Source organism: Helianthus annuus, chromosome 10 (assembly GCF_002127325.2).
Source record: "Helianthus annuus cultivar XRQ/B chromosome 10, HanXRQr2.0-SUNRISE, whole genome shotgun sequence".
Classification (NCBI taxonomy): domain Eukaryota; kingdom Viridiplantae; phylum Streptophyta; class Magnoliopsida; order Asterales; family Asteraceae; genus Helianthus; species Helianthus annuus.
The window spans coordinates 21,908,317-21,980,405 of record NC_035442.2 but is presented as its reverse complement, the minus strand read 5'-3'; the positions used below and the strand labels follow the sequence as shown (position 1 = coordinate 21,980,405).

General features: G+C 36.8%; 1 protein-coding gene and 2 long non-coding RNA genes across 4 annotated transcripts in view; 1 reads left to right on the top strand and 2 right to left on the bottom strand.

Moving 5' to 3' along the window:
* The window catches only part of LOC110884178 (probable indole-3-pyruvate monooxygenase YUCCA10), an 11,279-nt gene extending 5,628 nt beyond the window's left edge, over nt 1–5,651 (top strand). Inside the window, exons 2-4 of one of the 2 annotated variants that reach the window (XM_035978609.1) lie at nt 4,652–4,885; nt 4,974–5,102; nt 5,186–5,651. In XM_035978609.1, the coding sequence (XP_035834502.1) occupies nt 4,652–4,885; nt 4,974–5,102; nt 5,186–5,350 (528 nt within the window). In that variant the 3' untranslated portion in view covers nt 5,351–5,651. The remainder of the gene's footprint in view (nt 1–4,651; nt 4,886–4,973; nt 5,103–5,185) is intronic. The other variant, XM_022131864.2, reaches the window with a different exon arrangement.
* Nucleotides 5,652–16,494: 10,843 nt separating this feature from the next.
* LOC118483043 lies at nt 16,495–25,207 on the bottom strand. The gene is made up of 3 exons (XR_004869500.1): nt 24,882–25,207; nt 17,147–17,234; nt 16,495–16,545 (listed from the first exon to the last, which is right to left on the bottom strand). It is a non-coding gene; the product is annotated as an uncharacterized LOC118483043 (long non-coding RNA).
* Nucleotides 25,208–44,610: 19,403 nt separating this feature from the next.
* Nucleotides 44,611–45,014, bottom strand: LOC118483041. Its single transcript, XR_004869499.1, has 2 exons — nt 44,920–45,014; nt 44,611–44,819 (listed from the first exon to the last, which is right to left on the bottom strand). It is a non-coding gene; the product is annotated as an uncharacterized LOC118483041 (long non-coding RNA).
* Between the last annotated feature and the right edge of the window lie 27,075 nt (nt 45,015–72,089).

Sequence of the window (72,089 nt, the reverse complement as noted above, 5' to 3'; positions counted from 1 at the left end):
TGTAGCTCAAATAAAAGAAGCCGTTTGAGATAAAACACAACCCAAATTGCCCCGTGTACAAGCAGTGCATATTGCGTTAATATGAGAAAGAACGTAATTAAACACGCGCAAATGAATAACAGACATGTGTAAGTGTACCTCGCTTTCCATAAGTGTTGCGAGGTGGAGTTCATGATATGAGGATTGGACTTGGAGATTTCTTCTGTTTTCGAGCCCGGAAAGTTAAGAACCAAAGAAGAAAGAAAAGGATCAGCGGCAACAGCTGCAGCAGATGATGATGATGTGGCGGTATTTGATGACCTGTAACCACCACTAAGAGGCACCTGCAGATGAGCCTTTCTAAGATCCCTTCCTAAAAGGGAAAGCGGTTGACTGTTGGGAACAGCTACCCTGTATTAATCATATAAATTGTCAAAAATGATATAAAAATATAATAAAATTAATAAAAGAAAGATGATGCAAGTCAATAAACCTGTTGCGCCAATCGATGAGACCCGATAGCCATCGTGACGGAAACAACGGTCGGCATAGCGATCGGGATTCCACTGATCAAAAGAACAAGAAGATTATCAATCCCAGGCCGATACTGCCTATCTTGAATCGGAAACATTATGATTATCTCGATCACCATTCCAACAGCGATAGAACAAATACAGACATTCCCGATCGCAGTCAAAACCTAAAAAGATCACAAACAAATTCAAAATCTCGAAAACACAAACGCACGGATGTGAAATTCGACTCCTTTTCGTACTTACTTTCTGAAAACGACCACCTTGGTTTGTGCTATCAACAAGATGAGCAGCTATCCCAAAGAACGTGTGGACCCCGGTAGCTATCACAACCGCCTCGATTTCACCCTGTTTGCAAGTCAAACCGGAATAGACACCGTCACAAGGACCTTTTGTGACCGGGAGAGACTCACCGGTTAGAGCCGAACCAAACCGTGCACACCCCTACACAAGATCATGTATCCAATTTGTCATATGGGTTAACCCAAACTCATTTTGACCCGTTACCCAACCCACTGATTTTGACAACTCAAAAAAAAAAAAAAATAGATACCTCATATAGCGGGTCAAATCAGATTAATCTGCTTATCCTTCTATCCACTTTTCTAAAACAATTATAAACATTTAGTACAGAAAAGTTTAATGCACTTCGGGCTAATTTCAACCAGTTCGACCCGCTGTAGATATAAACAGATCAAAACTTTTACCTCTACTTCATCCCTTGACATAGGTGCGCGGGACAAACCCTCCTTCGATATGTTATGGTCTACAGGCCTCACCGGAGTTTTTGATCCACCGGGTGTTGGGACTTTAATATGTGAATCTGGGCCATGATAACCAACAAATAACTATTTGCAGTTTATATTTGAGAATGCATGTGCATATAACAAGCTTAAACAAGTCTGGTATAATTAGATTTTTGAACATCTGAAACCATCTATAATGATTAGAATCGTAATTAAAGGATATGTTAACAGCAGACTAACCTCTGTATACAGAAATATCTAGCGACTCTTTGATCTGCAAGTTTCAAGTAAACATGATATTTAATAACTTTAATAATTTGTGAAATAATAAAGGACATCTTTTTGGGAGATTTTCAGTAGCTGATAAAAAGGTAAATAAAATTATTCAAGGTCGACAAAGAGAATAAGAAAAATTAGCTGCTTAACTTAAATGGCTTATACACATCTTGTGCAGTATAATTTTGCAGAGATCTTTTGTTTAATGAGTGTTCATTATTCTCAATAATTTTATCCCATCATTCAGCAAAACTCCATTGCCATCATTAACGCCCTACTCTCTTTCCATCCCGTCGTCATCGTCGTTCTCCAAGCAGAGAAAAGAATCGGGATGTAACTGCAGGTGATGGAGACGAAAACAAACATTAACATAATAATATATGGGTTCCACATATACCCTAAAAACTTCAAGAATTTGCTCTCCTAAACACACCTTCATCATACATTTATCAAATAACAACCAAAAACAAACATTAACATAATAATAAAGTTTGACCAAAAAACAGAGAGTGGGGGTGCGTATATATATATATATCTATACTACTTTGTTATATCTATACTACTTTATAGCATACATTAACACATAAGTAAAGTGTGTATCTCTCTCTCTATATATATATATATATATATATATATATATATATATATATATATATACTACTTTATAAAGCATATCCAAAGTACATGATAATTATGATATTACAAGTACATGCATAAGTAGAAAGAACATGATAATTATGATATTACAAGTACATGCATAACTAAAAGTGTAATAACAAAGTAGTATAGATATGCTCTATCAAGTATAATAATAATAATAATAATAATAATAATAATAATAATAATAATAATAATAATAATAATAATAATAATAATAATAATAATAATAATAATAATAATAATAATAATAAAGTTTGACCAAAAACAGAGAGTAGCATAACTAAGAGTGTAATAACAAAAGTACATGAGTGTAATAACATAATTATTTATGTGTAACAGAATTATTATTACGTACGTGTAATATCATAATTATCATGTTCTTTCTACTCTTTTACGATGCAAGAACTTGATAAAAAACAAGGATCCATAGTTTGATGTATAGGGCCGGATCTTTAGTACAACTAACCTATGTTTAGGCTTAGGGCTTCTACAAAAATAAGGCCTCTAATTAAGGATATATATATATATATATATATATATATATATATATATATATATATATATATATATATATATATATATAGGATTAGGTTCAAGAGTGAACACTAGTGTAGTTTGCGAACTGAGCGAACTAATCCTGGCCATACATGTGTGTAGATCAATGGCCAGGATTTGATGATGAAATACACTAATGTATTTTACGATTTGATGATGAAACCCTAGCCATCCACGTGTGTAAATCAATGGTCAAGATTTGTTCACTCAGTTCGCAAATACATTAGTGTTCACTCTAGAACCCCACCCTATATATATATATATATATATATATATATATATATATATATATATATATATATATATATATATATATATATATATATATATAGGGTAAGGTTCATGCGAGAACCACCTTATTGCGAGAACCGCGAGAACCAATGTGAACACAACCTAAAATAGCTAAAAAAACCTAAAAAAACCCTAAAAAAACCTAACCCCCCCCCCCAAGCTAAATGCTAAAAACTAAAACCCTCAAAAAACCTAAAAAAACCTAACCCCCCCCCCCCCTCACAAAAAAAAAAAACCTAAACCCCCCCACCCCCCCCCACCCTCAAGCTAAAATGCTAAAAACTAAACCCCCAAAAAACCTAAAAAATCTAAAAAAATAAAAAAAATAAAAAAAAAAATCTAAAATTTTTTTACTATTTTTTATGTTCAAATCGCTACTTTTAGTAGCCAAAAAAAAAATTTTTTTTTTGATACTAAAAGTAGCGATTTTTATATAAAAAATAGTAAAAAAATAAAAAAAAAATTTTTGGGTGTTTTTTAGATTTTTTTTAGGTATTACTGTTTGTGTTCACACTGGTTCTCGCAATAAAGGGTGGTTTCTAACGGATCTTTGTCCTATATATATATATATATATATATATATATATATATATATATATATATATATATATATATATATATATATATATATATATATATATATAAGGATGGATCAAGAAAAAACTACTTTAAATGAGAAAATAAAAAAACTAAATGAAAAAACCTAAAAAACATACCAATTTTTTTACAATTTTTTTTATAAAATTACGCTACTTTTTATGTATAAAAAAAATTTCAAAACAAAAATTGTACCACATATGTGCAATAATACGGAAAATGCTAAACCACCTAACCCACTCTCAAAAAACCTAAATTCACCCCCCATCAAAAGCCTAACCCCCCCCCCCCAAAAAAAAAAAAAAGAAAAGAAAAGAAACCCTAATCCTATTTCTAAACCTCCAAAAAAACTAACCCTATAAGCTAAACTAAATTCAAAAGCTAACTTTAAGCATATAATGCACATAAGCACACATATAATATATAATGCACATGTGCAGTACAAGTTTTTTTTAAAGTTTTTTATACATAAAAAATAGCGAAATTTAGAAAAATTGTAAAAAAACAAATTTGGCATGTTTTTAGGCTTTTTAGTTAGTTTTTTAGTTTTCTCATTTATATTTAGTTTTCTCATGATCTTCTGCCTATATATATGTATATTGTAATTATCAAATACAAATGAATCTAACATACAAAATGGCCTTAACATAAGAAGTGAAGCATGAATTTTTTTTCTCATCTTTTTAAGCAAGATGTTTAGTTGCAAAATATTAACAAAAACCATGTATTTACTATAGTAGAGTAATTATGTAAAATTACGATACTAGTGTAGTTTAGATAAATTTTTTCTTAGATTCTTTGACTAAAATATGTGCTTAATAAGGTGAGAAAAAAATTAAAAAAAAATAAAAATAAAAAATCAGTCCTTCACTTCTTACGTTAAGCGAATTTATATGTTAAGACTCATTTGTACCGAAACCCAACTCCCTCTATATATATTCCAATATACGCTTTTCACAATGAATAAAAATTATACAATAATGATCATACATGTTGTATACGTTTGTGACGTAGATTCATATACTTTCAAGGTGGTCATTTAATATTGGACTAAAGTTGCAAAAGATTATACCAATACATTTGGTGGATTCATTCTTGGTGTTGGTTAACAACATAATATTTGGAGATCTTACTAGGTACGGGATTCAAAGGCCCCAAGAAGGTCCGATTGCGGGTAAGGTAAGGCATAGCAAGTATCCGGTCGTCGATATGGGTACAACTGAAAAGATAAAGTCTAGCGAGATACGAGTATGATCGAAGTTCTTAACCTGCACAACATAATATACGTGTTTGTTAAATAAAGATACATTTGTTAATAGTTTTAACATGTAATCAGGTTTTGCCGGCATTGAAAAGTGCTAATGGTGGAGGATATGAAGTTGTTTTTGAGAATGGAAGATTTTATCAGTTTGATGTGATTTTGTTTGCGACTGGTTTTAAAAGATCAACTCATTTGTGGCTTCAGGTTACTTTTTATTTTTTTATTATTTTTAATTTCTTTCGTTTACAAGGTGTATTAAATAAGTACCTTTGTATTTAAATATGTAGGGTGGTGATTGCCTTTTAAACAATGATGGGCTACCGAAACCAATGTATCCAAATCATTGGAAAGGAGAAAATGGGCTTTATTGTGCTGGGCTCGCAAGAAGGGGCCTATATGGAGCTAGAATGGATGCCCAAAGCATAGCCCAACACATTTTCAAACTAATCTAAAAATTCTATAAAAGAATATCACCAAAATATGATCAAAGTGTTACAGTATGATGTCGGTATGATATTGGATAATGATTGAATAATGTTTACATTTATGATTGTTTAAATAAAGAACAATGAAAATCATGTTGTTTTGAATTCTTTGTAATTTTATTTTAGACAAAATTGTAGAAAACAACCTTTATGTTTGCCTCAAACTGCACTTTATACCTTTCACTATGAAATCGGCAAAAACCAACCTTTATGTTCATGTTTTATTACACCCTATAACCTTTAGCACTAACCAAATCAAAAAATTCAGTTAAATAGACTCACATGCATTGCACATGAGGGCATTTAAGTCTTTTACTTTTAAATTAAAATAATTTGTTATTTATTAATAAAAACCCACTTCTTCTTCACTTCATCTTCATCTTCTCAATCTTCAATGGAGTCCAGACACAAAAAGATGTCAAAAAGAGGAAAACAAAATTCGACTTCCAGATAGAGATTTAATAACTCCCAAATTTCGAGTTGGGGTTGTTGAGTCATGAACTCATGATTATTAACATACAAATAATCGATCGGTTACGTCTGGTAGATGGTGGCTATTAGTTTTGCCACGACGGCTGTTTAACAAACAGTAAGGACTCGAGATTTCTTCCAGATCAATCTAAACTACCGCCTCGCCGTCTCCGACCACCTCTCCTACCCCACCGTCTCCTCCGGCACCACGCACTTCAAGAAACACTCCGCCATCTCCTCCGGGCAAATCTCCGCCGCCGCCAAGAGGGGTTCCACCCGTACTCCGGCGATACCATCTTCGCCGGAAAATAATTCTCTGGCGATTTCAACTGGGGTTGTTGTTGGGATTGCTATTTGTGGGGTTTTGATTCTTGGTGTTTTGAGTATATTGTTTTTTTTGCTGTAAAAAGAAAAGAAAAAGAAGTCAAAACTCCGGTGGGTTATTATGTTCCACCACCACCTAAAGGTTTGTACTTTTCAGTTTTCACAACCCCATGTTGTTATTTGCATAAATCTTCGATCATAATTGATCTTTTTGTTGTTTAGATTAATCTTTATTCAAGATCTTGAATTCTTGATCATATATTCATATCAGATTAGATTAGATTAGATTAGATTGTAATTTGTAATGTTTTGAAATTGGGGATGGATTTACAGTTGACTCTTATGGTGGTCCACCACAACAATGGCACCAGATTAAACCTTAAATAAGTTAATCTGTGACAGTTGCGAAGAATAATTAAAAAAGTTGCAGTTGTTGATTGATTAAAATCTGGACTCCATTGAAAAGTGAGAAGATGAAGATGAAGTAAAGAAGAACTGATTTTTATTAATAAATAAAAAGATATTTTAATTTAAAAGTAAAAGACTTAAATGCCCTCATGTGCAAGTATGTGAGTCCATTTAACTAAATTTTTTGACGTGGTTAGTGCTAAAGGTTATAGGGTGTGATAAAACATGAACATAAAGGTTGGTTTTTGCCGATTTCATAGTGAAAGGTATAAAGTGCAGTTTGAGGCAAACATAAAGGTTGTTTTCTACAATTTTGTCATTATTTTATTTTAGAGTTAAATGCCATTTTAGTCCCTGTAGTTTGGGCTATTTTGTCAGTTTAGTCCAAAGGTTTCATTTTTCGTCTGTGGGTCCAAATAAGTTTCATCATTGCCATTTAATCCACTAGGTTAACTTAATCTAGTTTTTCTATTAACGAGGACAATTCAGTTATTTTATATGTAATTCTGTTAACTAGAAGTGCAATTTGGCTATATAAAATGACCGAATTGCCCTTCTCGTTAACAGAGAAAATAGATTAAGTTAACCCACAGTGGACTAAAATAGCAATGGTGAAACCTTTTTGGACTCACAGGAGAAAAATGAAACCATTGGACTAAATTGGCAAAATGTCCCAAACCACAGGAACTAAAATGACATTTAACTCTTTATTTTATTTTGGGAAGAATGTGTACCCAGTGGCGGAGTTTGAACGGAAATACAGTGGGGGCTGAAAACTTAAAATTACCCAATATTAAACTTTGAAAATTTTCAGTAAAACTAACATTACGAGCGAAAAGTCAGCAGAGGTCGGGGCACCCACGTGCCACCAAGCATGTTGTATTGTAAAAAAAAAATTGAAATGTGCCCAACCCTATTAAAGGGCTAAAACGAACTCTGAAACTGAAGCATATTCATGAAATAGTAACCATAATTTTAGATAAAGATAAACCAAACCTGTTAGGTTAGTTGGGTCAGTTGTATCGCCATATCGGCCTAACACGGTAAATAATCAATTGGCCTCCCTGCCAATGACAAATATAGTGTTGTCATTACCCTCCATAACCTTCTCCTAACATGAGGAGAAACCAAATAATCAAACTTAGATTTGGTTTCATTACTTGGTGTAACGTAGGTTTTCTCACAAATAATATTCAAAATCTCTGCATTTTGTAAATATATCCCGAACTTTATAATTATATATGTACACTAAAAACACGCATGAGCTTCAAACGATTATTATGAAACATGGTATTGGGATTAATCAAGTAGTTACTTCACATTTATTGATTAATAATGGTAACAAAAACAACATAAACATAGTTTTAGGTTTTGTTAATCATCTTAGAACGTAACTTGAACAAACATAAGATTGATGTCAGAGTTAACAATAAGTAATATCATATTAGTATCTTATTTTATACAAATTTAACATAATTAAGCAGATAAAAAAACATAACATTTTGTCAATACTATGTACCTATTTTAAACCGACAATTATTATAAGTGTAATTTTTCGGTTTAGTCATAAGAAAAAGAGAGAAGAAAGTTAGACCGCACATGGAGTGGAGTCCCAGTGAGCTTTAGTGCCATGCGGTATTCATGGGACATTGCGCATGGAGTGGAGTCCTAGTGAGCTTCAAGACCACACTTCTTGTAAGCTCTCCTTCAATCAAATTATGAAACCTCGCTTTTAATGTAAGTAATATACTTTTTGTTTGTTAAATTAATTTTTCAAAGAAGAAAGTCTAGGGAACTCAAGGAAACTCCACCTCGTCCCTTAGAGAAGTCCAAGAAAGTGTAGGAAGAAATGAGGTGAAATGTCGTGATTGGTGGTTGGTTGTGTATATTAAAACAAGGAGTAGCCGGGAGCCAAGAACGCGGCGTGTCTAGGAGACACGGACCGTGGTTTACTTTGTGGGGCCCACTGGATCTTTGAAAATCTTCCAAGAATCTTTTTGTCATTTTGTGGCTGAAGTACGAGGCATGTCTAGTTTCTTTCTTGGTTGGACTTTGAAAACGATCTTTAGAAGATGCTATTGTATTTTCTAATGGGGCACGGGACATGCCTTGGGTGCACAGAGCATGCTTGGATAACTTTTTAGCAGATCAGATCTTTTGATTTTTGCCCAAAATTGCTTGTTTGTTCAGTTTAGATTCGTTTTCTCCTGAAAATAAAAAATAAACCAAATTAAGTCTATTCAAATACATTTCCAACAAACAATAAAAAATGGATTTAATTTGATATGAAAAAGCATGTATATTTATACACGTGTTAGTTACTAACATGATTTATGATACTATATTGGTGATCATATGCAAAGTGGTTTCTCCATGCGAAGAGTGCATAGTATATTGGATGCGTCACCTGCATTTTGCATTTTTGTATATGGTGTATACATATGTAAATTTACAAATGCTTTTTGATACATTATTGTAATCGTTTATGAAGATGGGAGTAGGCCCAACACCATCTCCCTAACTAGGATAGGATGCATCGTCATCCACTCTGTGAAGGTTTAAAACATGACAACACTAATCACAAATATCCAATGGGAAGGATAATACAACCTCTCCACACAAACTTCGGTACCAAGGAATGACGAGACCGTCGAGGTAGCTCAGGGTCTGCAGCCCAAAAGGTGTTAGGGGCAAGAGGACAAAAGGTGAAGACAAAGGGCGTTACTGTTTGCTAAATAAAGTAGGGTCAAATGTTAAACCTTTGCCCGGTTAGGAAAAGATGAAGGCTCCTAGGCCTGAAGCAGTGTAAAGGTATATGCAGCATGCTTGATATAGACACGACATTCAAATCAACCACACGAAGGAAGAGTGGGAACCCGCTATATAAAAAGGTGCAAGGGTTTGTTGTTAGACACACCAGATCAGACACATCTTCTCTCAACTCACTCCACTCTCCCCTTGTTCTTATTTATTTAGTATCCCACAAAGGGAAGTATTTTAAATACTTTCTTGTTTTTGGGCAACCAACCAAGAAAAAGTCTTAATCATTAATAACAATCATAATCTTTATCACTATTACTTGGATCAACATTTTATAATTATAGACACACTATTGTAACTATGTTAAATGCATTGTTAGAATTAGATAATGTAAACACATCATTAAATTAATCATTACATCAATATTTATATAAAAAATAGGTTTGTTAATATTATAATACTAACCAAATTTAGGAGATTTATGTGACTAATGTGTAAAACTTCTTTAAGTGGATGACTAAACAACTACTTAGATTTGATATATAGGATTACTGATTTACTTCACACAGTTCACTATCAAGGAGGTTGTTCACAAGTGAATCTAACCATATATATATATATATATATATATATATATATATATATATATATAGAGAGAGAGAGAGACCGATTATCATTCAAATACACTAATCGTACATTATGTACGCTACATTCAAGGCCGTCAGATCATCTCATTTAAACCGCGTGTTTAACTATTAAATTAATCAAATTAAAATTAATAAAAAGAAACCGCCAAGGTTAAAATCGTCCAATGCGAGATCAAAATCCCTGATAATCAGCACAATAACTCACAAAAATACCGTAAAACCCAAAATCAACGAAGCAAAGCAAACAACTAAGATTCATCCTGGTACTCTCCCCGTTGAGATTCAACTAACATGAGTTTTGAGAAACGAAGCAAAGCAAACAACGACAGACCACAAGCGAAGAAGATGAATCCAGGTATCGATTGACATTTGCGATTTTGTAATGGAATATACAGGGACTTTAATGTCAAATGCGAATTTGTTTGTTTATTAAGCTTTTAGACTGAAACATATAGTTTTAAAAGATTAGGTATTGTTCATAACTTCAATTTTGTTTGGGTTTATGACTAGTATGGTTATTTATTAGGTTTAGCATGATTATGCAGTTTTCTAAATGATAAACTGATATATGTGCGATATTATATAGGGTTTTGTAAGGGTTTTGTATTACAAATGCGATTTTATAGCTAAAGTTTTGCTTGTAAAAGGTTTTTGTCTTAGCTTATGTTGAACATGCGAATTGATAAAAACCTCCTGCGATTTCATATGATTAGTTGGTTTTAGGGGATTATGATTAAAATATACATGCGATATTATATAGGTTTTTGAGAGGGTTTTTGAATTACAAATTTGATTTTATAGGTAAAGTTTTGTTTGTAGAAGGTTTTTGTCTTTGCTTAGGTTGACATGCGAATTGATAAAAACCGCATGCGATATCATATGATTAGTTAGTTTTAGGGGATTATGTTTAAATTATACATGTGATTTTATATTTTTTTAGTTGCTTAAAGCATGCAATTTATAAAGATTGGCTAGTTTTTCGTAATGCATAACTAAGACATGCGAATTGATACTCATTCATGCGATTTTATCACTTACTGACTTAGTGTACATGATTAACTGATAAATGCGATTTTATAAAGGTTTTTCACTGATAGCATGCGATTTTGTAGAAATAGATTCTGATAATGACTTTGAAGGCCCAATATCAACACTGATAAAAGTTAACAAAAATAGAAAAAGAAGAATAGTTAAAGAAAGTTCTGAAGAGGATGACTTCGTTAAGCCACTCCCAAAAAAGAAAAAAAGATGACAGCAAGTCTAAGATACCGACAAAAAAACATTCAAAAAAGGTGGAACCACCTAAAACAGAACATAGGGAATTCTTCAAATACAGCAACAAAGCAATACTGCTGAGATGCCAACCTAACTCATACATGGATACTGTGAAGAAATTTAAAAAAAAACAAGTTGAAGAGGTGAGGAATATGGGATTTGGTGCTATTCTAGATATCAATATCAACCATATTTCGACACGATTGGCATATTGGCTAGCCAGAAACTTTGACGAGAACTTTGATACGCTAAACGTAGGAAAACTCCAAATAAAGATAACATTGGACACAGTTTATGAGGTATTTGGAATACCAAAGGGGCCAAAGCAGGTTGAAATAGTAGCCGATAAGAGAAAAGTTAAAAAGCAAGAAAAAATTGAAAAGAGTAAAGAACCAGGAAATGCTGTGAGGGATACATTCATCAGCCAGTGGGGGGAAAACACGAGAATTACCCATGGCTTAATTGCAAATACAATGGAAAATCAAAGAGATGGGGGGAGCCTGTTTAGATTAAATTTCCTGGTGTACTGGATGACCTTCTTTGCGGAGATTACAAAGGCAACAACTGCAAATGATAGATGTTTGCTTGGTGTAGAGGCTGTTGAGGAAATACAGAATCTAGATTGGTGCTCATTTGTACTTGACACTTTGCGACGTACACGAGCGAGCTGGAAGAACTATAAAATACAGTTTGTGTGACCTATTGCCTTTCTTACGGTATGCATTAATACATTTCATAACATATTTAAAATACTAGTTTGTTTTGTCATATAATTAAATGATCTTGCGATTTATACAGCTTCTATACACGCATGAGTACAACAAGAAGCTTAAACTGTTTGAGAAAGTCGTGGAAATACCAATTATTCGTTATATCACATCTTCGGAGATTGATAAAGTCGAAGAGCATATTTCGGATAACGGACCTCTGTGGACATCAAGTGAGAGTGAAGAAGAAGAGGAAAATGAAGAAGAAAATGAAGAAGAAGAAGAGGGTCCTTCAACGGAGGATTATACACTACGACCACCGGTTGACACCACAATAAGCTACAAAAGAAGGACTGCACGTGCAGTACAAAACATAGAAACCGGGGAAGAGCCAAACGATAACGAGAACATTGATGATTTCATGGATTTCAGTTTTGAAATACATGAAATGTCTCAGTTGAACCTTGAGATGGGAGTTAGAACACAGACACAGAAATTGATGGATTATTGCAACACTCCTGTTCAACTTTCACCGTCGGTAATCTACGACACAGCCCATGAACGAGAACGAGAGGCCTCGAGAATCAACAAAAAGGTAAGCGGAAAAAAATATTAATTTCACTTAATCTATTTATATTTAACATTTGAATTGATAGTATCTTAACTCGAAAAAAATTACAAAACCTGTTGAAAAAAATGAAAGCAAATGTCAAAAAATACATTAAAATGGTCCAAGATGTTCAAGATATGAACAACTTAGTTTCTGAAGTAAAAACTAAGTGTTTTTGGGATCCGAAGATTATGGAGGCCTGTAAGCAGTGGGATGAGACGCTTCGGAATAATCCCATTTGTATGCCGCCTGATTCGGTTCAAGAGCATGAAACTTCACCCTCTCATGTCCATCAAGATCCTGAAAATCCAGCTTCTGAAGATCACCATGAAGTTACTACAAACGAAGAAGGTAGACAGGATGAAGAAGCTCAAAAAGTAATATCCAATGTTTTGGTACAAATGGCATCAGAAGGTAAAACATGCGAATTCAATATTAACACATGCGAATTATGTAAAAAAATCACTATTTTTTATGCACATGCGAAACCTAAAAAAACACATGCGATTTCTACCAAAACACTTCAAATTTGATTTCGCATGCAATGTCATGTATACCCCTGCGATTTTGATTCTGATGTATTAGAATTCAATAATTTGTATCTATAGGGGTACTGCAGCCAGATGATGAAGCACTGACAAATAAAGATGATGGAGGAGTAACAGACACCCTTATTGCAAACATTTAAACTGTCGAAACGGGTGTATACGCTTACAGACGACCTGCCAAAGGTAAAAAAACACTTTATATTAGGAAACAAATTAAAAAGCACAATTTATTATATTTCTTAACTTACTCTCGCCTGCAGAAAGTGGTGAAAACGAAACTGTTATCGAAGAAACAGTGAACTTAGCAGAATCTACACAAAACATTCAACAAAAAGTTCAAGAAAAAGTGCCAGAAGTGGAAGCAGTTTCTTTAGGAGAAACTACACAAAAAGACCCTCAACAACCTGATTCGGAAATCGAAGTTGAGAAGGAACCGGAAGTTGAATGCCCTCAGGTGACAGCTGAGGAATTGCAGTCAGTTGAATTGCTTTTGGGCCTGGGACCCAGCCTAGGAGAAAATAAAGGAAAAAAGACCCAGCTAGGGGCAGAAAAAACACAAAGCCAAAGCAAGTTCCACGACAAGTTCTACCAAAGGGGTTAAATGAACTCCTTTATAAGACAATAGAAGCAGCAAAAATTCGAGCTGAGAAAAGATGTGCAGAGCTTGGAGACAAATTTTGTTCCCCTTACTGCAACAGAGTGGTAAACATGCACGAAGCACTCTTGAATCAAGAATTGATTGTGATCCGCTATACATTTTCTACATTTGCAGGCATAGAGTAAGTAAAAATAGTTATATCAACTAACAAAAATCTAAAATATATACACACAACAATATTAATTATTTATTTTTTGCCTAACAGAGATGAATTTTACCGATCAAAAACTGGGGTTTACACATTCAAAGCTATATTCGAAAGCTTCTACAGGGGTCAATACATAGCATCAAACGGAATAGATGCATTTCTGGATGTTCTAAACCTTGAAGAGAAAAAGAGGATAGAAAATCATCACCATACAGACTCTTCTTGTTTAGCACAATGAGGGTATGTTTTCATAATCATTTTAGCATTTGAAATTAAAACAGTAAATGCATATTCAATGATTTCGCATAATAGTTATAGCTAAATCGCATGTAGAATAGTAGATAGTTTTCCTGTGAAAACAAAAAACAACATTTCTCATACTGTTGTAATTTCGCATGTGGTGTAGATACAATTCGCATGTGAAAAATTCCATTGTTTAGATACCTTTTAGTACAATACTTAACTTTGATTCTAATTACATACAACCGGATATCTTTTACGACGAGAAGAAATACACAGACAACCAACGTCTAAACATATTTGCCTCAAATTTTGAAGACATCATACTAAAATATGAAGTAAAAAAACTTGATTCGGTTGATCTGGTGTTTATTCCGGTACTTCAAGTTGACCACTTCTATATCTTGTGCTTCCACTTGAAAACCGGCAAAATTGAGCTGATTGACAATTCAGTCGCTGAACAAGACTTTGTGGAAAGATACAAGGGGCTTCCAGACACACTGGTAATACAAAAACTTATACATATACATGTTATATATTATGTAAAAGCTACTAACACAATGATGCTATGTTACAGAGAAGAGTATTGGTTTTATACCTTCAAAAGACTTTAAAACCAACACCGGCTATAGAAGTACTTGCAACCTCAGTTATAGAAAGAAAAGAGATGGATTGGAGGACGAAGAATAACGGTGTAGATTGTGGAGTGTTTACAATGCGTCACATGGAAACATACAAAAGAGAGAAAACACCATGGGTGACTGGATTTGTGAAAGAAGATGAAGTAAACAACAGACAAAATTCACAACTTCATCTCCTACGGCACAGATATCTCAGTAAAATCATTCTATCCGATCACAATATGCATCGTGCACTAATAATTAAAAAAGGCAAATTCTTTTGATAAAAGGCCAGACAAAGAAAGGTATATGAGAGATTTGGAGAAGATAATCCCAGATAGGATGAGTAGATATTTTGGAAAGCCAAAGTAAACTTGTTTGATGTTGGAATTATGTTAAATATTTAGACTTGTTTGATGTTGGATTTATGTTAAATATTTAGACTTGTTATAATTAGTGTTTTTAATTTCGCATATATTAAGTTTAAAATCGCATATATAACACTGAATTGCTTAAAATTTGCAAAATAGGGGAATATACACATGCGAAATAAAAAATCCATTCCATAACACAACATGCGAATTTATTGAAAAATGCAAAACTTAGATATTTTATTATAACAAAGCACTAAAATAAACAAAAGTTCATTCAAAAGATGAAAGAAACTCCATTTTCATCTTCATCGAGCATCTTAAGACAGTTATTGCATCTGCCAACTCTTTCAACTGTTTCTCATCGCTCTCACCCAAATCCACCATAAACATAACAACAATTTCTTTAAGACTACTCACTTGCATCTGAGATAGCAAGTTCAGAATTTCTTGTCTTCTCTTCATATTTTCTGTTACACGAGAAATGTTGGTCTCCAACATCTCTTGACATGATCGATCCTCTTGAATTTGTTCTTGAATCCTTTTCCTCAAAGCCTGCTTGATACTTGATTCAGAAGAAGAGGATGTTGGTAGATCTGCCATTTTTAATAGGCTGTTTGAAATAGTGATAAAAAGATAAAATATATAATAAAGGAAAAAATATTGATATGAATTATTGAAATCAATTATTGAACTGAATTATTTGATATCAATTATTGAACAGAATTATGAAACACATTGTGCGAAAATAAATATAATTATTTTTAAAGAATGCGAAATAAATCGCTATATATGTTAAATACTTTCTAGTTTGCGAAATCTCGAACTAAAACATGAGAAATTAAATATTAAACTTCATTGTGTGCGAAATGTCTAACTTAAACATGCGAAATTATACAAATGATCCAATCTTAACTACCTTGGCTATGTTAAAAACACCACATGTGATATGTCAAAAGAACACACGCGATATCATAAACTCAACAAATAAAACCAGAAACAACTTATCTTGAACCTCAACCCTATTATGACGAATCCAGCATTTTCGAAAATCGCCAATCTATCTTCGGTCAGGAATCAAATAAAAAAACCTACAAAATAGAATTAATACGAACAATAATTAAATGGACGGTTACGAAACGAACTCTGCCACACCCCAACCGATGGCGGAAACATCGGGATGAGACGAACAAATTGCTCAAAACAACATAACACTATTTGTGACAATATTGATTAAATCAAATTTCATAAATGCCTAAAATGTCATACATTGTTCAACATGATCAAAACATAAATCAAATTTCAAACATAGTTTATTTTCTAGGTAAGTTTCTAGTCCACCCTAACTTGCTTCTTCATCATCTTGTCTATCAACCTGCAACATGTATTAAAATAAAATCAATAAAAAGTTGGCGAATATACAAGTTTGATACATAGCATAGTAGAATAAAACAAGTTTTGAAGTTGCTCAATATCCAACATGAAGACGATGACACTAGCTACCACTTTTCAACATTGTTCAAGTTGCTTTCAAATATCGTTCAAGTTGCATATAATGAAGTTGCACTCAAAGAGTGTTGAAGTTGCATTTATATAAAGTTGCATCCAAATGAAGTTGCACTCAAAGAGTGTTGAAGTTGCATTCAAATAAAGTTGCATCCAAATGAAGTTGCACTCAAAGAGTGTTAAAGTTGCATTCAAATAAAGTTGCATCCAAATGAAGTTGCACTCAAAGAGTGTTGAAGTTGCATTCAAATAAAGTTGCATCCAAATGAAGTTGCACTCAAAGAGTGTTGAAGTTGCATTCAAATATCGTTCAAGTTGCATAGAATGTGGGGTTACAAGCATCAAATCGTTTCATGTTTAAATGTGGATAGAGTGTGATAAAAACAAGACTCAAGTGTTGTGTAATTTGAATATGGAATACATGTTGCACCCAAATGTGTTTAAACGAAAATGGGATCGAGTATACTCACATTGATTGCGTTGCGAATTCTTGTAAGATAGCGCACGAGTAAAAGATATCCAAGAGATCGAATGAAGCGATTATCCTAGAGATTTAAACTGGCATGTAACGAACTTGTTATTTATAAATTAAATAAATAATTTATTTAGATAATTTATCTAAGTATCAACTTTTAATTTTATAAAAAGAATTATAATGAATTGGTAATTATTATTATTATAAAAAGAAGGTAATATTTATTTTGTGAAGGAATAAGAATTATTATATCATTTATACTATTTGTAAAACTCAACATCTACTTCAAAATAATAAACGAAAAACTCGACTGTTATTTCTTTTTAAGAGAAAATAAAAAAAAATCCAAAAAGAATATTGACCATTCACAGTTTTCGTTTGCATGAATATGTTTTACGTTTAGTGTCACATACATTACATTTATTAAAAGACCCCATCAGATTGCTGTCAACTATTTCTTTTAAAACCGAACAAGATTAGAACAAGGACCACCCATGTCACACCCCCAAATAACCACCTAGGGCATATCCCTATTGGAAGTGCAACGATCCAACAAAGAGCCACCAACCATATCAAACACAAGTTATAATGTATTGAAATACCCAATTGAAAGAAATGTATCGTTTGAAAATCAAACCAAACCAGTGTACTGAGCGGAAGCATAAAAGTTTAAATGTATAAATGTATCGAAACCAAATCAATGTAAATGTTTATCATGACCATAACCACTCCAGCAGCATCAGATGGCAAGCTCCCAAGCTCCTTCAATAATTACCTACAAGCATGTAGACAAGTGTGTCAGACTACGCTGGTGAGTTCAAGGTTTCGTTAACGTGTTGTGTTACCAGATATATGTTAATGCGATTCAATGTTGTGTTACGATGTTGCTCATGTTAGATACCCTAGGGAGTGTGCCCATGTGTATCCGGGGAGTGGTTACCCCTTAACGACCGATTGCTATGTTGCCTTCGTTAGATACCCTAGGGAGAGTGCCCATATGTATCCGAGGAGTGTGCCTCTAACAACCATAGCCATACCCAGATAATTAGTTCACGCCCGTCCTTACGGCCCGGTGTGAGGTTTCCCACCTAATAGCGCTATCAACTAATCACCCCCATTGCCCTCCAGGCAATAACAAAACCGATTAAGTTATTTACCCAATGTTTTCCCTTCCAAATGTTTACCAGTTGTCCCAAACCACTGGGACGCATGCTTGAGAAAAGTGCAGTGAACTCACCTTAGATTTGCTCGGTTAGACAAATTACTTGTTAAATACGTTCAATACTCACGACCTAGATGAGTATTTGATAGTGGTTAGTTTTACCGTTCGTTTTCACATAGATCACATCAATGGTTGTCACGTATGGCACGTATAACAGTAAAACCACAATTCAGGCAAGATCAATGATTACGCGTACAGTTAGTCCGATAGCACACAGTATTGCATAGCTCAATCAAGTTACAAAGTTCGAATTAAAAAGCAATTCCCAATCCGATTATCAACCCTAACCGGTCTATCCTTACACTATACAACCGATCCGGATGGCCCAAGTCCATCCGGTTAACATCCAATCCATACATCCTATTATTTACCAAAGTGTTTGTTATGTGGTAACCCACTAAATAACCTGTTCGGCCCAGCACAACCCAATTAAATCCGATCAATTATTTGCAGCCCACATTACCAATTCTAGTTCGGCCAAAGCCTCACTTCACAGCGGCCCACAGGCTCGGCCCAACTGATCAATCCGCGGCCTGTGTAGCTCTAGCCGAGCTCACAGCCCAGTTACCTTTTCCCCCGGCCCATATTACACTTTTTAAAAATCCTAATTATCTTTCATATCTATCAGTGATAAATGATAATAACATGCACAGTTCCTTTTCATCAATATTAGGAATAACCAAGCCGCCCCTTATAACCAATCAATCAAGCACATAAAGGAATCACATGATCAAATATGGTAGCCGCCACATACATCACACACATACTAATATTCAATCGCTTTAATTCTATTGGACCGATACAAGTTGGTGGGTTTGACTAACATGGCATCTCACATGATTTCCTAACCTCATATGATTGCATCGAAAACCACAATTCCCACATGGCCGCCCTTTTTCTAGTTGCCCCTTTTTGACTTAATTCTACCATCATTCTCTTTTATTACAATACACCAACCCACCCCCTATTGGACCCTTGCTTGGTCCTCTAACCGATTAACACCTCAAAACCCTATCACATCATAAATCAAATTTAAAGGTAATGTATCACATGTTTTCTGATGTTAATTAATGAGGTCTGCATCAATTAATTATGTTCTGTTTGTTTGTTAGGTGACATGATGGCCGACATACAAGTATAATCATACATGTCTAGAATTAATACAACTTACAACCATCCCTTGGATCATATCGACACACAACATGAAAATATAAATCCCTTGGATCATATCGACATACAACTTTTATTCATAGATCGCGCATGATTAAGATAACCAACTAATATAAATCACATCATGGAAAGAACATACCGATTGCAGAATTGTCGATAAAGGAGATGGTCACGAGAGGGGGAGGGATATCTACTGCCGTACGTATTCTTGGGGAAGGTAGGGTTAGTTATCGTTTTAAACTAAACGTAATTTGATTTGGAATATAATTCGTATGTTCCTAACCTATAAGGATTTCAAAGTTGGGCCGGTCACATTCTCTAAACAAACCAATAAGATGCTAAATAATGAAATCATGAAGGTGTTGATCATCAAACAATAATATACCTATGTTGGGCCGATTATCATGCAATAATATGGCTAATATGTTGTTAATTATTCATCATTGAAACGTATACGGGTTTTGTGTCACACTATGTGGGCCGAGGGGAGGAGAGGCCCAAACGGCCAAGAAATGCATGAACGGTATGAATGGTTCCGCGAGTGATTACATAATACCAACCTGAATGTTCGGGTTGTCACATCATCCCCAACTTGAAAGAAATTTCGTCCCGAAATTTGGCAAGCGCTAAGTGAGAGAAACGAGGTGCGAAATCAGGATTGTTGCGGGTTCTGCTCAGTTGTGACATCATCCCCAACTTGAAAGAATTTTCGTCCCGAAAATTTCGATGGAAATCATGGTATGGTGCTAGCGTTTTGTTATATCAGTTGCCAATCAATGAAACAGGGGATTAATGAGGTTCGTACAAAGATTCGAGCGAAACAGGGGTCCATTAAACATCCGAAGGATTTGGCCAGCAAATTTGTTGTCAAGAAGTAATTTCCAGTAGTGGTGCATGGCGGCATGGCACAACAGGGAGGTTCGTCACATTGCGGTCGCGCGAGTGTATCATTTGTCCAAAACAGAGTTTGGTGGGTAAAGGTTAGTGTTGCAAAACGACAAACGCGTGTAACTGTGACTGCTTCACTTCTAGCGGCGATGACAAGTGAAAGTGATAAGGTTCGTCTACAGGGATGCGTGGGTATAGTTCTCCTAATCCCGTGTTCGTTCGGAAGTTCCATCTAGCGATCATTGGTACCCTCGGATAGAAGCGATGCTCCGCGTGTTGTAGGGTTGGGTTTCAAAAGCTGCAAGGACGATGACAATGCCAACAATGGCACCACCATGATGATCTTAAACTGATAAGGATTCCCCACTGGGGAGAGGGAACGCACGATTTTCTTTTTGCAGAGAATTTGCTGCTTGATACATAGATAACCAAGTCCATGTCAACGACCATGTCAAAACTTACAAGAGTATTGGGAAGTAGGTCAATGTCGAACAGTTGACCCACGAGATCAAGTTTGCATCCCAACGAACATATAAGGTTTCAATTGACTTGCCGTCAGTCGATTCGTTATCAAGAACGTGCAGGCCACCATGCTGTTGTATTCCTGGCGTCGCTCACGCCAATCCTAAATGCCCCTCCACGAGCATCATTTCCAATGTTGTTGCTATTGTTACGAGGATTTCTAGTACTTCTGTCGTTCCCTTGGTTGTTGTCTTCTTGATTTAACAATGGGCGATCCATGCCGTAGGCACCTTCATTTCCCTACTATAGACTACGATTACGAGTGCCTTGATGTTGCCGTGACTGTTGCCTCTACTATTGTTGCTCGAAACAGAGCCCTACGATCTTTCACCAACATGGTCCATCATAACACATTCCGTGCCGCGTCCTAAGGCGCCGCTCGTTGCACTGGCAGTTATCCATTCCTTTCTACAGTCCATTGTCATCGTGTATGTCCCGTTTGGTTTGTAAGAGTTGACTCCCATAAGTCGCTAACTAGGGTGAATGATCCGTTTGAAGCCAATTCGCTGGTGTTCGTTGCCGGTAATCAGGGTTGTCCAAATACTGAGGTCGGTAAAATACTACGCTCACCCTTTTGTCTATCGATCTAGTAAGTCGATTGAGTAATACACGGTATGCTGCGAGAGTGTTGCCGAAGTGATCACACTTCGGAGTCTAAGACGTCAATACATAGAGTCCCAGCAAACGAAGAGAAGCGAGAAAGGTATAGACCAGCTCAAGGACGTTCGTTCAAGCACCTAACATTCTACACGTTTCGCTAGGCGTTCAGATGTGTGTTCAGATAATACTTGATAGCATCGAGATTTGTAAGGATTCAGAAAGGAGTGAAAAGATCATGTTCGAGTAGGAGACAATCACTGCTATGACTCCCATGGACTGTTGTGTTCTAACATAACGTCAATTAACAGAGCGGAACCCCTCTCACACTCGTTAAACCTCACTGGGACTCACATGCACCCCACATTATTATTATGTGTGCACCCATAATAATAAGGCAATTTGCATGCTTATCTCAGTGCCTTTTAACTCGCGCTAAAAGGTTCCCCTCATCCAAACAGCAAACGTAAGGTATCACAGGGTTAAGAATTACAATAATCAATGGATAGTGTCACACTAACAGATCACATAACAAGGGTTGGTAATATAAGGGCTCATGCTGCTGTGCCAAGTGTGAATTCACGTGTAATGTTATACATATGTGTACACTAGATATACTATGCATTAGTAGATGAGAAACGAACCTTGCAGTCTGGAGCTGAGTGTCATGGTCATCGTTTGGATCAATTCGGTTATAGTCTGGTTTTATGAAAACATTTTTAAAACCGAGTTCTCTATAACCAGTGGCTCTGATACCAAACTGTCACACCCCCAAATAACCACCTAGGGCATATCCCTATTGGAAGTGCAACGATCCAACAAAGAGCCACCAACCATATCAAACACAAGTTATAATGTATTGAAATACCCAATTGAAAGAAATGTATCGTTTGAAAATCAAACCAAACCAGTGTACTGAGCGGAAGCATAAAAGTTTAAATGTATAAATGTATCGAAACCAAATCAATGTAAATGTTTATCATGACCATAACCACTCCAGCAGCATCAGACGGCAAGCTCCCAAGCTCCTTCAATAATTACCTACAAGCATGTAGACAAGTGTGTCAGACTACGCTGGTGAGTTCAAGGTTTCGTTAACGTGTTGTGTTACCAGATATATGTTAATGCGATTCAATGTTGTGTTACGATGTTGCTCATGTTAGATACCCTAGGGAGTGTGCCCATGTGTATCCGGGGAGTGGTTACCCCTTAACGACCGATTGCTATGTTGCCTTCGTTAGATACCCTAGGGAGAGTGCCCATATGTATCCGAGGAGTGTGCCTCTAACAACCATAGCCATACCCAGATAATTAGTTCACGCCCGTCCTTACGGCCCGGTGTGAGGTTTCCCACCTAATAGCGCTATCAACTAATCACCCCCATTGCCCTCCAGGCAATAACAAAACCGATTAAGTTATTTACCCAATGTTTTCCCTTCCAAATGTTTACCAGTTGTCCCAAACCACTGGGACGCATGCTTGAGAAAAGTGCAGTGAACTCACCTTAGATTTGCTCGGTTAGACAAATTACTTGTTAAATACGTTCAATACTCACGACCTAGATGAGTATTTGATAGTGGTTAGTTTTACCGTTCGTTTTCACATAGATCACATCAATGGTTGTCACGTATGGCACGTATAACAGTAAAACCACAATTCAGGCAAGATCAATGATTACGCGTACAGTTAGTCCGATAGCACACAGTATTGCATAGCTCAATCAAGTTACAAAGTTCGAATTAAAAAGCAATTCCCAATCCGATTATCAACCCTAACCGGTCTATCCTTACACTATACAACCGATCCGGATGGCCCAAGTCCATCCGGTTAACATCCAATCCATACATCCTATTATTTACCAAAGTGTTTGTTATGTGGTAACCCACTAAATAACCTGTTCGGCCCAGCACAACCCAATTAAATCCGATCAATTATTTGCAGCCCACATTACCAATTCTAGTTCGGCCAAAGCCTCACTTCACAGCGGCCCACAGGCTCGGCCCAACTGATCAATCCGCGGCCTGTGTAGCTCTAGCCGAGCTCACAGCCCAGTTACCTTTTCCCCCGGCCCATATTACACTTTTTAAAAATCCTAATTATCTTTCATATCTATCAGTGATAAATGATAATAACATGCACAGTTCCTTTTCATCAATATTAGGAATAACCAAGCCGCCCCTTATAACCAATCAATCAAGCACATAAAGGAATCACATGATCAAATATGGTAGCCGCCACATACATCACACACATACTAATATTCAATCGCTTTAATTCTATTGGACCGATACAAGTTGGTGGGTTTGACTAACATGGCATCTCACATGATTTCCTAACCTCATATGATTGCATCGAAAACCACAATTCCCACATGGCCGCCCTTTTTCTAGTTGCCCCTTTTTGACTTAATTCTACCATCATTCTCTTTTATTACAATACACCAACCCACCCCCTATTGGACCCTTGCTTGGTCCTCTAACCGATTAACACCTCAAAACCCTATCACATCATAAATCAAATTTAAAGGTAATGTATCACATGTTTTCTGATGTTAATTAATGAGGTCTGCATCAATTAATTATGTTCTGTTTGTTTGTTAGGTGACATGATGGCCGACATACAAGTATAATCATACATGTCTAGAATTAATACAACTTACAACCATCCCTTGGATCATATCGACACACAACATGAAAATATAAATCCCTTGGATCATATCGACATACAACTTTTATTCATAGATCACGCATGATTAAGATAACCAACTAATATAAATCACATCATGGAAAGAACATACCGATTGCAGAATTGTCGATAAAGGAGATGGTCACGAGAGGGGGAGGGATATCTACTGCCGTACGTATTCTTGGGGAAGGTAGGGTTAGTTATCGTTTTAAACTAAACGTAATTTGATTTGGAATATAATTCGTATGTTCCTAACCTATAAGGATTTCAAAGTTGGGCCGGTCACATTCTCTAAACAAACCAATAAGATGCTAAATAATGAAATCATGAAGGTGTTGATCATCAAACAATAATATACCTATGTTGGGCCGATTATCATGCAATAATATGGCTAATATGTTGTTAATTATTCATCATTGAAACGTATACGGGTTTTGTGTCACACTATGTGGGCCGAGGGGAGGAGAGGCCCAAACGGCCAAGAAATGCATGAACGGTATGAATGGTTCCGCGAGTGATTACATAATACCAACCTGAATGTTCGGGTTGTCACAACCCACTTTTACTTGTTCTTATATGTTAATAAATTCTGCAGTTTTTTTTTTGTATAAACAAAGTAAAACGGATGATTGATGGAAAAGTATACCGAAACGAAATGGAGGGAACCCCGCTTGTGAACTTCGGACGTCTCCGGTGACTCCGACAAGGTGCAGGTGTGTTGCGACTGGTCCCTTCCGTTGCTTCTGAGAGTTCGACGTGAAGAGAATATTCCCACGACGTCCACGAAACTCCGATGCGAACCGTGAACTCCGGTGATGTATGGTCGTTCCGGCAAGACGGGTGCGTGTGTGTTATCGAACAGGGGGGATGGATGAGTGTGTCGAGTGGTTACAGGCTCGGGTATAAATAGGAGTTTGTAAACATGGTAACAGGGTTGATTGATGGGTTAGTTTGGAAGGTTTCGAGTGATTACATGTCGGGAATGGAAACCCGACCATGATTGATACGGTTACATGGTAATTCTCGGGCAAAAAGGAAATGATTGGCAAGTCGAAAGAGGAATGATTTAAGGCCGATCAAGAAGGAAAGTCCGCGTGATGTTGCTGTCAATTGTTTTAGGCGGCAAAACCAAAAGAGGTTGAATCGAAAGTGTGTATATCAATTAAACGGTTAGGATTTGTAACAGCGATGACGGTAGCCCGGTCGGTTAGTACGTGTGTTTGTGAAACGAGTGATCTTGGGTTCCATTCTGGGTGTGGTTCGTTTTTGTTTCCATTTTTTATTTGAGGTTTTAATAAAGTTACAATCTACACCTTTAACTATTAAAGGCTTGGTAAACTTAGAAATGTTAACTTGGTTAGTTATATAACCTTAAAAAACTAATTTCTAACTAACTTGGTTATATATAAATCTTTAAATTAATCAAATTAATTAGTTAATTAAAGAAATAACTTCTTTAACTAGTTTAAATAGAAAAAGATTAAGCTTTGAAATTGTAAATTTAATTAATTTTAAATAAATAAATAAATAAATTATACAAAAAAAATCTTCCCAACGATTAAGACTTCGAGTTTCAAGGGTTAGGATCCGAATTTTTAAAACGTGTCGGATTTTGGGAAATCTATTTTGACGGATGTTACAGTCTCCCCTACTTTAGAAGATTTCGTCCTCAAAATCTAAGAGTAAGACTTTTAAAGATTCAGAAGAAAGAATAAGAATGAATGAGACTTTATTATAATGTTTTATTGTTTAAGGAAAATTGTTTTCGTGAATGTACCACATAGCACATAGTTTCACATAGCATACAAAAGGTTCAATTTGTTTCACATAGCATAATTATAAATTTCACATAGATAATGAAAGCATCGTAAATTTACTTTGTGCACAAGAGATTATTATTATTTGTTTTAGATTGCGAAAATAGTGTGCAACGCGTCTCCAAGCTTGGAATTTGGTAACGTCCAAATATAAAGTTTCATTGAGAATGAATAAATGTTGGTAACTACCTCTGAGGTAAGGAAATCACCCCTAGCTCATTGGTGAAGTTGAAAGTGAGTGGAGCTAATTGTCAAGGTAAGGAAATCACTCCTATCTTGATGATAAGCTTCCATTTTTTTTTTGGGATAAGAGTATTAGCATAAAAATTTAGAACAATCCACATGACATACTTAGTTAACAAGATTAACGTATCACTGGCATGTGAATAAACAAGTCAACCCATCGTGTACCGCAATTGAATGATTTAACATGACCACTAGAATACGGGCGGGCGCTACTCCTATAGCACTACGCATAGTGCTATACATGTTAAGGTGTGGGTTAAAAGACAAGTTCATCACATAAGAATAACCTAATAATCACGAATCCAGTATAACATATTAGTATGCATGTATTAAATTGAAATGATATAACGTACAAATGTAAAACACATGAAAATAAGATAACATAAAAGAGATTTAACGTAAAACATGGATTGTCACGGAACGTAACATATGACTATTCCAAAGTGAATCAAAGTCCTTTTCGAATTAAGGAAACGTGCTTTGGCCTAATAGACAAATACTCTCATCGAGAAGCGATTAACGATATTTGTCCTTCCAGTTACTACACGTCCTTAATCGATTGGGAAAATCGAAACTTTGGCGAGAGCGAAAATCGAGGAGTGGGACTAGTTAAACAAGATGCAAGTTTCACCTCTAACTTGATAACATCGTACCCTAATGTGGTTGGTACTTATCCTAAGATAAGGGTCCACTGGAATATGAAATGGAAAACTCCCATCAAGGTTTGGATATCACTCCTAACTTGAGGGTAGATTTCGTGCAAAATCAAAGTATAGCTGAGTGAGAATCATCACCAAGTGTGGGAATCACCCCTATCTTGACGAGTCTTTTCGATTGTGTTGTAAGAGTGTCTTCAAAGCCTCCAAGTGTGTGTTGTGTTAGCCTTAGGAAAGGCATGTATATTAAGAGTCCAAAAGAAAGTAGAGGGAAGCAAAGAAGATAGAAAGGAAGTTGTTTTAAGCAACACATAGTGAATAAGCTCTTAAACTATAGACTAGGCAAGGCATTCCTAATTCCCTATAGTTATGGCTCTGATACCAATCTGGTATCAGAGTACTCCTACTATAGGCTAGGTAAAAAAATAAGGCAATCCTACCTAATTCCCTATAGTTATGGCTCTGATACAATCTGTCACACCCCAACCGATGGCGGAAACATCGGGATGAGACGAACAAATTGCTCAAAACAACATAACACTATTTGTGACAATATTGATTAAATCAAATTTCATAAATGCCTAAAATGTCATACATTGTTCAACATGATCAAAACATAAATCAAATTTCAAACATAGTTTATTTTCTAGGTGAGTTTCTAGTCCACCCTAACTTGCTTCTTCATCATCTTGTCTATCAACCAGCAACATGTATTAAAATAAAATCAACAAAAAGTTGGCGAGTATACAAGTTTGATACATAGCATAGTAGAATAAAACAAGTTTTGAAGTTGCTCAATATCCAACATGAAGACGATGACACTAGCTACCACTTTTCAACATTGTTCAAGTTGCTTTCAAATATCGTTCAAGTTGCATATAATGAAGTTGCACTCAAAGAGTGTTGAAGTTGCATTTATATAAAGTTGCATCCAAATGAAGTTGCACTCAAAGAGTGTTGAAGTTGCATTCAAATAAAGTTGCATCCAAATGAAGTTGCACTCAAAGAGTGTTGAAGTTGCATTCAAATAAAGTTGCATCCAAATGAAGTTGCACTCAAAGAGTGTTGAAGTTGCATTCAAATAAAGTTGCATCCAAATGAAGTTGCACTCAAAGAGTGTTGAAGTTGCATTCAAATATCGTTCAAGTTGCATAGAATGTGGGGTTACAAGCATCAAATCGTTTCATGTTTAAATGTGGATAGAGTGTGATAAAAACAAGACTCAAGTGTTGTGTAATTTGAATATGGAATACATGTTGCACCCAAATGTGTTTAAACGAAAATGGGATCGAGTATACTCACATTGATTGCGTTGCGAATTCTTGTAAGATAGCGCACGAGTAAAAGATATCCAAGAGATCGAATGAAGCGATTATCCTAGAGATTTAAACTGGCATGTAACGAACTTGTTATTTATAAATTAAATAAATAATTTATTTAGATAATTTATCTAAGTATCAACTTTTAATTTTATAAAAAGAATTATAATGAATTGGTAATTATTATTATTATAAAAAGAAGGTAATATTTATTTTGTGAAGGAATAAGAATTATTATATCATTTATACTATTTGTAAAACTCAACATCTACTTCAAAATAATAAACGAAAAACTCGACTGTTATTTCTTTTTAAGAGAAAATAAAAAAAATCCAAAAAGAATATTGACCATTCACAGTTTTCGTTTGCATGAATATGTTTTACGTTTAGTGTCACATACATTACATTTATTAAAAGACCCCATCAGATTGCTGTCAACTCTTTCTTTTAAAACCGAACAAGATTAGAACAAGGACCACCCACTTTTACTTGTTCTTATATGTTAATAAATTCTGCAGTTTTTTTTGTATAAACAAAGTAAAACGGATGATTGAAGGAAAAGTATACCGAAACGAAATGGAGGGAACCCCGCTTGTGAACTTCGGACGTCTCCGGTGACTCCGACAAGGTGCAGGTGTGTTGCGACTGGTCCCTTCCGTTGCTTCTGAGAGTTCGACGTGAAGAGAATATTCCCACGACGTCCACGAAACTCCGATGCGAACCGTGAACTCCGGTGATGTATGGTCGTTCCGGCAAGACGGGTGCGTGTGTGTTATCGAACAGGGGGGATGGATGAGTGTGTCGAGGTGGTTACAGGCTCGGGTATAAATAGGAGTTTGTAAACATGGTAACGGGGTTGATTGATGGGTTAGTTTGGAAGGTTTCGAGTGATTACATGTCGGGAATGGAAACCCGACCATGATTGATACGGTTACATGGTAATTCTCGGGCAAAAAGGAAATGATTGGCAAGTCGAAAGAGGAATGATTTAAGGCCGATCAAGAAGGAAAGTCCGCGTGATGTTGCTGTCAATCGTTTTAGGCGGCAAAACCAAAAGAGGTTGAATCGAAAGTGTGTATATCAATTAAACGGTTAGGATTTGTAACAGCGATGACGGTAGCCCGGTCGGTTAGTACGTGTGTTTGTGAAACGAGTGATCTTGGGTTCCATTCTGGGTGTGGTTCGTTTTTGTTTCCATTTTTTATTTGAGGTTTTAATAAAGTTACAATCTACACCTTTAACTATTAAAGGCTTGGTAAACTTAGAAATGTTAACTTGGTTAGTTATATAACCTTAAAAAACTAATTTCTAACTAACTTGGTTATATATAAATCTTTAAATTAATCAAATTAATTAGTTAATTAAAGAAATAACTTCTTTAACTAGTTTAAATAGAAAAAGATTAAGCTTTGAAATTGTAAATTTAATTAATTTTAAATAAATAAATAAATAAATTATACAAAAAAAATCTTCCCAAAGATTAAGACTTCGAGTTTCAAGGGTTAGGATCCGAATTTTTAAAACGTGTCGGATTTTGGGAAATCTATTTTGACGGATGTTACAGTCTCCCCTACTTTAGAAGATTTCGTCCTCGAAATCTAAGAGTAAGACTTTTAAAGATTCAGAAGAAAGAATAAGAATGAATGAGACTTTATTATAATGTTTTATTGTTTAAGGAAAATTGTTTTCGTGAATGTACCACATAGCACATAGTTTCACATAGCATACAAAAGGTTCAATTTGTTTCACATAGCATAATTATAAATTTCACGTAGATAATGAAAGCATCGTAAATTTACTTTGTGCACAAGAGATTATTATTATTTGTTTTAGATTGCGAAGATAGTGTGCAACGCGTCTCCAAGCTTGGAATTTGGTAACGTCCAAATATAAAGTTTGATTGAGAATGAATAAATGTTGGTAACTACCTCTGAGGTAAGGAAATCACCCCTAGCTCATTGGTGAAGTTGAAAGTGAGTGGAGCTAATTGTCAAGGTAAGGAAATCACTCCTATCTTGATGATAAGCTTCCATTTTTTTTTGGGATAAGAGTATTAGCATAAAAATTTAGAACAATCCACATGACATACTTAGTTAACAAGATTAACGTATCACTGGCATGTGAATAAACAGGTCAACCCATCGTGTACCGCAATTGAATGATTTAACATGACCACTAGAATACGGGCGGGCGCTACTCCTATAGCACTACGCATAGTGCTATACATGTTAAGGTGTGGGTTAAAAGACAAGTTCATCACATAAGAATAACCTAATAATCACGAATCCAGTATAACATATTAGTATGCATGTATTAAATTGAAATGATATAACGTACAAATGTAAAACACATGAAAATGAGATAACATAAAAGAGATTTAACGTAAAACATGGATTGTCACGGAACGTAACATATGACTATTCCAAAGTGAATCAAAGTCCTTTTCGAATTAAGGAAACGTGCTTTGGCCTAATAGACAAATACTCTCATCGAGAAGCGATTAACGATATTTGTCCTTCCAGTTACTACACGTCCTTAATCGATTGGGAAAATCGAAACTTTGGCGAGAGCGAAAATCGAGGAGTGGGACTAGTTAAACAAGATGCGAGTTTCACCTCTAACTTGATAACATTGTACCCTAATGTGGTTGGTACTTATCCTAAGATAAGGGTCCACTGGAATATGAAATGGAAAACTCCCATCAAGGTTTGGATATCACTCCTAACTTGAGGGTAGATTTCGTGCAAAATCAAAGTATAGCTGAGTGAGAATCATCACCAAGTGTGGGAATCACCCCTATCTTGACGAGTCTTTTCGATTGTGTTGTAAGAGTGTCTTCAAAGCCTCCAAGTGTGTGTTGTGTTAGCCTTAGGAAAGGCATGTATATTAAGAGTCCAAAAGAAAGTAGAGGGAAGCAAAGAAGATAGAAAGGAAGTTGTTTTAAGCAACACATAGTGAATAAGCTCTTAAACTATAGACTAGGCAAGGCATTCCTAATTCCCTATAGTTATGGCTCTGATACCAATCTGGTATCAGAGTACTCCTACTATAGGCTAGGTAAAAAAATAAGGCAATCCTACCTAATTCCCTATAGTTATGGCTCTGATACCAATCTGTCACACCCCAACTGATGGCGGAAACATCGGGATGAGACGAACAAATTGCTCAAAACAACATAACACTATTTGTGACAATATTGATTAAATCAAATTTCATAAATGCCTAAAATGTCATACATTGTTCAACATGATCAAAACATAAATCAAATTTCAAACATAGTTTATTTTCTAGGTGAGTTTCTAGTCCACCCTAACTTGCTTCTTCATCATCTTGTCTATCAACCTGCAACATGTATTAAAATAAAATCAACAAAAAGTTGGCGAGTATACAAGTTTGATACATAGCATAGTAGAATAAAACAAGTTTTGAAGTTGCTCAATATCCAACATGAAGACGATGACACTAGCTACCACTTTTCAACATTGTTCAAGTTGCTTTCAAATATCGTTCAAGTTGCATATAATGAAGTTGCACTCAAAGAGTGTTGAAGTTGCATTTATATAAAGTTGCATCCAAATGAAGTTGCACTCAAAGAGTGTTGAAGTTGCATTCAAATAAAGTTGCATCCAAATGAAGTTGCACTCAAAGAGTGTTGAAGTTGCATTCAAATAAAGTTGCATCCAAATGAAGTTGCACTCAAAGAGTGTTGAAGTTGCATTCAAATAAAGTTGCATCCAAATGAAGTTGCACTCAAAGAGTGTTGAAGTTGCATTCAAATATCGTTCAAGTTGCATAGAATGTGGGGTTACAAGCATCAAATCGTTTCATGTTTAAATGTGGATAGAGTGTGATAAAAACAAGACTCAAGTGTTGTGTAATTTGAATATGGAATACATGTTGCACCCAAATGTGTTTAAACGAAAATGGGATCGAGTATACTCATATTGATTGCGTTGCGAATTCTTGTAAGATAGCGCACGAGTAAAAGATATCCAAGAGATCGAATGAAGCGATTATCCTAGAGATTTAAACTGGCATGTAACGAACTTGTTATTTATAAATTAAATAAATAATTTATTTAGATAATTTATCTAAGTATCAACTTTTAATTTTATAAAAAGAATTATAATGAATTGGTAATTATTATTATTATAAAAAGAAGGTAATATTTATTTTGTGAAGGAATAAGAATTATTATATCATTTATACTATTTGTAAAACTCAACATCTACTTCAAAATAATAAACGAAAAACTCGACTGTTATTTCTTTTTAAGAGAAAATAAAAAAAAATCCAAAAAGAATATTGACCATTCACAGTTTTCGTTTGCATGAATATGTTTTACGTTTAGTGTCACATACATTGCATTTATTAAAAGACCCCATCAGATTGTTGTCAACTATTTCTTTTAAAACCGAACAAGATTAGAACAAGGACCACCCACTTTTACTTGTTCTTATATGTTAATAAATTCTGCAGTTTTTTTTTGTATAAACAAAGTAAAACGGATGATTGAAGGAAAAGTATACCGAAACGAAATGGAGGGAACCCCGCTTGTGAACTTCGGACGTCTCCGTGACTCCGACAAGGTGCAGGTGTGTTGCGACTGGTCCCTTCCGTTGCTTCTGAGAGTTCGACGTGAAGAGAATATTCCCACGACGTCCACGAAACTCCGATGCGAACCGTGAACTCCGGTGATGTATGGTCGTTCCGGCAAGACGGGTGCGTGTGTGTTATCGAACAGGGGGGATGGATGAGTGTGTCGAGGTGGTTACAGGCTCGGGTATAAATAGGAGTTTGTAAACATGGTAACGGGGTTGATTGATGGGTTAGTTTGGAAGGTTTCGAGTGATTACATGTCGGGGATGGAAACCCGACCATGATTGATACGGTTACATGGTAATTCTCGGGCAAAAAGGAAATGATTGGCAAGTCGAAAGAGGAATGATTTAAGGCCGATCAAGAAGGAAAGTCCGCGTGATGTTGCTGTCAATCGTTTTAGGCGGCAAAACCAAAAGAATTTGAATCGAAAGTGTGTATATCAATCAAACGGTTAGGATTTGTAAGAACGATGACGGTAGCCCGGTCGGTTAGTACGTGTGTTTGTGAAACGAGTGATCTTGGGTTCCATTCTGGGTGTGGTTCGTTTTTGTTTCCATTTTTTATTTGAGGTTTTAATAAAGTTACAATCTACACCTTTAACTATTAAAGGCTTGGTTAACTTAGAAATGTTAACTTGGTTAGTTATATAACCTTAAAAAACTAATTTCTAAGTAACTTGGTTATATATAAATCTTTAAATTAATCAAATTAATTAGTTAATTAAAGAAATAACTTCTTTAACTAGTTTAAATAGAAAAAGATTAAGCTTCGAAATTGTAAATTTAATTAATTTTAAATAAATAAATAAATAAATTATACAAAAAAAAATCTTCCCAACGATTAAGACTTCGAGTTTCAAGGGTTAGGATCCGAATTTTTAAAACGTGTCGGATTTTGGGAAATCTATTTTGACGGATGTTACAGTCTCCCCTACTTTAGAAGATTTCGTCCTCGAAATCTAAGAGTAAGACTTTTAAAAATTCAGAAGAAAGAATAAGAATGAATGAGACTTTATTATAATGTTTTATTGTTTAAGGAAAATTGTTTTCGTGAATGTACCACATAGCACATAGTTTCACATAGCATACAAAAGGTTCAATTTGTTTCACATAGCATAATTATAAATTTCACGTAGATAATGAAAGCATCGTAAATTTACTTTGTGCACAAGAGATTATTATTATTTGTTTTAGATTGCGAAGATAGTGTGCAACGCGTCTCCAAGCTTGGAATTTGGTAACGTCCAAATATAAAGTTTGATTGAGAATGAATAAATGTTGGTAACTACCTCTGAGGTAAGGAAATCACCCCTAGCTCATTGGTGAAGTTGAAAGTGAGTGGAGCTAATTGTCAAGGTAAGGAAATCACTCCTATCTTGATGATAAGCTTCCATTTTTTTTTGGGATAAGAGTATTAGCATAAAAATTTAGAACAATCCACATGACATACTTATTTAACAAGATTAACGTATCACTGGCATGTGAATAAACAGGTCAACCCATCATGTACCGCAATTGAATGATTTAACATGACCACTAGAATACGGGCGGGCGCTACTCCTATAGCACTACGCATAGTGCTATACATGTTAAGGTGTGGGTTAAAAGACAAGTTCATCACATAAGAATAACCTAATAATCACGAATCCAGTATAACATATTAGTATGCATGTATTAAATTGAAATGATATAACGTACAAATGTAAAACACATGAAAATGAGATAACATAAAAGAGATTTAACGTAAAACATGGATTGTCACGGAACGTAACATATGACTATTCCAAAGTGAATCAAAGTCCTTTTCGAATTAAGGAAACGTGTTTTGGCCTAATAGACAAATACTCTCATCGAGAAGCGATTAACGATATTTGTCCTTCCAGTTACTACACGTCCTTAATCGATTGGGAAAATCGAAACTTTGGCGAGAGCGAAAATCGAGGAGTGGGACTAGTTAAACAAGATGCGAGTTTCACCTCTAACTTGATAACATCGTACCCTAATGTGGTTGGTACTTATCCTAAGATAAGGGTCCACTGGAATATGAAATGGAAAACTCCCATCAAGGTTTGGATATCACTCCTAACTTGAGGGTAGATTTCGTGCAAAATCAAAGTATAGCTGAGTAATAAATTCTGCAGTTTTTTTTTTGTATAAACAAAGTAAAATGGATGATTGAAGGAAAAGTATACCGAAACGAAATGGAGGGAACCCCGCTTGTGAACTTCGGACGTCTCCGGTGACTCCGAAATGGTGCAGGTGTGTTGCGACTGCCTTCCGTTGCTTCTGAGAGTTCGACGTGAAGAGAATATTCCCACGACGTCCACGAAACTCCGATGCGAACCGTGAACTCCGGTGATGTATGGTCGTTCCGGCAAGACGGGTGCGTGTGTGTTATCGAACAGGGGGGATGGATGAGTGTGTCGAGGTGGTTACAGGCTCGGGTATAAATAGGAGTTTGTAAACATGGTAACGGGGTTGATTGATGGGTTAGTTTGGAAGGTTTCGAGTGATTACATGTCGGGGATGGAAACCCGACCATGATTGATACGGTTACATGGTAATTCTCGGGCAAAAAGGAAATGATTGGCAAGTCGAAAGAGGAATGATTTAAGGCCGATCAAGAAGGAAAGTCCGCGTGATGTTGCTGTCACTCGTTTTAGGCGGCAAAACCAAAAGAGTTTGAATCGAAAGTGTGTATATCAATTAAACGGTTAGGATTTGTAACAGCGATGACGGTAGCCCGGTCGGTTAGTACGTGTGTTTGTGAAACGAGTGATCTTGGGTTCGATTCTGGGTGTGGTTCGTTTTTGTTTCCATTTTTTTATTTGAGGTTTTAATAAAGTTACAATCTACACCTTTAACTATTAAAGGCTTGGTTAACTTAGAAATGTTAACTTGGTTAGTTATATAACCTTAAAAAACTAATTTCTAACTAACTTGGTTATATATAAATCTTTAAATTAATCAAATTAATTAGTTAATTAAAGAAATAACTTCTTTAACTAGTTTAAATAGAAAAAGATTAAGCTTCGAAATTGTAAATTTAATTAATTTTAAATAAATGAATAAATAAATTATACAAAAAAAATCTTCCCAATTAAGACTTCGAGTTTCAAGGGTTAGGATCCGAATTTTTAAAACGTGTCGGATTTTGGGAAATCTATTTTGACGGATGTTACAAACTCCATATCTGCTTCCTAATTGACGGAATTCCCTGATTAGCCCCTCAGATGTTCGAATAGAATGTTTGAAATACCCTTATTTAATTAAATTGAATCAGGACACGTGTATGGTTGTGGGTAGCGAGTACATAATGTACGATAAGGAGATTTTGTTGGTGCATTATCTGTCGACTTCGTCTTGTATCGAGTCTTGTTGGAATTGACACTTTCAAAGGGTTAGTTTGAAGACAAAAGTTTGAAGAAGACAAAAGTTTGAAGATGACAAAAGTTTGAAGATGATGAAAGTTTGAAGAGTGCTGAATGTTTGAAGAGTGCTGAAAGTTTGAAGAGTGCCGAAAGTTTGAAGACTGAAAGTTTGAAGAGTGCTGAAAGTTTGAAGAGTGCTGAAAGTTTGAAGGCTGAAAGTTTGAAGAGGGTTTAGTTTGAAAGTGTCTTGTCCGTTTGAAGCCATTTCGTTTGAAGATGTTATGTTAGTTTCAAACGGAAGGGTCACCTTCAAACGGAAGGGTCATTCCCTATAAATACTCTTCAAACGATTTCATTTTTAACGTTCATGATTCCAACGCCGAGGTGTTGTCGAAGTGTCTCAAGCTTGTAAATTGTTCAGATATCAATATACGAGACAATTAATAGTGAATCCAAGCTAAACGAAGACCAAATCAATGAATTCCGCCTCTGATTCTGTCTGAGCACTCTTCTGATCGACTCGTTCGGTCGTTTCACGATCCTACATGTGGTATCAGAGCTCAGGAGGAAGAGTTCATACCGTTTAGCTCGTTTCGCTAGCAAATTCTGATTTTCTACACCTTCTTTCAAAATTGAACAAGTTTTCACGGTTAAAATCGGCTGAAACTTTCACAATGTGTGCGTAATTGTATTTTAACAAACCCTTGAGAATATCAGTTCAAAATTCGAAGTAAAGTGGTAAAAATGGACTGAAAATTGACTTCCGTTTGAACGAATCTTGGCCTTTCGGTTTGAAAACTGGTCCTTTCCGTTTGAAATTGACCATCTCTTTTGAACTATCATTTGAAACTGTCCATTCCGTTTGAAAAACTGATCTGTCCGTTTGAAAATTGACCTGTCCGTTTGAAAACTGATCTGTCCGTTTGAAACTGACCCTTCCATTTGAAGCTGTCGTTTGAAACTGGCCTATCTCGTTTGAAAGGGTTCCGTTTGAAAAGGGTTCCGTTTGAAAAGGGTTCCGTTTGAAAGGGTTCCGTTTGAAAAGGGGATCTAGTTTGAACTTGGTTTTCGCTTAACGGGACTGTCTTGATAAACGTATTTCCGGATCATGGATACAAATTTCTTTAATATGAGTAGTGAAACAATTAATAAAATAAATGTATTAAAGAAAGAATTTGACTCGTTTTCAGGTTGTCCAGGAGAGAATACAAAGAGTATCATTGAGAGGTATTGCCATCTTGTTCGTTCGATGTCTGGGATAGGTATAACTAAAAATCCAGATGAATGGGTCAATAAATTTGTCAAAGCTTGACCTCAAGAAGAATGGGGAGAATATCTTTTGAAGTTAAAGCACTCCGGAGAATTTTCTCGATTGACAATTTGTCAACTCATTGACAAGCTTGAAGAACAGATGGAGAAAATGCTATGAAAAAGAAAAGTCAAGAAGGAAAATCGTTATTAAAAATGAGCAAGAATATAGGTGTCCAAGTGGGAGAGGAACAGATTGGAAAAATTTCAGTTTTGAAAGATGAAAAGAAACTGATGATAAACATATTTTTGTTTTGCAGGGAAATTGTGCGAAGCTGAAATCTGAAAATGACAGACTGTTAAGTGACTTGAACAGTTTGACATTGGAAAACCAGAAATTGAAAGAAAATGCAAAGATGTTTGAAGATAAAATCAAAAGGTTTGAAATTGAGAAATTAAAAACTGAGAAAGAATTTCAATGTCAAATAAAAATTCTTGAAGATGGGAGAGATGTGTTTAGCAAAAACAACATCGAAAAGCAAAAAATGATAAATTCTCATCTTCAGAAAATTATTAGACTTGAAAAAGAAGGTGAATGTGCTCGAAAGAAAATCAAAGAGTTAGAAGAAAAGGATGAAAGCAAAAAAGAAATCTTCAGAAAATGAAGATTTCTGGATAAAGCTTGAGAACAAGAACTTGAAAGCAAATGAAACAAAATTTCAAGAACAGATAAAAGTTTTGGAAAATGAAAAATCTGTTCTTGAAAACATGAAAATAGAAAATGGAAAAACAATCAAGTCTCATTCTGATAGAATATCTCAGCTTGAAAAAGAAGCTGAGAATTCGAAAGCTAAAATTAATGAGCTTGAAAAGAAATTGAAAGGTTTTGTGACTTCTTCAGAGTTTTTGAATATCCCCTGTCCAAAACCGATCAATTCAGTTCCAATAAGTGACAATGTCACAAACTTTGACAATGTCAAAGTTGAAGATTGTGATGAAGGAGCTGATGATGAAAATGAAAAACAAAAATTATTTTTGAAATTAAAAGAAAAATTTCAAGAAACTGTTCTGCAATCAACTGAAAAAGGAAAATGCTCTAAGCAAAAACATTTGAAGAAGAAAGCGGAACAGAAACAAAAAGTTAAAAATGAGAAAATTGTTCAAGAAGAGAATAAAAGTTCATCAGATCAATCATCCAATCACAATCAAAAATCACAAAAATCAGAAAATAAAAACTCAAAAATAGTTGGTAATAAGTGGTGCAGGTTTGACCACAGTGCTCAAAAGCCAAATCCAGCTAAGAAGAGAAGATCTTGGTATATGCTAAGAAAGAAAAGAGATTGATAAAGATTGAAGATGCGAAGACTCGACACTTAAGACTCGTCAACATCTGAGGGGGAGTCTTGTAGGATCGTGAAACGACCTAACGAGTTGATCAGAAGAGTGCTCAGACAGAATCAGAGGCGGAATTCATTGATTCGGTCTTTGTTTAGCTTGGATTCACTATTAATGTCTTGTTTATTGATCTTGTAACAATTTACAATCACGTAGACACTTCGACAGCACCTCGGCGTCGGAAACTAGAACGTTACAAATGAAATCGTTTGAAGAGTATTTATAGGGAATGACCCTTCCGTTTGAAGGTGACCCTTCCGTTTGAAACTAACATAACATCTTCAAACGGAATGGCTTCAAACGGACAGGACATCTTCAAACTAAACCCTCTTCAAACTTTCAGCCTTCAAACTTTCAGCACTCTTCAAACTTTCAGCACTCTTCAAACTTTCAGCACTCTTCAAACTTTCAGCACTCTTCAAACTTTCAGCACTATTCAAACTTTCAGCACTCTTCAAACTTTTGTCTTCAAACTAACCCTTTGAAAGTGTCAATTCCAACAAGACTCGATACAAGACGAAGTCGACAGATGCATGCACCAACAGACTCCCCCTCAGATGTTGACGAGTCTTAAGTGTCGAGTCTTCGCATCTTCAATCTTTATCAGTCTCTTTTCTTTCTTAGCATATACCAAGATCTTTTCTTTGGCTCTAGCCTCGTCAGACTCCCCCTCTCATCATGATGGGATCGCCATCTGGAATTAGCTATTACCTTGAGATCAATTCCTGGCTTTATCTCTGTTTAAGCTCATCACCTACACAATTCTCAACAACTTATAAACAACCAAATAACAAACACTATTTTGATTCAAATTAATGAATCATCTAATCATTTGAGAATCTTTCATATTTAAAATTTATCAACAATTTGAAACATTCCAAATTCTAATTCAAATTAATGAATCATCTTAAACATTTCAAAATTTTCAACTCAAAGAGAAGATCTTGGTATATGCTAAGAAAGAAAAGAGACTGATAAAGACTGAAGATGCGAAGACTCGACACTTAAGACTCGTCAACATCTGAGGGGGAGTCTGTTGGTGCATGCATCTGTCGACTTCGTCTTGTATCGAGTCTTGTTGGAATTGACACTTTCAAAGGGTTAGTTTGAAGACAAAAGTTTGAAGAGTGCTGAAAGTTTGAATAGTGCTGAAAGTTTGAAGAGTGCTGAAAGTTTGAATAGTGCTGAAAGTTTGAAGGCTGAAAGTTTGAAGAGGGTTTAGTTTGAAGATGTCCTGTCCGTTTGAAGCCATTCCGTTTGAAGATGTTATGTTAGTTTCAAACGGAAGGGTCACCTTCAAACGGAAGGGTCATTCCCTATAAATACTCTTCAAACGATTTCATTTGTAACGTTCTAGTTTCCGACGCCGAGGTGCTGTCGAAGTGTCTACGTGATTGTAAATTGTTACAAGATCAATAAACAAGACATTTATTAGTGAATCCAAGCTAAACGAAGACCGAATCAATGAATTCCGCCTCTGATTCTGTCTAAGCACTCTTCTGATTGACTCGTTAGGTCGTTTCATGATCCTACAGATTTGTACCCTACCCTTTACCTATATATATATATATATATATATGGTTAGAGTTCTGCAGGTTATGTAAATTTTTTTGGTTCTGAAATGATCTTGATCCTATATATATATAGGGTTGGGTTCTAGAATGAACACTAGGTTGAGAGTGAACTCTGTGAACTAATCTGGTCCATTGGATTACATCATCTAAAGATTTTTAAACAATGGCAAGATTGTAATTATAATGTTATAACCTCCCTTTAAATTAATTGACATAAGGGTATTTGCGTCTTTTGTAAATTGCATTTATTAAACAATATAATCAAAATCCCTAAAATCTCGCTAGTTTCCGTATATACAAGATACACAGCTGTTAGTGTATACACATATGTACAGTCTCACTAGTAACAGTTTATACAAGATATACAGATTTTAGTTTATACACATTTGTACAGTCTCGCTAACTATCAGTTTGTACAAGATACACAACTGTTAGTTTATACACATGTGTACAGTCTCGCTAACTATCAGATTATATAAGATACACAGTTGTTAGTTTATACACATGTGTACAGTCTTTTATACATCTGTGTATTATATTAAAAAATGGTTACATATGTGTATATTAAAAACATATAGTGTATTATGCATGCGCACGAGTAGATTCATATAAAAACTATGAAATTGATGAAAACGAAACATATCACATGTATGCAAAAATAAATAACTTCATCACATATTAAAAAAAAGAGTTAATGCCCAAAAATAATTACAATTTCAATCTCAGAGAAAATTTTCAATATTTATTGAAAATTATAAAAACTTAAAAACAATATATTATCATATCTATAGATAATAAAAGAAAAACAATATTAAAGCTAAATTAAAACAAAATCTATGGATAAGGAAATGATAGAGAAATAATTTGAAATGAGAGATAGAGAGAGAGAGAGAGAGAGAGAGAGTTAAGAGAGGAGAAATTTAAGAGATTTTAATTAAACATACTTGGTTAATGTCAATCTTACTTTTTTGATCTAAAAAATGATCAAGGGTCAAGATTAGTTCACACAGTTCACTTTCAAGAAGTTGTTCACTCTTGAACCTAATCATATATATATAGAGAGTGGGGATCCTACGGAAAGTGTGTTTTTCCTAGAAAGTCTAGGAAGCGATCTGGACCATCCAATGGGTGTGTTTAATGGTTGAGATCATCATGGTGGCATTTTGGTAATATGTGTTTCTTAAAAATAGGATTATTTAATTAATCAGGGTAGATATGTCATTTAGCTTATTTTAAATATGGAAATAATTGTCATTCCATAACCACCCCACATTTCATGCGATTCTCTCTCTCTCTCCCTTTCTCTCTCTCTCTCTTCCTTCTATCCTTCATGAAGAAACACATCAACAAAACACGTCGTATTAATCTGCTTGCTAATCTGCTTGTTGTTAAAACACAGCGTCAAGAAATCCTCCATCATTACCAGCATGGATGGTAAAACACAGCGTACGAATCTGCTTGCTGTTAAAACACAACTGTATGAATCTGAATGCTAAAACACAACTGTATTAATCTGCTTGCTGTTAAAACACAATTGTATGAATCTGAATGCTAAAACACAACTGTATGAATCTGCTTGCTGTTAAAACACAACTGTATGAATCTGCTTGCTGTTAAAACACAACTGTATGAATCTGAATGCTAAAACACAACTGTATGAATCTGCTTGCTGTTAAAACACAACTGTATGAATCTGAATGCTAAAACACAAGTGTATGAATCTGCTTGCTGCTAAAACACAACTGTATTAATTTGCTTGCTGTTAAAACACATCGTCAAGAAAACGGAGATAATGCGAACAGTATTTGAATGGTGATGATGAACTCGGAGATGGTGGAGATGGAGAATTGTTTGATGATAACGAAGATGAAGAAGGAGAAGGTTGCGAAATATAAAAAATCTTGGAGAAACAGTTTCCATAATTATAGGCATTGTTAGTTAATGAGAGATAAAATTCCAAAAACAAAATAAAATGTCTAATTACACAAGTGCCCTTTTAGTTAAAATCCCTCCATGCCACGTGTCACATTCTTATTGCTTCATAGACTTTTTAGGAAAAATCCATTTTCTACCCAACTCCTATATATATATATATAGGGCTGCTAGAAAGAGAACCACCTCGAGTTGTAAGAACCGCGAGAACTACACCCCACGGGTGGGCGTTCACCATGATTTTTTTTTACAACTAGATGTGTAAATTATAAACACAGCCGTAAAAAAAAATTTAAACGCCGCGGCCGAGGGGGTAGTTTTTTACACCACAAGTTTGGTGTTTTTAATTTTTTTTTCTTTTTTCTTTTTTTTTTCACCAAACTGTGGTGTAAAAAACTACCCCCCGGCCGCGGCGTTTAAATTTTTTTTTACGGCTGTGTTTATAATTTACACATCTAGTTGTAAAAAAAAATCGTGGTGAACGCCCACCCGTGGGGTGTAGTTCTCGCGGTTCTTACAACTCGAGGTGGTTTTCATTCTAGCGGCTCCCTATATATATATATATATATAGGGCAAGGATAAATCGAAAACCCACTCCAGTTGATTAAACCCTGAAAACCCAATAATCACCATTGATCAAAGTTGATGGATGGCTAGGATTAACTTTTGCCCCATCAATTGCTTTTGTGTACTTTGTCTCAATTTTTTAATGTATTTAATGTATAGAAGGGTAATATTGGAACAAAGAAATGTTTTCTCTCTCTCTCTCTTGATTAAAGTACTTTTCTTTTATTATTTTATGTTTTTTCTCTCTCTCTCTTGATTAAAGTACTTTCTTTCATTATTTTATGTTTTCTCTCTCTGATGATTAAAGTTCTATCACCCATTAACAAAGACATTCAAGCAACCATCAACAAAAGCACTGATCAAACACACATAGAGCAAAAATGTACAAAAATCTCAGTGAAAAAAAAATGTAACACGGATACAGCAAAAATGTACAAAAATCTGAGGCAAAAATAAAATGTAACATGGTAAAAACAAAACCAAAAAATCCATAACATATAAAATTCTCAGATTCAACACAGCAAAAGTCTACATAAATCTCAGGCATTTTTGCTTTGATTGATTGTTACATTTCTAACACAAAAAAAAAAAAATGTAACAGGCATTTTTTCTTTGATTGTTACATTTCGTAACTATGTTCAACATCAAACATCTTTTGAATCATCTTCAACATCTGAAACATCATCTTCAACATCTGAAACATCATCTTCAAAGTGTAGATTTCCAAACAAAGTTGAAAAAACATACTTATTCACCTTCTTGAACAAGATCTAAAACAAATTTTACACAAAAAATGATGTAATCAATAATAAAAACAACAGTCTAAAAAAGTGTACAACACACTTTATTTTCAGTAACGTGCATTATTTATGTAACACGAAAAAAATGTAACATGCATTTTTTAATTATCAATTTATGCCAGAAACACAACACACTTTATTTTCAGTAACGTGCATTATTTATGTAACACGATAAAATGTAACTATTTATGTTGTTTAGAATTTTTAAATATGTAACTAACAAAACATATTAGAATTGTTACATTACTAAACCCTTCATCTTCTTGAACAAAAAATAAAAAAAGTTATAGATAAAACAATAAAAATGCAGAGTAAAAAAATTGCAGATTTGCAAAAAAAGCTTAAAAACATACATATTCACCTTCTTGAACAAAAAATTCGAACAAAACCCTTCAGCATCCTCAAAAAACGTAAAAAAGGATGTGTAATTTTCTTAAACATCATCTTTAACATCGGATTTGCAGATCCATAAAACAAGAACTTAAAAACCTTTATCTTCTTAAACAAAAAAAATTGCAGATCCATAAAAACAACAAAAATGCAGACTAAAAATGCAGCCTAAAAAATGAATCAAATCGAGCACCTGAATCAAATAAGCTTAAAAAAAAGGCTTCAAAATCAAATCGAGCACCTGAAATTGGCTTTGGCTGTGATTATTCCCCTTAAAAAAAATAAAAAAAAAATCCCCCCTTGAATCCCTAATTCTAGTAACCCAATTTTGACTTTTTTTCAAGATAAAAACCTCAATAACTTGATCTAACAAAAACACATCATGGTAATCATAATCATCAGAATTAACGAAAATAGGTTTCAAAGTGAAATCATATGAAAAGAAAAAGAATAATTACCACAAGATCAACACCATCTTCATTATAATGCCAGGCACCTTCAACCTTAATAACAACAAACGAATATCTGACAGTGGACCCATACTCCGCTTTATGCGAGAAACATTCTTCCCTATCGATAACAAACCTGATCCCCAACACAACACCCATGTTCGCCGTCAGAACCACCAGAACGGCCGCCACCACCACCGCCGCCGACAACTTCCTCATCTGAAACAAACACAAAGAGTTTAACAATATCGGAATTTGGAAAGTGAAAGTTGAGGATTATGATTTGAGGGTTTGAAGGGATGGTAGATCGGTGATTTACCTGTGATTTGAGTTTGGAATTTAGGTGGGATTGAAGGGAAGGAAGACCAAAGTAGAAACAAGTCGAACTCAACCAGAGTCGTATATAGTTTGTGTTTGTTTGATGGGTTTATGTTCCTGATTGTAACTCGTACTTGTAACTCGGCGAGATTTGGGCTAAAAAAGAGTTTTCCGGCGGTGGTGGTGGTGGTGGAAGTAGGTTATGGCGGTGATGGTGGTGGTGGAAGGAGGAGGTGATGTTGTTGGTAGAGAGATGGAGTAGAGATCTGGAACTTGGAAATGAGAGTTGAGATTATGGCTTGAGATTATATCCATGAATATGTAAAAAGAACATGTGATGTGAGAGAGAGATACAAGTACAATGTAATTAATGAAAAGCTTGACAAGAACAAGTAATGTTGAAAGATCTGCACACATGTTGACAAGAAAAGTACTTACACTTGAAAAAGGGTCAACAAAATTCAAAAGGTAAAGAAAGGAAAAGACCGTTATGCCCTTTTCTACTCTCAATCTAAATACATACGTGGATCAATCCTAGCCACATGTGTGAGTTTTCAGGGTTTAGTCAACTGGAGTGAGTTTTCTCCTTATAATTAGCCTATATATATATATATATATATATATATATATATATATATATATTAGGACGGCTAGAAATGATAATTCACACACAATCTAAGCTTACTTTTAAATTTACATTAGTTTCTACTAGGGTTATTGGATTTTATCACCCTTAACTATTGGTCATTGGCTGCTGTCACCCCCAACTATCACTTTGACGCCTGCCACCCCCAACTTAACACTTAGTGTGTTTTGTCACCAGATCACTAACTTTTGATCATGTTACTATACTGTTGGAGGTGTCCTAAGATCCCTAAAACCTTCCCAAGATCCCTATGACATCCCAAAGAGTGTAGTAACAGGATCAAAAGTTAGTGATCAGTTAACGACGTGGTGACAAAACACACTAAGTGTTAAGTTGGGGGTGACAGGCGTCAAGGTGATAGTTGGGAGTGGTAGCGGCCAATAGCCAATAGTTAGAGGTGATAAAATCTAATAATCCTTTCTATTATTATGATTCTCAATCAATTGAAGATAAACATCTTTAGTTTCTATTATTTTTAATATGCTTTTAATATACTTCCTTTAGTAGATATATGGGTGGTAATATCCTACTTATAAAGTATGATAGTTTGTTCTCCAAATCTGTTCTGGAGCACCGAGAAAAAAGTTAAAATAATTTATTTTAATGACAAATAACAGAAATTATTAAAAAAAACAAAACTAAAAGAAGATGGTCTCGTGGTGGTTTCAAGAAAGATTTTGATTGGAGATAATATATATATGGGTGGCATATAGGGTGAGGGTTGGGTTATTTTTATTTTATTTTTTGTTTTTTAACAAACAGGTTAAAATGGTAATTTTGAAATATATAACGTCCAAATATAATTGTAATTAAAGAGAGACATAATTAAAGAGTGACGTGTGTGAGAAGAGGACCATACTTGATTTTAACTTTACCAACAAAAACAGCCAGCCAGCCCCTACCACAATCCGGTAGAGCATCAAACAAAAAAATATGAATCCATCATCTACAACGGGTATTTACATTAGTCACTCTATCGAAGCGTTTTATATTTAGACCTATATTTTAACCAAAAAAATCCAAACGACTTAATATCATTACAAATGCCATCCGTGGGAACCATTCCTCTTCTGAGAACCATCTCGTTCCGGGCTTTCCATAAACACAAGCAAACAGTAATAATAATGTCATGAACCACTTCCGCCTTAGCCTTTCCTCTTCTTGCCGTTTTGTAAATCTCCATGAGGTCCCTGAAGGAAAAGATAATGAAATCCGGTCACTTGCACCATGAGTTAATAAAGTTCCAGATTCTTGTTGCAACTATGCATGAGAAAAAGAGGTGGTTGATCGCCTCTACCACATCCCCACAGAATACGCAATTCTCCAAGTTCAAGTTAACATTCCTCTTCCTTAACGCCTCACATGTCAAAAGTCGATTCATTTCCACTCTCCACACCGTAATATTACATTTTGATGGAGTCCATTTGCACTAATTAATCACAAAGTTCTGATCCGAAACTGCCTCCTTCATCATCAAGCCTTTTAGCGATGCCACCGAAAAACAACCAGACTCATCACCCAACCAGGTCCATGCGTCGCTGGAACCCGAAAAAGAAACCGGCGGTATCAGCGATATGCACTCATGCCATTCCGCTATCTCCTCCGTTGAAGTCGGAGCTTGCTTCCATTTCCACACCCAAGTCAGATCCTGAGCTTATATCTCCACACCCATTTTGCAAGAAGGGTGTCATTTACCACTTTTAATCTACTAATTCTGAGACCCCCCCTCTTTTGGTGAAGCCATTCTTTTCCAGGCCACCTAAGGAATTTTCCTTCCATTACTTGTTCCCGCCCACAAAAGCCTTCTCATCATCGCTTCTAGATCTTCAATCACTTTGCATGGAGCTCTGAATAAAGAAACGTAATATAATGGAAGACTTTTGAGCACCGCTTTAATGAGGACGACTCTTCCCCCAAAGGAGAGAGAACAGGCCTTCCATGAGGTAAGACAGGTCTCAAAAACTTCATATACCGGTTTCCTATTACTTATCTTATTCATGTTCGCCCCAACCGTGATACCTAGGTAATTAAATGGATTACCACCCTTTTAACATCCTAACAAAGCCTCCATATTATCGACTTTTCTCGTATCCACTCCTATCCCCATCAAACTTGATTTTTTAATGTGACACCCCAATATTTTTTATTAAATCCTAAGATGACACGTGTCTGAAGACCCTCCATATAATTCACAATGTTGAAGGTGAAGGGTTAAAATCGTCAAAAAAAGGAGGATATCAAGTCGAGGGGCTAAGGTTGCCTAAAAAGCAAATTTTTGGGTGAATTCGAGGTCCTTGCGGACCGTGTTAATATCCCCTGCAGTCCGCAAGGGGTATTTGAAATTATTGCGTGCAGACGGTCCTTGCGAACCATATGGGAAATCCCTTGCGGTCCACAAGGGGTTCCCAGACTGTTAGAAAATCATTGGCAGCTACATTTGCTGTATTTTTTATACCTTTCTTCAACATTTTCCACCTTAACTCCTGTTGTGCCACCTCCTATGCCACTAATCAGCTTCCTAAAGTTCCCTATGACACTTGGCAACCTCCTATGCTTCATTCTTCCCTATAAATAGTCCTTTAATCCTCCATAATCTTCACACCATTTCCAAACAGACTAAGTCAAAGTGTGAATAGCCTTCCTTGAGTGTTTTAAGAAGTTTTCTAAAGCAAGTAAGTTGTCCTTCCTTAATTCTTTCCATAGAAGCTAGTTTCATAGTTTAGTTTTGTTCAAAAGTCCGGAATTGTCAAGAGTTTGACGTTTCCGTTGGCTTTCAATTCTGACCACTTTAGTCAAGTCAATTTTAAAATTAAATTCATCCAAGTGATCATCAGAATGTAGGGCATAATACCCTGCAATTATATCACGTGATCATCACGTCTTAATGGGTCAAATGACAAGTCAAACTTATATTTCTAAAAAGTCAAAACGCAGCTTTATGTAAATATCAAAGAATGATTTTAAAACATATGTAATCTAATGTTTTGACACCAAAATAGTTTGTAAAACATAATAAAATATATTTTAACATGTTGAACTTGTCGTGAACCCATTTGACCATTTGAACCCAAATTTACGTGCACGACCCGTTATAATAGCATAAAACAAATAAACAAGTGGGTCTAGAAGCCAAAATGAAGGAGTGGAACATAGTTTGATTCTAGTAAGTCACTTTGAATGTCCATACACAAGGTTCAAAATGAAGGAGTGGAACATAGTTTGGAAAGCCAAAGCTTCCATTTGTTTACACTTCACAAGTCACAAGTTCATCATATGGAAAATAATGACTTGTGCTTGCTTTCATCATTCGATTACCATGTATAAACATAAATAAAATGAGTGTTTGACTCATAACTTTGATGGTAATCACCTCAACACAAACCCACAACCATAGACTTGATTGTGAGCTTGGTGGGTACAAGATTCCACCAAGTTATTAGCAAAAATATGAACATGCAAGAAGATAAAAACAAGCAGAAAATAAAGTGCACTTTGGACCTCAAATATGGTGAGGTTTCACCTTAGTTTGCACAAGAAAACTTGTGAAAACCTTACTAGAGGTTATCCAAGTGTTTTAGAAGAATAAACAAGAAGGAAATAGATGAAGAAGTGAGTTAGAACTCACTTAGATTCACTGAAACTTTCTGCTCAAACTTGTTAGAAATTAGATGAGATTGAGAGTGTTTTTAAGGTGTTTAGAAAGCTTGGAAAGTGAAAAATAAATGGGGAAGTGATGTATTTATAGTTGGGGATATTAGGGTTTAGTTAGTTTTGTAATAAATAGGAGTAGTTGGGAGTTAAACAACAAAAAGAAAGGAACCAAACAAACCATACAACTTGCGGCCGTAAGCTGTTAGGCAACATTTAAATTTTCTTTTTTTTTGACAATATAAGTTATATATTTGGCACTTTGTAATGTATTTAACATAACTTAAGGTGTTACATGATATTTAAGGGTGTAATTATCATAATTATATGCAAAAAGGAACATGAAATCAAATGTTGTCAAGTATTTAAACATGAATTTAGTGTTGTAAGGCATAAGTGATGTATTGTAATGATTAGTCAAGTATATGTATGCGTAGAATGTTCAAATCACGTATTTTCGATTAATCGTTTGTACGTTAAACATGTTCATGATACGAATATGAAATAAGCTTATGATTGAATCAAACGTATAAGTGTATGACTTGAATGTATAAACGAATGTACGAACAATGTATATTTCCCAATTTCATTAAGATCGAAGTCTCGGATTTACAATGGTTTGAAACGAAATACGATTACAAAGGAAACAAGTTTCCGAAAATAGAATTACAATACACTTTTTCTAAAAACGGAAAGCTAAAAAAAGGAGGCGTTATAGTATCGATTTAGCATGAAAATGACCACTGATGCACCCATCGTGGACGTAGTTGTAACACCTCGAAATTTTGTGTCCAATAATGTGTTAACACGTGTCATTAGTTTACACGTGGCATTAAATAATAAATAAAGGACTAAAGTTGACAAACCTTGAAAGTATGTAAATTCGAGGGTTATAAAGGTCAACAAAGGGTAAATATACTGTATAGTAACCCAAAACGATGCTCGTACCTTCAAACGAATAAATCATGGATCGTACGGAAGCGAAACGCGGAAGAAAGTGAGAGATTACAAGCTGCAGGGGTTAACTGTGTCAACATGTTTAATTATACCTCTGAGTGACCCTTTGACAAACCCGAAGATTTGTAATAGTAAAATACGCTCACTAGAATGTACTATATAAATTTCGCGAAGTTCCGTTTTAAAACGAGAAAGTTATGATCAAATTCGTACGAGAAGGGTTAAAAGCGTCAACAATGAAAGTTAAGGCTTTCCGGATAGTAATTAAACTAACCGGGGACTTAACAGTGCGGGTAAATGGCACGAGGCCCTTAATTGTAATTAACCGAGGGCCAAATCGCAAAGTTACCCCCTTCGAACCCGAAAGGTCAGGTTATTAATTACAAAGATTCGGTTAATCATTGCAAAAGATTTAAAAATCTTTGAAAACAGGCCTCAGGCGGCCCGCCTGAGTGAAACAAGCAAGTTGAAGCGGGCCGCGAGCCACCTGTGGATACGCGTCTGACATGAAGATTCATGCGGCCCGCCTACAAGCTGCATGAAATCTAATGCGGGCCGCGTGCACCACCCAGATGCAGAAACTTTGGACAGACTTGTTGTTTGAAGTTGTGAACGATCAAAAGTGCAATAAATGAAGCATGGGCGCCCTCTACTTGCCTCCTAGCACCCAGGGCCACCTGCTGATCATCCATACTCCCTTGTAGGTTGAGTTGTAGTGATCTTGTGCTTGGAAATTCACTATAAAAGGCACTACATTGCACACTAATGAATCACACCTCAAACCTGCATTCTATCTCACTTCTGGAGCTCCAAAGCTTTCCTCTATCATTCTAAGTCGTGCACTAAGCTTCTGTAAGTTGCCTAACCCTTTGTGGTTTCATTTTTCAATAGTTTTAGCCTAAAAGTCAATCCACCGTAACTAACGATTGACTTTGCGATAAATCACGAATGGTCCAGTGGTTTGTCGAATCAAAGATAGTTATATGATGGTAATCATGTGGGCATTAAACCCCTAAAAGGGCACCCCCTGATTCCCACTCTAACTAGTTCAAAAATCGAGTCAAACGTGCTTAGAAAAAGTCAACAGAAATGTCATTTTGCGATTTCTTGCATAATCTGTAATGTAGACGATATGTAACATGTTTGAACACTCATAAAACATGATAATAAGTATATAAACTAGTCTAAGCTTGTTTGATCCGACCATTTCCTGTTTAGACCCGGTTCGGAGCCGAAAGTCGCAAAAGTTTGACTTTTGCATTGACTTCAGTTCTGACCCGTTAAAATTTGATTTAGATATGCCTTAGGACTCTCTTAGGACCAGGTTACATGATAGTATAACCCTTTGTGACCGGTTCGTTGTTTGTCCGAGTCTTTTACACATTTCCGTTAAATGCTTAAAAGTTGACCGTAACGCCCTTTATAAATTAAAACGAGAATTTCGGACACATGAATGGATCATAACCTTGGTTACTGATTTCTAAGCATGTCCCTAAAATTTCACGTCAATCCGAGGTCCAGAATATGAGTTATGCTAATTAGCGCAAATTGCGAAACTTTAGTAATTAAATAGCGCAATTAGCATAACGCCTATCTAAACCCGGATTTCGACACCAAACCTTTTACACACTGATGTAAAATAATATTTTGGGATTTTTAAAGATTTTTAATTATTTTTAAGCTGCTCATAACCTACGGTTATGGCAACGGTTCGGTAAATACCGAATATACCCTTTTCGGCCATAACTTGAGTTCTACAAGGTCTTTTGACCCGATTCCAGTTGCTACTGATTTTAAATAATAAATAAAGTATTTTAGACTTTATAAACTGTTCGGGAAACTCAGATTTCCTGTAGAACTCTAAAACCTCTTTTATAATCTTTAAAAAGACCAGAATACCCCTACGGGGCATAATATGAACTTAAACTCGTTACGGGCATTACGGAAGGTATCCTACTGATACCACAACCTCTTTAAGGCATATTGACTTAGGAAACAAGTGTAGGACTCCTACGGTTACCCGTTGCGCCTTTAGCGCGCACGGTTCGGCTTATGTAACTAGTTTACATAAGTTAGCCGAAACGGGTCAAACCATATTGTTTTGACCCCAAAATCCAGAGTATGATTATTATACCCAAATAAAACAAGTCTTCAAACTTGTTGGGTCAAAATCACACTCCATTCACGGTTTTCGCCTTTCACGCGATTAAACCGTAACTATCCTTTGAAACTGACCGGTCTAAGCTACGGCAAATATAAAGACCCGTTAGGATTCTAATAGGTTATTTTAAAACCTTCTTTCCAGAATAGGAGACCAGTAAAAGCTATCTGTGATTTATTCAATTAAGGATTATACTTGCAAAGGTAAATACTTTTAACTTATTTTCCGTTATACGGGCTTGGGTTACGGTATCTAAAATACTGCTTGGTCGGGCAATTGACCCCAACTCATTTGTAGTTGGGTATTATTATCAATGTGACCCGTTTAAAAACTTGTTTTGTTGGCTTAACGCCTTTGGGGGCTTAATGACCATGTCCCGGATATCCTTGGAAGCATTTACGAATGGCCACGACCTTGACATCCCGGTGTAGGCGTAGACCCGGCATTATGTCTATAATTATAAAAGTGTTGCCGTTGGTTACCCGCCACGGTTTTATATGATGTGGCGTGTCTATTAAACTTTAATCGGACATGACTCGGGCGACCGAACGCATAGTAACATGTAATTCTTTACAAGATTTAATTATAAATTATCCCAAGTTATAAAGAGTTTGTGCCTTGAGCATTTAAACCAATTTTAATAAACATTTTTACAAAAGTGTCAGTTGAACGTATTTACCAGTGTAAACTGACGTATTTTCCCCAAAAGACTAAATCCAGGTACTAGGCGTAATTGGCTGGGATTTCTCCTTAGCATCATTAGAAGTCTCGCAAGCTTAAGATGCCTGAAGTCTGTTGAACAATATTTTTGTTATTTCTATTTGATCCCCTGTGGATTATTATTTCAACAATGGTGATACATTGATATTACACTTAATGTTGAAATATATTATCTTTATGCTTCCGCTATGCATTCATATAATTGTGTGGTTTTACTATATTGTTGCTAACTACGTCACGGTAATCCCCCACCGGGCCCACCGGTGATACACGTGGAAATCGGGGTGTGACAGGTTGGTATCAGAGCCAACACTGAGCGAATTAAACACTAGCCTTTGTGTTTAATCTCAGTTACATAATTGCACATACTTGAGTCTAGACAAGAACATACGACAAATTCAAATTTGTTATTCCAGTTTGTCTTTTTATTGTTTATTGTTATTTAAAGTTTTAAAAGCAGGAAAAATGCCACCTGCAATCAGACGAGGAAGAGGAGGAAGAGGCAGAGGAACGATCATTACTCACCATGATCACGAAGCTGGGCCTTCGAACACGCGAGCTCCTTCCAGTACAAGGAGTGAAGAACCACAGAGACGAAGAAATCTTTTTGAACCTGTGAGACATTCTACCTCGCATAGCTCAACACCCTCATACCGCCATTCGTTTGGACCAGACTCGGAAAATAATCCTAATAACCCTCAACCATCCTTTTTACCTCTACAGCGATCTGCATCGCACCGTGCTTTTGATGACCCCACTCCTTACTTCAGAGGTCAGTTTAACCCAGCAGATTACATTCAGGAACCTGCAGGCTTTGTCCCGTTAGGACCACAGGATCACTTCTCAGAAGACCACATGGATGAGGACACAGATCCCGTAGAACCTGCTCGTGGTACGCCCACACATCCTATCGAGATCTCTGATGGATCTTCTTTTCATGGCACACCTTATCAAGGGCCAGATAGTTTTCAAGCGCTGTTCAACCAGCACGAGTGGTACTTCACACCCTCCCATCAGACAACGCAACACGAGCAGCAGCAACAACAGGATCCTTCAGAGGATTCGCGGTTTGTGACCGTTACGCCACCACCACCGCCACCGGTTCAACCAGTAATTCCAGATCCGCCAAGGCGTAGAAGATCAGGCACACGGATGTCTACCCGAGGAGGGGAATTCCATTTTAGCACCCCTCGCCACTCGAGTGCTAGTCACTATCCGTCAGTACCTGAAGAAGGACCTTCAAGTCCAGTACAGGAGGCGAACTCCGCACCAGTTGCACCATCTTCGCCACCATTTGGGTATGACCACCCAATACCTGCATACACGGGTCCAACGGCATACAATCCGTTCGATCAGCCGTCGCATACGCATTACAATTACAACTATGAGCGCGACCCATATGTGATAGCGGCTAGGTATAATGCCCGCTATCCCGACGGGGCTTTTGGAAACCTAGGGATACCGGACTACTCAGCTCATGGGTATCCAGCACCTCCTAGACCCCCAGTTCCGCAACCGGCGCCACAACCACGTTTCTCTCCTCCTGAACAAGAAGAAATCTTCCACCGGTTAAGTCGTGTGGAACGGGATTTCGAGGAAGAACGAAAGAAGAACAGGGGATTCCTTAAGGGTCTAGCAAACCTGTTGAAGGGCAAGAAGAAGAAGCGTGACCATTAGTCCTTATATATGTTCTAATGTAATGTCTATTTTAAATAAGTCCCTGCGTGGATGTTTATCGTATTTCAGTCCCTACGTGGACTTATCCTTTAGTCCCTGCGTGGACACCTATCTTATATTGGTCCCTGCGTGGACTTGTCTCTTTATTAACCTCTATGTAGGTATGTACTTGTTAAAAGTCCCGTTTAGGGCAGCGTGTAATCGTATTTGAAGTTTATGGAATGTTATGTTATAGATTTCATTTTGTTATTACTATGTATGAAATAAATCGAAATCATTCCTTTTAAAATTGATCTGCCTAATATATATAAAGAATCTTAAAGTGTGAAACCTAGCCAGGTGTCATTTCAAAGACCCGGCCAAGATGGTAAGACCTGATTAAAAGATTCAGAATTCCAGTTAACCTCTGTAATCATGTTAACGTTCATGGCAGATGTGATTCGTTAAAATCGCACGCATCATTCTTATATAAGAATCCTTCTAAGGATTCCAAAGCCCAAATTAATGATATAATAAATCATGGGTTAAATCATCAATTAAGATGATCAATTATTTAACATCCATTAGCGATGTAGTGCCTACGGGCCAAACTTGTTAAACATCCATTAGCGATGTAGTGCCTACGGACCGAATTATTAAGCATCCATTAGTGATGTAGTGCCTATGGGCCATAATTGTTGTCATAATGAGACAAAAGACAGTGGTGGTCTATGACTCCCTGTCAGAAAGGGTAAAAGGACTACGGTTCAAACCTTCATACCTTGATTCTCTGTAATCTCGGCTAATATTATAATAACGTCTTTGTGACTAGGCATTGTGCCACTATCAATATTGATTGTAATTAGGATAAGTGTGTTCAAATTCTAAATAAAAGTGAGTAACGAATTAACCAGATATGGTCTCTGTTACCATGGTTAATGAATTGCCATAAAAGACAATTCCATAATAAACTCCTAAATAAGATTTTCATTATCTTCTGTAACAGATTCAAGTTACCATGGCTGACCCTAGTGGAGAAAATAGCCACTCGAAGGAAGACGAGTATGATAACGCCCAAGTTCATCTGACGGGCGCAGAGCTGAAAGCTCTTGTCGATAACGCTGTCAAGGCAGCTCTGGATCGACAATATGAGGAATATACCGAATCTCGGAGCCGAACTATATCCAAGCCACACTCAAAGCCGAGAACCCACACAAAATCTCACAGCAAACCGCTGTCCAAGCCTAAAAAGGACGATGATAATCATTCGTCCAATGAGAACAGTGTCCGTCCAGAAAGAGTATATACTGACGCATCTCGTGCCAGAGGCTGCACCTACAAATACTTTGTATCATGCAAGCCCCGAGACTTCAACGGGGAGAAAGGAGCGGTCGATTGCATGACATGGCTTGACGAGATGGACACCGTGGTGGACATCAGCGGCTGTGCGGAAAGAGACGTGGTAAAGTTTGTGTCTCAATCATTCAAGGGCGAGGCCCTGGCTTGGTGGAGGTCGTTGGTTCAGGCCTCGGGAAAGGCTGTTCTATACAGCATGACATGGGAGGAATTCGTTTCTCTCATTAAGGAGAATTACTGCCCTCAACATGAGGTGGAAAAGATAGAATCCGATTTTCTATCATTAGTGATGACAAACCTTGACTGCCAAGCTTACCTAACGAGCTTCAACACGATGTCTCGGTTGGTTCCATATCTGTTAAACCCCGGAGCCAAAAAGAATCGCTCGTTTCATCGGTGGGTTAGCCCCCGAAATAAAGGCAAGCGTGAAGGCCTCTCGGCCAGCGACCTTTCGATCTGTAGCCGATATATCTTTGTCCCTTACTCTGGATGCGGTCCGACAAAGATCGCTAAGGAACAAAGAAGCTGAAAAGAGAAAGCGTGAAGATGAAACTTCACGGAGGTCGAGCAAGAAACACCGTGGAAACGGTGATAACAAGAGAGGGTCGGAGTCAAGGAAGGATGGGCAACAGACTGGTGAGAAGCCCAAGTGCAAGACTTGCAAGAGACATCACTTTGGAAAGTGTAGGCTCGAGTCAAACTTGCAGACCCAGTCGAGGTCGTATGCTTGCGGGTTGTGCAAGTCAAGGACTACAAGACCGTGGACTGCAAGAAGATAAAAGATGCAACCTGCTACAACTGCAACGAGAAGGGGCACATTAAAAGCAACTGCCCTAAATATGCCAAGAAGCCTGAGGAGGCCAAGAAGAACAATGCTAGAGTCTTCAGGATGGAGGCGAAAGAAGCAGTGCTGGATGACAACGTAATCACAGGTACTTTTCTCGTAAATGATATCTTTGCAAGAGTACTTTTTGATTCAGGCGCTGATAAGTCTTTCGTAGATCATAAATTTTGCAAATCGCTGAATATGCTTGTCAAAACCTTGAATGTGAATTACGAGGAAGAGCTAGCAGATGGAACCATAGAAACCGTCTCCACTGTGTTAGATGGATGTGTGATATCCATTAAGAACCACTCTTTTCCTCTATCTCTACTTCCCTTTAAATTGGCCGGTTTTGACCTAGTATTGGGTATGGACTGGTTATCTCACAACCAGGCCCAAATCGTCTGCAACAGAAAACAGATTGTGATAAAGACTCCGGCTGGTGAATCGCTTACCATTCGGGGAGATACCCAGTACGGATTGCCTGAGCAAGTGACTATGCTTAAAGCTTCTAAATGTCTAAAGAAGGGTTGTGTCATCTACATGGCACAGGTGATTATTGAAGAGCCTAAACCGAAGATAGAAGACATTCCCGTCATCTCGGAGTATCCAGAAGTTTTCCCTGAAGATCTACCTGGGTTGCCACCAGATAGACAAGTGGAATTCAGGATTGATATCATCCCTGGAGCAGCACCTATTGCTAGAGCACCTTACAGGCTAGCACCAACCGAGATGAAGGAGTTAAGGACCCAGCTGGATGAACTACTGGCTAAAGGTTTCATCAAACCTAGTTCATCTCCCTGGGGAGCACCTGTCCTGTTTGTTAAGAAAAAGGACGGATCGATGCGTCTGTGCATCGATTATCGCGAACTTAATAAGGTCACGATAAAGAATAGATATCCCTTGCCAAGGATCGACGATTTGTTCGATCAGTTACAAGGGGCAAGTTATTTTTCAAAGATTGACTTGAGGTCAGGCTACCATCAACTGAAAGTCAGAGATGAGGACGTACATAAAACAGCATTTAGGACTCGCTACGGTCACTACGAGTTCCTAGTGATGCCTTTTGGGCTCACTAATGCACCGGCTGTGTTCATGGATCTCATGAATCGCGTCTGCAAGCCGTACTTAGATAAATTCGTCATCGTTTTCATCGACGACATTCTTATATACTCGAAGAACCAAGCTGACCATGAGAAACACCTTCGCTGTATTCTCAAGCTGCTACATCAGGAGAAACTCTATGCCAAATTCTCTAAGTGCGAATTCTGGCTACGAGCAGTCCAATTTCTAGGACACGTTGTCAGCGAGCGTGGTATCCAGGTGGATCCCGCTAAAGTAGAGGCTGTCATGAATTGGCAAGAGCCAAAGACGCCTACTGAGATACGTAGTTTCCTGGGGTTAGCAGGATACTACAGGCGATTCATTGAAAATTTTTCAAGGATTGCTGCGCCCTTAACTTCCTTGACCAAGAAGAAGGAAAAGTTTGTTTGGGGTCCTAAGCAGCAAGAGTCCTTTGATATTCTAAAGCAAAAGCTGAGCAACGCTCCCGTGCTGACACTGCCTGAAGGTACCGAGGAGTTCGTAGTTTACTGCGACGCTTCACACACTGGCATGGGATGTGTGCTCATGCAGAAAGGCAAGGTTATTGCCTATGCTTCAAGACAGTTAAAGGTGCACGAGAAGAATTACACCACCCACGACTTGGAGCTGGGTGCCGTTGTGTTCGCACTAAATCTGTGGAGGCATTACCTGTATGGTATCAAGTTTGTGATCTATTCGGATCACAAGAGCCTTCAACATCTGTTTAATCAGAAGGAGTTAAACATGAGGCAACGCCGTTGGATGGAGACTTTAAATGATTATGATTGTGAAATCAGATATCATCCCGGCAAGGCGAATGTAGTCGCTGATGCCCTGAGTAGAAAGGAAAGGGTAAAACCCATCCGAATCAATGCCAAGAGCATTGAAGTCAAGAATAATTTGATTGAAAGGATATTAGCTGCACAACGAGAGGCTGTGTTGGAAGCTAATTATCCTAAAGAAAAGTTAGGAGTAACCGAGGAGCAGTTAACTCTTAGCAAGGACGGAATTTTACGATTGAATGGATGGATATGGGTTCCGATTTATGGAGGACTACGAGATGTTATCCTCCAGGAAGCCCATAGTTCCAAATATTCTGTTCACCCGGGAGCTGATAAGATGTATCAGGATCTAAAGGCAAATTATTGGTGGATAGGCTTGAAAAAGTCTGTAGCCGCTTATGTAGCGAAATGCTTAACTTGTGCGCAAGTCAAGGCCGAGCATCAAAAGCCATCTGGCTTGCTACAACAGCCTGAACTTCCTGAATGGAAGTGGGAATGTGTAACTATGGATTTTATTACCAAGTTACCCAAGACAAGGAAAGGAAATGACACAATATGGGTTATCGTTGATAGACTGACTAAGTCAGCTCATTTCTTACCCATCAAGGAGACTTATAGCTCCGACATGTTAGCCCAGTTATACGTTGATAAGATTGTAGCCTTGCATGGCATACCTGTGTCTATTATCTCTGACCGGGATACTAGATACACGTCTCATTTCTGGAAAAGCTTCCAGCAATCTTTGGGCACACGTTTGAATTTTAGTACGGCTTACCATCCTCAGACAGACGGTCAGAGTGAGCGTACTATTCAAACGTTGGAAGACATGCTGCGTGCATGTGCTAGCGATTTAGGTGGTAGTTGGGATAAGAATCTACCATTAATCGAATTCTCCTACAACAATAGCTACCATACCAGCATTAAGGCTGCGCCCTTCGAGGCATTATACGGTAGAAAGTGTAGATCGCCTGTTTGTTGGGCGGAAGTTGGAGATGTCCAATTATCAGGACCAGAGATAGTTTTCGAGACGACGGACAAGATTGTCCAGATTCGAGACCGTCTCAAAGCTGCCCGAGATAGGCATAAGAGTTACGCGGATCCAAAGCGTAAAGATTTTCACTTCGAAGTAGGTGAAAAAGTGTTACTTAAAGTATCACACTGGAAGGGGGTGATGTGTTTCGGTAAGAAAGGCAAACGAAGCCCGAGATACATAGGACCTTTTGAGGTTATCGAACGGGTCGGGTCAGTTGCCTATAAGTTAAACTTACTGGAGGAGCTCAATGGAATTCACAATGTGTTCCACATCTGCAATCTAAAGAAGTGCTTCGCTGATAAATCATTGGTGATCCCACACACAGATGTGCATATAGATGAGAGCTTGAAATTTGTAGAGAAGCCTTTGTCAATTGAAGATCGACAGGTAAAGAAGCTTCGAAGGAAGCATGTACCTATAGTAAAGGTCAAGTGGGATGCCCGTAGAGGTCCCGAATTCACGTGGGAAGTTGAAGCCACAATGAAAGAGAAATACCCTTATTTGTTTGAGTAAATCTCGGGTCGAGATTTATTTTAAGGGGGTGAGGATGTAACACCTCGAAATTTTGTGTCCAATAATGTGTTAACACGTGTCATTAGTTTACACGTGGCATTAAATAATAAATAAAGGACTAAAGTTGACAAACCTTGAAAGTATGTAAATTCGAGGGTTATAAAGGTCAACAAAGGGTAAATATACTGTATAGTAACCTTAAACGATGCTCGTACCTTCAAACGAATAAATCATAGATCGTACGGAAGCGAAACGCGAAAGAAAGTGAGAGATTACAAGCTGCAGGGGTTAACTGTGTCAACATGTTTAATTATAACTCTGAGTGACCCTTTGACAAACCCGAAGCTTTGTAATAGTAAAATACGCTCACTAGAATGTACTATATAAATTTCGCGAATTTCCGTTTTAAAAACGAGAAATTTATGATCAAATTCGTACGAGAAGGGTTAAAAGCGTCAACAATGAAAGTTAACGCTTTCCGGATAGTAATTAAACTAACCGGGGACTTAACAGTGCGGGTAAATGGCACGAGGCCCTTAATTGTAATTAACCGAGGGCCAAATCGCAAAGTTACCCCCTTCGAACCCGAAAGGTCAGGTTATTAATTACAAAGATTCGGTTAATCATTGCAAAAGATTTAAAAATCTTTGAAAACAGGCCTCAGGCGGCCCGCCTGAGTGAAACAAGCAAGTTGAAGCGGGCCGCAAGCCACCTGTGGATACGCGTCTGACATGAAGATTCATGCGGCCCGCGTACAAGCTGCATGAAATCTAATGCGGGCCGCGTGCACCACCCAGATGCAGAAACTTTGGACAGACTTGTTGTTTGAAGTTGTGAATGATCAAAAGGGCAATAAATGAAGCATGGGCGCCCTCTACTTGCCTCCTAGCACCCAGGGCCACCTGCTGATCTTCCATACTCCCTTGTAGGTTGAGTTGTAGTGATCTTGTGCTTGGAAATTCACTATAAAAGGCACTACATTGCACACTAATGAATCACACCTCAAACCTGCATTCTATCTCACTTCTGGAGCTCCAAAGCTTTCCTCTATCATTCTAAGTCGTGCACTAAGCTTCTGTAAGTTGCCTAACCCTTTGTGGTTTCATTTTTCAATAGTTTTAGCCTAAAAGCCAATCCGTCGTAACTAACGATTGACTTTGCGATAAATCACGAATGGTCTAGTGGTTTGTCGAATCAAAGATAGTTATATAATGGTAATCATGTGGGCATTAAACCCCTAAAAGGGCACCCTCTGATTCCCACTCTAACTAGTTCAAAAATCGAGTCAAACGTGCTTAGAAAAAGTCAACAGAAATGTCATTTTGCGATTTCTTGCATAATCTGTAATGTAGACGATATGTAACCTGTTTGAACACTCATAAAACATGATAATAAGTATATAAACTAGTCTAAGCTTGTTTGATCCGACCATTTCCTGTTTAGACCCGGTTCGGAGCCGAAAGTCACAAAAGTTTGACTTTTGCATTGACTTCAGTTCTGACCCGTTAAAATTTGATTTAGATATGCCTTAGGACTCTCTTAGGACCAAGTTACATGATGGTATAACCCTCTGTGACCGGTTCGTTGTTTGTCCGAGTCTTTTACACATTTCCGTTAAATGCTTAAAAGTTGACCGTAACGCCCTTTATAAATTAAAACGAGAATTTCGGACACGTGAATGGATCATAACCTTGGTTACTGATTTCTAAGCATGTCCCTAAAATTTCATGTCAATCCGAGGTCCAGAATATGAGTTATGCTAATTAGCGCAAATTGCGAAACTTTAGTAATTAAATAGCGCAACTAGCATAACGCCTATCTAAACCCGGATTTCGACACCAAACCTTTTACAAACTGATGTAAAATAATATTTTGGGATTTTGAAAGATTTTTAACCTGCTCATCACCTACGGTTATGGCAACGGTTCGGTAAATACCGAATATACCCTTTTCGGCCATAACTTGAGTTCTACAAGGTCTTTTGACCCGATTGCAGTTGCTACTGATTTTAAATAATAAATAAAGTATTTTAGACTTTATAAACTGTTCGGGAAACTCAGATTTCCTGTAGAACTCTAAAACCTCTTTTATAATCTTTAAAAAGACCAGAATACCCCTACGGGGCATAATATGAACTTAAACTCGTTACGGGCATTACGGAAGGTATCCTACTGATACCACAACCTCTTTAAGGCATATTGACTTAGGAAACAAGTGTAGGACTCCTACGGTTACCCGTTGCGCCTTTAGCGCGCACGGTTCGGCTTATGTAACTAGTTTACATAAGTTAGCCGAAACGGGTCAAACCATATTGTTTTGACCCCAAAATCCAGAGTATGATTATTATACCCAAATAAAACAAGTCTTCAAACTTGTTGGGTCAAAATCACACTCCATTCACGGTTTTCGTCTTTCACGCGATTAAACCGTAACTATCCTTTGAAACTGACCGGTCTAAGCTACGGCAAATATAAAGACCCGTTAGGATTCTAATAGGTTATTTTAAAACCTTCTTTCCAGAATAGGAGACCAGTAAAAGCTATCTGTGATTTATTCAATTAAGGATTATACTTGCAAAGGTAAATACTTTTAACTTATTTTCCGTTATACGGGCTTGGGTTACGGTATCTAAAATACCGCTTGGTCGGGCAATTGACCCAACTCATTTGTAGTTGGGTATTATCAATGTGACCCGTTTAAAAACTTGTTTTGTTGGCTTAACGCCTTTGGGGGCTTAATGACCATGTCCCGGATATCCTTGGCAGCATTTACGAATGGCCACGACCTTGACATCCCGGTGTAGGCGTACACCCGGAATTATGTCTATAATTATAAAAGTGTAGCTGTTGGTTACCCGCCACGGTTTTATACGATGTGGTGTGTCTATTAAACTTTAACCCGACACGACTCGGGTGACCGAACGCATAGTAACATGTAATTCTTTACAAGATTTAATTATAAATTATCCCAAGTTATAAAGAGTTTGTGCCTTGAGCATTTAAACCAATTTTATTAAACATTTTTACAAAAGTGTCAGTTGAACGTATTTACCAGTGTAAACTGACGTATTTTCCCCAAAAGACTAAATGCAGGTACTAGGCGTAATTGGCTGGGATTTCTCCTTAGCATCCTTAAAAGTCTCGCAAGCTTAAGATGCCTGAAGTCTGTTGAACAATATTTTTGTTATTTCTATTTGATCCCCTGTGGATTATTATTTCAACAATGGTGATACATTGATATTACACTTAAAGTTGAAATATATTATCTTTATGCTTCCGCTGTGCATTCATATAATTGTGTGGTTTGACTATATTGTTGCGAACTACGTCACGGTAATCCCCCACCGGGCCCACCGGTGATACACGTGGAAATCGGGGTGTGACAGTAGTATAGTGTTGGTAAGACATCGAGGTCGTCCAAGGACACAAAAGCTTTTAGTACTGGTTTATCCTCAATGTCTAATAAAATCAAAAAGTTAGAAAAAGGTTTTTAAACTAGAAAAATAAAACTAACTAAAATGCTGAAAAATAAAATAAAAGTAAAAACAGATAGACAAGATGAATCACTTGGATCCGACTCGTGTGTTGTGTAACCTTTGATTATTTCCGCACTTTTGCATTTTTCAAGAGATTATCTTAGTTATTGTAGTAGGCCCCTCTTTTGAAGATGACGTTACCCTCAATCCAGTAGTTTGAGTCAACAAGGATACAATCCTAAAGGGTCGGATTATTGAAAGATAATTAATTAAGTTATTAATGCACAATGTGGTAGGCCCCTCTTTTGAAGGTGACGTTACCCTCGGCTAAGTAGTCTAAGTCAGCAGGGATACATTCCTAAGTAGCCGGGTTAAAGTTTTAATAGTATTTTAACTTATGAGGGGATCAAAGAGTTTGGACCCCCACCATCCAATACCGGTGGGTATTGAAGGAGGTCCTACTAAATTTGACCCAGGTCCTTTGCAGGATCTATACACTGAACAATGGCAAGACTCTTACCAAACCGTTTCCTTAACCCCCGACCAGGTAGCCAACATATCTCCATATAATCCGTGGAGATATGAATGGTGAAAATATTTTATTTTTTATAGACAGTAAAATAATGCCAAAACACCACAGACAAACGATAAGGAAGAATCACCTTCAACATAAGAAACTAGTTATTAAAGTCATTAATACATAACCAAATAAAAAGTGCGAAAAGATTAAAAATAAAAAGTATTACACTAAACACTTGTCTTCACCAAGTGATGTAAGAGACTTAGGCAAACATGGCCTTTGATTGTCAAGAACTCTTACGATCAATCTTGGATCCCGAGACGACTCACACACTCTATGATGGACAATGGATGATGGTGGTGGATGATGGTGGTGGGTGGTGGGTGAGAGAGGTGGTGTGCCAAGGGATGAGTTGCAAGTGATCCAAGCACTCCTATTTATAGGCTGAACAGAAGCTCGGGCACGGCCCCGTGTCCATTGGGCACGGCCCCGTGTCCATCCTCCTTCTCTTTCTTCATTAATTGCAGTTTGTCTGCATTAGTTGACCATGCCCCCGTGTCCGCTGGGCATGACCCCGTGTGCAGAAGCGTATCTGTACTATCAAGATTTCCCTAGATCCTGCGAATCTTAGAGTTGACCACGGCCCCGTGTCCGCTGGGCACGCCCCCGTGGTGGGTGATAGAAGCTTCTACAGCTTTGTCTTTTCTACTGACACTTGGGCAGGCCCCCGTGCTCACTGAGCACGGGGCGTGTTCAGCCTTCTGTTCTCTTGTTTTGCTTGGGAAGATGTTGTCGGGAGGCCGGGCATCCCACGTTTGTTCCTTTTCTTGTATTTATGTTAGATTTAGCTGCCTTTTTGCTTCTTTTGTTCATTTGAGCTCATTTAATCCTGAAAATACGAAAGGAAGACAAAAACACACTTTTTCCAACATTAGTACTAAAAAAGGGTTAGTTTTATGCCATAATTGATGTAATTTATATGTTGCATGTTGTGCACATCAAATACCCCCACACTTGAATCTTTGCTTGTCCTCAAGTAAAACTCTTTATAATGTGGCTTTACACACCCAAATGGAATGGGTAGAAGAGAAGGTTTTTGGGCTTGTCATAGAGTGTCGGGATTTCCAAGATTCTTTATTGAGTTTTATTTCTATTTATTTACAATCCTATTCGTCATGATTTATTAAAAACGTTACATAAGATAAATTACTTATTAGGGCATAACATGCCTTTGTAAAATTCCATTTATATACAAATTCACAAACCTCACGGGGATCACTCAACACTCGGCCGAAGATGTATTTTTAGTGAATCACTCAAGATCGGCATGGAACTTACTCCTACCATAAGCTTGCCAAACAATCAATCCTCTTCCTTTTTAACTATACACCTTTGTAAATATCAAGAGGACTTTTGGGTGAAGGGTTAGGCTTGGGCTAAAGGTGGGTGGTTGGGTTAGTGGTTAGTAAAAGGGCGAAAAGCGTAAAAAGCGTCGGTTTTTGGAAGACTTTTTATTTTTCATAGCTTTTTATTTTGATGAAGCAATTCTTTCAAACAAAGTTATTTTTGATTAACTTGTTTGTTTATTTCTTTTGGCTTCATCATCATTTTTTTTCATAACCAAGTCATAAGAAAAACCAAGCTTTGTTACTTAAATAAAGGGTTTGAAATGAAAAAGGGTTTAGGTGGGTAAAAAGGGTGTTTGGTTTGGGTTAAGAAGGCTCAAAGGGGTTAACTAGGGGGATTTTGGGTAGGTGGTAAAAAAAAAGAAAAATAATGGTATAGAAATAAAAAGGGTTAGTCCTAATGCCTCCATCATTTACTTACTTGGGTTTAAGTTGGTAAGGACCAGGAATGTATCGTCGTGGCAAGTTCTAGAGTCGTAAGAACCAAGCGGCTATTCACACAAGAAACGAAAAATGAGCATTTAGTTTAAAGATATGTATTTGTATGCTCAATAAAGGCTCAAAACTCACTTTTTGTGGGAATGGGTTTTTTATGTGATCAAGTATATATAATTAAATTTTAACTAAACTTGTCATGCCGTTTCATAATTTTCTTATGCTGGTTCTTTTTATCACGACGATATCGGTTGTAAATTTGTAAAAATATAACCTTTTTAGAACTTGAAATTCCCAAGTTAAACCTAGACAAGTAAAAAAAATGAAAATTTTTTTTGAAAAAATTTGGGGTGATTAGCGGTTCCAATAGAGTTTTGTGTAAGACTTGTAATTAGGACTTGCAAGATTCTAGGTTTTAGCATTCCCCCCACACTTAAATTACACATTGTCCTCAATGTGTCCCAAAAATAAGTTTTTCGGTTGATTAAAATGTGTAAAAGTAGGTTAAAAACAAGATTTTATGTTACTGGGTAGCTGAACACGGGGTTTGTTGGGCTGAGCACGGCCCCGTGGTCAGACTGCCAGTATCAAATTTAAACAGAAGGCTGGGCACGGGGGCGTGTTCAGTGAGCACGGCCCCGTGTCCAGTTACCTGAAGTGGGCATTTTCTGCGAACCTCGGGCACGGGGCGTGTTGGGGTGAGCACGACCCCGTGCTAAACTTGCTGTAATGAAGAAAAAATGTCTGGAGGCTCTGTTTTTGTGCATGGAGTGTGGGTTCAAGTTTCCCTTAGTAACCTTCACCATTTCGAGTGTGCTTTATTCCTGAAAATTAAAACTAGACAAGAAAACATAAAAGTTAAACTAATCTAAAACTGAGGATAGTTCCGCAGAATGCCTCCGTGGTGCGCCACGTTTATAAGGGTCCTTGGCTAGACCCTTCTTATCGGGTGGTTCTGGCTCATCTTCAATTAGGGGGTCGTCATTGTCGAAAGGGTATTTCATTGAACGCTCGAGGTCAATGCTCCTTTTAAATGCACTTAATTGAATTGATAGATTGTTGTACTTCCGGTTTTTCAAAGCTTCGTGGGTTTTTACAAAAGGTCGTCCCAACACTAGAGGAGCGTTATCTAGGATGACAAAGTCGGTTGGGATTACCATTTGATTGGTTTGAACCAAAACATCCTCAACTACGCCGATTGACTTTATTATTCTCCGATCGGATAGAAAAATGGGTATTTGAAGTGGAGAAAAATCACTAACACTTAATTTTTCGAAAATGTAATTAGGCATTATGTTAACACAAAGATCTTTATCAATCGTGATATTACTAATAAAGGAATTTTGAAAAAAACATGGAACCGGTGTAATGTTGATTTCAAATGGGTCTTCTTTTATTAGCGAAGTTTGATCGTTAGTGTCACACCCCGACCACGTAAAACATCAAATCGTGGCGGAAACATCGGGGAGTGTTGTAACAGAATTATTGTTTCACAACCATGGCATACAAAGTTATATTTTATTCATCAAACCAAAGAGTTACATTGTCTTAAACAAAATGAAATAAAGAGTACATAACAAGTTTTATCTAGTCTAGCTTCATTTTATTGTCACTAAGGCCCAAGTCCACCCTAGCGTGTCACGAACGTCCTATGCATTAGCTCCTGAAACGCATGTGAAAATAGGTATGTCAGCATAAAAATGCCTGTGAGATACATAGGTTTTGTGAAAATAGGATTCATGACTTAAGTTTAAGAAAATGTTTAATAAAAGTTAGTCATGAACCTTGTAAATTGTTTTGTTTTGTAAATCGTTTGAAAAAATGATAAAATCAGATGATATGTATAAGTAAAAGAATAATGTATGATTAAATGAATAACCAAGTAAAATAAGTTGTATAAAATAAACTGTTTTGTAAAACAATGTCTTGTGAAAATTATGTTATTTGTAAAAATGTATAAATCCAATTGAATGATTTAAATAACGCTACAACATGTAATATAATACAAGCACTTATATATAGGAAGTACCAGCGGCGTATCCACCATGCTTGTACCACATTACTCACGCCTCGTTACTTAAATCACTTACCCAAACAACCCACCAATGTAAATTGCCCATGTCTAAACTATTTGTCAAATGTCCTTGTGAAAGCCATGTCAAAATGTTGTCCAAGAAATGTGTATATCAATATCAAAATGTCTATGTCAAATGTCAATCATGTAATGTGTAAACAAAATGTCATGTATGGCAAGTGAAATATGTATCAACTTAAACCATAGGTAAAAATGCACAAAACAATGTATTGAAGTAAAACGTGGTTTAAATCAATGTTATGTTTTGTGGAAATGCATGCTATACTGAATACAACCATTTATGCGGTATTGTGAAAATGCAGACATCCAAGCCTTGCGACTGTGGTGATAAACCCTTAAACAAAAAGGTATATCTGTTATGTTTTAATCGAATTCGGTCATTCCTTCCATCCAAACATACCTAGGATGTCAGGAACGGGAGTTGTCAATTCCTATGGTACCATTACCTACTAACGAGCGACGTGATCAAAGTTAATGAATGTATATGGTCCCACTTAAACAAACCAAATGTTATACCCAAAATGTAAGCATGTGATGAAATGAAAATGTACTAAGTATGATGAACATACATAGCGTGAAAAGGTAATGTAAAACAATGTACTAAGTATGCGCTAAACGAACATACGTAGCATAAAATGTCATGTAAAACGATGTACTAAGTATGCACACAATGGACATACATAGCAAAAACATAATGAAATCATGTACTAATAGTGTACTAGTGAACATAGCAAGTATATGATGTGAAAACATGAAAAGCATGAAAGTAACAAGTAGGCACATGTGTTTCACCCCAAAATGTTTGAAAAACAGTAAAAGAGGGGACTATGTACTCACTTGAGATTGCTTAATAGACTTTAGATATCCACCAAGCAAGCTAGAAGATTACGGAATCAAACGGCACCTAATATAGGTATCTACATTAATAAACGGACCTATCGGGGGTTTGTAAACCAAATAAGTGTGGGAACTTATGTAGTATGGTTTAAAAAAGCCTACATACTAAAATAAAACTTATCCTAAGTGCTTTTGACCCATTACGACCCGTTTAGGTAGCTTATGCTACTTTAACGCGTCATCCGCGTAAAACGCGTTCGGAATGCCTAACTAGTCCTATGACAAGCAAGATATGCCTTAACATGTTTAATATTGTTGCCAAATCAGTTTATATGTCAAAAGTTATGTTACATAGGCTTAAAATGAATTTTGGCACAAAAAGGGTATTTTGGTAATTTTCCTAAGGCATAAGAACTACTTATCATACAACTACTTAAACGATGTGACCATAAGGTATAACCTCGGAAGGTTATTCCCTATACAACTATGGTCACCTAAAGTATTTGGTCGGATCCTAATGATCGACCAAATGGGTCGGGTTTGAAAGTATAAGCGATTGATTAGATCGGTTACCTTTACGACCCTAGACAAGCACAATTCTAAAAAGCGACGAGCTAAACATGCTAGAACATGTTTAGTTAAGTTAGAAAACAGGTTTGGTATTAAAACAAACGGTTTTAATACCCTAGAGTAGTTTGGTTACAAAATACGCGAGAAAACGCATTCTGGCCGAAACCACGACTCATCACTGAGCCTTGATAACGTGGTAATCAGTAGGTATAGTCACTAGGGACTATAACCATCGTGATTACGCTCACGTTATGAAGTTCAAACAAACTTCGCGTTGACCATAAACTGGTCAATGCAGAAAGTCAAACGCAATTTGACTTTAATGCTAAAACGAACGAAAAACGCGAAAGAATATTTATAGAAGGTCCCCGCAAGATGGATATTCCAAGTATTTCTCAGGTTTGAAGTGTTCTACACTTCAACTTAGATAAAATCTAAGAATTTAAGTGGGGAAAGAATGAAATGGGTGGGGGGTATTTATAGATTTCCTTGAACCGTTAAGATCGTTTCTCGTAAACCGAGCTTTAATCTCAACCATCCAAGTGGGCACACCGATTTGGTAAACTAGGGGCACTCAAAACCAGCCCATAGAAACCTTAAAACCATTTGCAAAACCATGGGAGCAGCTGGGTTTTAATAAAATGAAGTTTTCTGACTTGGGAGTGTCTTACGGACCGTAAGCAACTCCATACGGTCCGTACGGACCCTATTTGCTGGCAGTAACTTTCAGCAATTGGCAGAACAGGCCCCTGCACCTCCAAACTTGGTTTTTGATGCGTTTTGACACGTGTAAGCCCCGTTAACCTCATTTTAAGGCTCAAATATGAAGTTAAAGTATAGGGAACTTAAAATGGGCTCAAAAATATGTCGGATGTCGGTTAGTTTGGCCGTACGATTGCGTTGTTCGGTTAATTACGACGGAAGTCGTAACGGACGCAAAAACGGTCCAAATTGCGCGACGAATGGATTTTTGACAAGCCAATCACTAAAACATAATATTTTAATGATTATATAAATTTTTGGATGTCCGGATGTATTCAGAACTTAAGTTATGCGCGAAAATGCAAACTTATGCACTTTTTGACGCTTTTAGTCCCTGAATGGGCATAAAGTTTATTTTAGCACACCGAACCCCTCAAAGCCTATTTCTAAGCTATGTAAAGGATATTTAGGGTGTGTTTAACTTATGACCATGTTCCGGAATGTTTGTTACAGTTCAAATTGGCATACTTTCGCAGTTTGTCAATTTTAGTCCCTGTAAGCGAAATAACTTGATTTTGCTATACCAAAGCCTTCAAAACTTATTTCTAAGTTATGTAAAGGTTATTTAAGGTATGTTAAGCATAAATTGATGTTCCGGATTATTTTTCGCGTTAAACTGAGTACGTTTACGCACCAGTTTACGTATAATCCTCCAGAAAGCGATATAGAGTTTGAAATTGGATAAAAGTCAAAACATGAAAAACATCAAACAAAAACAAACAAACATTGGGATTAAATAACTTTATTTCATTGATAACTGAATTGTTCACAATGATTACAAGCACAAATTTCACAGTCTCCCCTACTTGCGGAAATTTCGTCCCGAAATTTGTTTAGAGGAAACTCGTGGGAAAAGATGTGGGTACTTCGCCTTCATTTGATCTTCACGTTCCCAAGTAAACTCAGGTCCGCGTTTAGATTCCCAGCGAACTTTAACCAAAGGAATGCGCTTGCGTTTAAGCCATTTGACTTCACGATCCATAATTTCCACAGGTTTCTCAACAAAATGTAGTGTTTTATCAATACGAATTTCGTCGAGCGGTATGTGGAGGTTCTCATCAGCTAAGCACTTTTTGAGATTGGATACGTGGAAGGTTGGATGAACATTTCCAAGTTCAGGAGGTAATTCAAGTATGTAGGCTACCTTGCCGATTCTTTCGACGATCTTGAATGGTCCAACGTACCTAGGTGCAAGTTTTCCTTTCTTTCCAAATCTGATCACACCTTTCCAAGGTGAGACCTTAAGTAATACACGATCACCGACCTGGAATTCCAAGGGCTTGCGTCGTTGGTCCGCGTAACTCTTTTGACGGCTTCGAGCTGTCTGTAAGTTATCACGAACTTTCTTAACCTTGTCAGTTGTCTCTAGAATGAGGTCAGGTCCAGTAAGCTGAGCCTCACCTATCTCATTCCAGCAGACTGGTGAACGACATTTTCGACCATAGAGAGCCTCGAAAGGAGCCATGTTGATGCTGGAGTGATAACTGTTGTTGTAGGAGAATTCAATCAAGGGAAGATGTGAATCCCAACTACCACCAAAGTCGATCACACAAGCTCTAAGCATATCCTCGAAAGTCTGGATTGTTCTTTCAGTTTGGCCATCTGTTTGTGGATGATATGCTGTGCTTAGATTAAGTTGGGTCCCCATAGGAGATTGCATGGTTCTCCAAAAACGAGAAGAGAAGCGAGCATC